The following is a 60,948-nucleotide window of genomic DNA, read 5'->3' on the forward strand; positions in this document are numbered from 1 at the left end:
TCTGGTGCGTTTGGCTGGGATGTGGCTATCTCTATATAAGCTGCCCCTGAACACAATAAAGGGGGCATTCTTGGGGCATTCTGGCTTCAAGGATGACCTGTGTCTCTCTCTGTCTGTGAGTCTTTGTGTGTTTCAATCTCCAGCCCCTAGCCCGGCTTGCGAACGGTATGGCAGCACATAGAGCGCAGATGGGCGTGATGCGCGGCAGTCACAGAGAGTTGTTAGCCACCATGTTGGTGCTGGGAATCGGGGTCTAGTCCCCTACAAGAACACAAGTGTTCTTAATCGATTAGCCATCTCTTCAGTCCTGGTACAGAAGCTCATATCCATCCTTCTAATGCCTATCCTGGGGAGGGAGAGTCAGTTTTCTTCCAGGGTGTGGCCCTTAGCAGGGCAACAAGGCTCCAGTGGGTGATCCTCTACTCAGGAGTAAATGGGAAGTATGAACTGGACACAGGGTCACGGAAAGCAATTGATTAATCAATTAATTAATAAAAAGACATGAAGCGGGAGGAGGTTGGGGGTAGACCTAGGAGGAGCTGGGGGAGAGGGAATGAATACGATCAAAATACAGTGTACAAAATTCTCAAAGAATAAAACTATATTAAAAACGCCATCCTATCACAATTATGCAAAAAATAAGCCATGGTAAGACTTTAATACATAACTTTTTATGGCTTTTTGAAAAACTTAAACCACTTTCTAGCTAATCCATAAAATCCTTCATTGCACTTTATCCCTAAGCACCGCTTTTACAAGCCTTGCTAATTAGATAAAATGAAATGGGATCTGTGACATTTTAATTTATTAATACATTCTTTGAATATTAATGATGCCTTCCACTTCTCCCCTATTTACAATTTTTCTTTTAAGCGGGGGGGGGGGGCGCGTCTCTAAACCTTGTATAATGGTTCACATATGTAATCCCAGTATTGGGGAGGCCGAGGCAGATGCAGCCAGCAGGCCAGACTGGGACTGCACAGTGAGTTCTAAGCCAGCCTGGCTATGGAGCAACACTTTGTCTCAAACAAAGAACGACAAAGAAAGAGAGCAAAAGAGGGAAGGAGGGAACAGGAGAGAGAGAGAGAGAGAGAGAGAGAGAGAGAGAGAGAGAGAGAGAGAGAGAGAGAAGGGAAGAGGAAAGGACGGAGGGGGTTAGGGCGGATGGAGGAGGCTCTTTCTCAAAGCCATGCTACTGCCTGGCCTTCAGCCACGGCCTTGATTCCTCAGTCAAGGAGACGGTACATCCTAGAGTCGTCTCAAATCTTATCATCACAGACTGGCAAACAATAACACAATTTTCACTGTTCAGAACAGACAAAGAAATCTGTTCCAATTATTTTCCTCCTACTCACAAAATGTTGATACATCAGATGTGTGTGAATATATTTAATTTGGCTATCTAAGTCTGAAATCAGCTTTCCTTGCAGAATGAAAAGAAAGTTTTCATTTAATCTGGGGAGGAAAGGGGGGGGAGGTAGAACTTTTGGGAAGAAAACAGATAGCGCTCTTTATTTCCAACGTGATTTTAGCTCGAATGCGTTCATTTCCCAGCTGCATTTCCTACATTCAGGACACAGAGAAAACTTAAAAATGCAAATGTTTCCCAGGTGACTTGTTCTCAAATTCAGAAGCACTGCAAGCAAAACACTGCCTCTTGAGCAGACCTTGGAGGTCTTGAGTAAACCCCTCTCTGATCAGACCTGGACATTTTCAATGGAAATGTTTTTAAATGGCCATTTGTGACAGTGGGCTCAGTTTTCAGGGGAGAATCCTCTCAGAGATGCTGGCACGGGCAGAACACTGGTGGTGCCAAGCTGGGGTGGGGGTAGACCGCGGTACGATCCATAGCTCTGAAACCTGTCATGTGCTTCCCTTGGTTCTCTTCCTTCTGTTCCCAGGGCAATAGGTGTCCCTCAGCCAGCCAAGGCTGACTCCACTCTTCCCTGCTGCCTCTCTCTCCTCGCTCCCCCACATGTCATGGCTCTCCCCTCTCCCACGGTCATGCCCCCTCTCCATCTGCCCTACACACTAAAAATATGTCCAATTTCCCCTTCCTGAAAAGAAAACCTTGTTTTTTTTGACTTCCCTCGCAAGTGTTACCCACGAGCCCCCTTTTTAAACTCCCTGAAATGGACACTGGGATTTTTCTTTTTTTCGATTTCCTTTCCTCACCCATCAAGGTAACTGCTGTTCTCACTCTACCCGTCTCCACATAAGGCTGGCTAGCCTTGAACTTCCTAGAACTGAGTTCCTTGTGTATTCTGTATGGCTTCTTTATGCATTATTGATTATCATTATTATTATCGATAGCAATCATTTTATTGTGGTAGCACATATCACAGAAGCTGGGATAATGAGGGGCTCAGTTAGCAAAGCACTTGCTGTATGATCCTGAGGGCCGGAGTTCAATTCCCATGCACCCACATTAATAAGGCAGGCACAGCTGCATGCTCCTCTGATCACGACGTTGGGAGACACTGGGAAACAGAGAAGGGACTCCTGGCACTCTGGCTGGTAAGTCTAGCCTTGACTGTGAGAGACCCTGACTCAAAACCGAGCCGGAGAGGACTTTTCAATAGCTTGGCAGGAGGGTAAGACCACTTACTACTAAGTCTGACCACCTGGGCATGGTCCCCAAGATCAAAAGGTAGGAGGAGAAACTCACTCCTGAAATTGTCCTTTGACCACCACATATGCACCCAAGCAGTGTGTGTGTGTATGTGTGTGTGTAAAAACACATAAGTAAATATAGAGAACTGAGGGAAAAGGCACCCTATGTTGACCTCTGGTTTCTGCATGTGCTCACACTCATACAAATACACATAAACAACAACAAAAAGCAAAATGCAAACACGCATACACAACACAAAAGAGTCCACTTTAGCTTTGGTAAGTACACCTTTCAGCAGCGCTGAAACTGCCCACGCAGGACTGGCTGTGTGGGTGTGTGCACACTTTTCATCTCTGCACTTGGGAGGCAGAAGCAGACAGATCTCTGTGAGTTTGAGGCCAGCCTGGTCTATACACCGAGCTCCAGACCAGCTAAGGTTGCAGAGGGAAACCCATCTCAAAAACAGTAACAAAAAAAAAAATGGTCCAAATGGTTGAGCATCTATCACTACCATCTATTTCCAGAACTTACTTGTCTTCTCCAGTGAGAAGCTCTGCCCACCACACAGTGAGTCCACGTTCTTCCTACCTCCCGCCCCGGACCATCCACTCTACTTTCTGTCTGAGTCGCCTTTCCTAGGGACCAAGCAATAACTGCTGCTTCCTCTCTGACTTGTATGTGTCACTTCTCCTCATGTTTGTTTTTTTTTGTTTGTTTTGTTTTGTTTTTTTGGTTGTTTTTTGTTTTTTGTTTTTCAAGACAGGGTTTCCCTGTAGTTTCTAGAGCCTGTCCTGGAACTAGCTCTTGTAGACCAGGCTGGCCTCAAACTCAGATCCGCCTGCCTCTGCCTCCCGAGTGCTGGGATTAAAGGCGTGCGCCACCACCGCCCGGCTCCTCATGTTGTTTTTAAGACTCACTCCTGTTGATCAGAATTATCTTTTTCAGTACTGAATGATTTTTCTTTGTATAAACTATATTTTGGGATTTTTATACATTCATTAAAGGATACGGGGGAGAAAGAAATGACAGTCACACTTTTTGTTAGCGTGTATTCATTGTCCAGAGTCATATTTTTCATACAATATTTCATATGTTCTGTCTAGTGTACTATGTACTCCGAGCATTCTTATCCCCAACCCTCTCCTTTCTCTTCTCTTCCTTTCCTGGTAGTTCTCCCCGCTGTCCAGACGCGTTTCGTGTCACGTGTATAAACACATAGGATCCACGAGCGAGAAGGGAGCAGGGGCAATATTTGCCTTTCTGGCTTCTTTTCCTTAAGATGCTCTCCAGTGGCGCCCATGTTCCTGTGACCACCATTTCATTCCTCTTCATGGCTGAGCACTACTCCACTGTGGAGAGACACTGCATTTTCTTTATCCTTCATCTGTTGACAGGTCCTTGGGCTTTCTCCAAAATGAAGCTCTTACGAACAGTGTCCCCCAAAAGCACGGACATGCAGGTGTCTTCTGTAGTTTTCCACCTTAGACACCTCTGAGCGTGTCCGCAGGGGTGGTGCAGCTGGATCTTATGGTAATCCTATTTCATTTAGGTTTTTGAATTGCTTGAGGAGCCTCCATGCTGATTTTCTTAATGGCTGCACCAATTTACATACTGACCGGCATTGTGTGGGTGTGCCTTTCCTGGCTGCCCACATCCTCGCCAGAATCTCTTTTTCTTTAATAATTCTGACTGAGATGAGATGAAATCTTGATGTTTTCGTGCGTGTGCACATGCGTGCACGCGTGTACGTGTGCCTGTGCACATAAGCATGCACAGAGTCATGCAAGTGCCCTTTGAGGCCAGAAGAGAGCCTCAAATCCCCTGGAGTTGGAGTTAAAGGCAGTTGTGCGTGCGTGGCTTGGTGAGGACACTGACCGCCAAACTCTGTCAGAGCAGCCTGCACTCTCAGCCGCAGCCCCTCCATGTGGTTCTGGTTTGTACTTCCCTGGTTTCCCAGGCTCACGAAGCGCACAGTGGCCATCAGGGCCATTTTTAAGCAGGCTGTGTAAACAGCAGCTTTAGGTCCACAGCAAAGCTGAGCAGAGGGAGCTGAGATCTCCTAGATGCCCCCACAAACCTCCCCCACTGTCACAGCCCTGCGCCACGGTGGCACATTTGTTATGCAAACAATGCAAGTTTGGGAGTCTGCTGCAGGAGCTGTCTCTGTCAGTGGTGCCCCATGAGCCCTGTTTAGCAGTGACATCAACATCAGTAAGTCACTGTCACCCAGGCTCCGGGCTTTGCTTTATGTTTTAACATTAGTACGATACATTGTAGGGGTTTTGATAAATGAATAGTGACAGGAATCCTCCATTACTTTCCATAGAGTGCTTTCATTGGCCCCTCTCCCCAGACCCTGGACATCACTGAATTGTTTATTGTCTCCGTCCTCCTCCGCCGCTGCTCCAGGATGTCATATAACTGTAACAGCATAGGAGGTAACTTTCACATTACCTTCATTACTTAGTAATTTGTGTCTATGGTTTTTTTATGTCTCGGTAGCGATCTTTTAGTGCTGAATAATATCCCATCGTGCCGGTGACCTGCAGTGTGTTTATACTAGTCCCCACTAAAGGACATTTTGATTGCTGCCAAGCTTTGTAGACGGAGGAGAAAGCTGCCATCAACATACATGTGCATATTCTCGTGAAGACATGTTGTTTTAACTCTTCTGATTAAATACCAAGAGCTATAATTATTGAATTGCATAGTAAGAATATTTTTAGCTTTGTAAGACATAGCCAAACTATGTTCCAAGGTGGTGGGACTATTCTGCTAGAAAGAGCACATGGTTCTTTTTTTTTTTTTTTCCAGTGCCATGTAGTCAACCCAGGGCCTTGTGCAAGCTAACCAACACTCTACCACTGAGACTCTCTCTCTCTCTCTCTCTCTCATTATGTGCTTGCTTGGAGGCAAGGTCTTATTTTGTAATCCATGCTAGCCTGGGACTCACTATGTAGACCAGGATAGCCTCAAACTCAGGGCAATCTACTTGCCTCAGCCTTCCAAGTTCTGGGATAAGAGGAATGAGCCACCATAAAGGACAAAATGAGGCATCTTCTTGAGTGTTCTCTTTCCAAGTATTCAGTGATGCTACTAAAAGAAAGAATTGAAAAGTTGTATTTTGTTCAAATTTAAAATGCTACTTTTGCAGAAGATCCTGTTAAAAGAATGAGAACAAAGCTACATAGATGGGGGAAAAAGATTTGCAGAGGCTATATACGATAAAGGGCTAGTTTACAGAATGTGTGAAGAACACATGTCACAATAAACAATGTAAAGTCAAAATGGGCCAAGGACCTGAACAGATACCTCAACAAAGAAAATCCTTGGTAAGAAACCTGCTCAAGAAGAGGGCTATCCCAGAACTCCCTCTGTAGACCAGGCTGGCCTCAAACTCACAGAGATCCACCTGCCTTTGCTTCCTGAGTACTGAGATTAAAGACACAGGGCACACTGCCTGGCTAGAGGTTTTGTTGTTGTTGTTGTTTTCCCCTCTATGTGGCATCAGGGAGCCATGAGTTCTAGAACACAGGATACCTCGTGTATTTAAGGAGAGTGCAGCACAGGGCTGTTCTCTGTTGTTTGGGCAAAGGGCGTTGTGTGTGGAGTGAGAAAGGGTCTAACTCTGTTTCCCAGGCTAGCTCAGAACTCACTGTGTAGCTACAGAAGGTTCAGAGTCCAGGTAACCTTCCTGCTCAGCACCTCCAACCCCCTTGCTGAAACCGTAAACATGAGCTACCACACCCAGCTCATAACTGTCTTCATAATTCAGAAGTTCAAATGCATTCACCCTGTGTGTACATCATCATACGCAACTGAAACTCAAAGACTCTCTGTTTTCTCCTCTTATAAGGTGTGGCAGTCACCTTTCTACTTTCTGTTTCCATGAATGTGACTATTCCCGTGCCCTTCAGTGGAACTATACATGGTTTGTTTTGTCATGATGGTCTTATTTCATTATAAGGTCCTCAAGCTTCATCCATTTGTAACAGGTGACAAGATTTCTCATGTCTATATCTATATATCTATATATAAAAACAGGGCTTCACGATGGAGCTCTGGGTATCATCCCAGAACTCACTCTGTAGACCAGCCTGGCCTCACACTCACAGAGCTCCACCTGCCTCTGCCTCCTGAGTACTGGGATTAAAGACATGCACCTCCATGCCTGGCTAGAGGTTTTTTAACTTAAAAAGGATTGTTAGGGCCTGGAATGTGACTCAGTGGTAGAATGCTCAGTTCCCATTCACAGGATTCTAAGTGCATTCTGTGACCTGGGTAAGTATCACCTAGGTCTGTGTGCCACCAGTCTGCCGAAAGGGGAACTTGTGGGAGGAAGTTAGGTCATTGGAGGAGTAACCTTGAAAGGGACATTTGGACACCGGCTCCTTGGTCTCCCTCTGTTGCTCCCCAGTCACAAGGAAGGTGAGCACTTTACCCAGAATATTCTTCCACCATAGTGGGCTGCTCCACCACAGGCTAGCCAGAAATTTATTCTAGAGTCCAGCCTGCCTTTCATTGCTCCTGCCTCTGCTTCTTAAACGCTAGAACTATCGGCGTGTACCGCTACACTCTGCTATTCAGACTTTTTAACTGAGAAATCCCACTCGGAATTAGTCCCACATATACATTAATACAGACACACAGATATTTATGCTACTGCTGCTCTTTGTAACAGGGAAAACGGCAAGCAACCTGCAGGGGAAAGAGATGACTTTGAAGTTTCCCTTCTACAACGTACTACCCAGAGCTAACATGTTTGCTTAGCTGGGCTCGGAGGCGTATGCCTGCAGTACAGTGGCTGAGTCAGGAAGAACACTGAAGTTCAGGAGTTCAAAGCCAGCCTGAGCAGAATAGAGAGGCCCCGTATTAAAAGCAAAACAAAATCCAAACCCAAGCAGCGCTTACTTAAGAAAGATATTTATGTCCTATTTAGTGAGGAAAGCAGTCTGAAAGGGGTATATGTGTACACACACAGCCGGTGAGGATTGGACTTGGGTAAATGTGGGTTAGATGTATTGGTTAGGATATTTTTGGTTGTAGAGAGGCCATTTGGGTTTAAGACTGATGGGAACATCCTAATCCAGAGACCCAACTTAGTTTCTGTGAGGCAGGGTCTCTCGCTGAACCTGGAGTAGGTACTTTTTTTAGTTTTTCAGTAGACTGACAGACAGCAGCCCCAGAGAGCCTCCTGTCTGCTCCCACAGCACGAGGAGTTTCAAGAGTGCTGCAAAGCACACCTGATTAGCTCCACGGTGCTGGCATCTGAACTCAGGGCCTTGTGGCTGTGCAATAATTTCTCTTAACCACTGTGCAGTCTCTCTAAACCAGTATTTTTATTAAATTAAAAACATTTGAATGTGCTTTTTGGTATTCATGTCCTTTGCCAAGCGTCTATTTAGTCCAACTTTCTTATTGACTTGAATTAGACCTTTGCAAAGTATTTTAAGGAGATATTTCTTACAACTGTTGTTTTTTTCCCCTCTGCTATTAAGTCCTGCTAGTTTTTCATGGCCTACTTTTATGATAACGTTTTCTATATGGTTTAGTGCATGAGATTTTCCTTTATTATGCTAGAGAATCCTTTTTGGACTCCTGAGATTTTTGCTTGAATTGACCAATGTGTCCCTTCAGTTATTTGGGGATTCCTATTTACATTTAAATTTCTGACCCAAATAAAATGCTATCGATCTACGTAAATTTGTATTCTTCTGTTTATTTTATTGTTTTGAGACAGAGGTTCTCTGTATATCAGCCCTAACTGTCCTAGAACTAGCTCTTGTAGCCCAGGGTGGACTCAAACTCACAGATCACAGAGATCTGCCTGCCTCTGCCTCCCGAGTGCTGGCATTAAAGGTGTGTACCAGCCTGCCCGGCTTTTCTGTTTATTTAAAAGATTATTTTACTTCCTTGTGTCTGTGTGCCTCTATGCACACGTGTGTGTGTGTATGTCTGTGGAGGCCAGAAGCGCCAGATGCCCTGGAGGTGTTGTTAGTTACAAGAGGTTATGAGCTGCACAGCACGGGTACTGAGAACTGCCCTTGGGTCTTCAGTAAGAGCAGCAGGCATTAACAAGCCCCGAGCCATCCCTCCAGCCTCCACATCCAGTCCAGCTTTTGTTACAATAAGCACGTATCTCTTTGACCTTTAGTAAAAATGCAGTCAGTAGCTAACACAGTGTAGACACGTTTTTTTTCTTCTTCTTTTAAAGTCTTGACAAAAGCAAAACCAAGAACAGATGTAACAGGAAAACCGTCAGTATGTTAGAAGAATGAAACTGTGCTTCCCATATTTTACTTTAAGAACTGGAAGTTCATTATATGGGTGCCTCTCTCTGGAACTTCTAAGTTCCTCCTGCGCATGAGCACAGTGTTCGGCACAAGGGACCTTCAGCTCTGTGTCAGGGGCCGCCACTCTTCAGTTATCAATCCACAGGGGGTAAAGGAAGCCAAGAACGCAAGACAAAGAGCAAAGAACCATTGGAAGCAGGACTGGTATTTTTCCCGAGGTTTTTTGAAACAGCAATAGTATATGGCTCATGTGTTGATTTCCATCCACTCTCCAGCGTACTGGTCCATAACCCCTACCAGTCTACAGAGAAATTAGAGTGGGGACCAGAGCCACACTGCCTGGATCGCGGTCAACTGCACCCATATGCACCCCTGTACCCCCATGCAGCTCTACAACCACGCGCTCCCTTCATGTCTTCCGAGTGTCGCTAGGCTTTCCCACCCGCGAATCATACCAGTACTTACTTTGAGTGTACATCTTGCAGATAGATGACCTCGGTTAATACATGGAACACCAATCTACCAGTATTAAACAAGACCAGCTAGGCCCGTGGGAGCCAGAGGTCTACTGTAGACGTCTAGGGCAACACCTGAAAGTTAGGAATTGTAGGATACTCCAGTTTTGCTATGGTATGTACGATAGCTGTGGAAAATGGGGCAAGCTTTGCCTCCCCATTTCCCTGAACTCTGACACACAGACAATTAGTTTCCCTTTATAGCTATCTACTAATTGTATGGTACAGTAAGTATGTAGTGTGAGGGCCGCTAGTATTACAGTAGTTCGCTTAAGACCTGTTGCTTTTTGTCCAACTGACTCAGCCAGCTCCCCACTGCTGTTGTGCAAGAGGTGGGAGAAAGTTGTTGAATCATCCCAAACTGCCTTACTGATGCCAAGACCCATTGCACAACCGCAGACAAAAGATCTTAGTCACGCCCCTTGTTTGAGAAGAATGTCTTACTTGGAAAAACCATGGAACTGGGGAGTGCTTTATGATAATAAGTCCCTCGATTATATAAACCAAGGATTCCACAAAGTTGCCTTTGAAGCTCCCCTCACGGAGAAGAGAGAAGTAAAGGAAGACGAAGCCACACCAAGTGCGGAGCGCCTGTCATACAGGAGGCTGCTAGTTAGAGCTGAGCCTAAAGAAAACAAAATGAAATCAGAGCAACAAAACTCACTTTATAAGCTCCCATCCCTAGGACCCGTGTTAGAAATCTAGCGCATGTGCATGTAAATGCGTATTCTTTCAAAACAAAACCGCCACCTGGCTCAAGGGCACACATCTGTGATCCCAGCATTCTGGATACGAGCAAGTGGAGCAAGAGTTTCAGGTTAATCATGGTTACAGAGTGAGTTGGAGGTCAACCTGGGCTACATTAGAACTTATGCGGTTCCCTTTCCATCTGTGGGCCATGCTGGACTCCAGCTGACTCTCACATCCATTTCCTGCAGAGGCTAGTTATCCTCTGACTTTGCTATCTGCATTGACTAAAGGGCCTATTATTTTGGTGATCATAAAATGGTTTTTATATTCAACGTAATTCTTTCAAAACTGCCTGTGATTATGACTGCAGTACCCTTTTTCTGAGTTTAATGGTAGTGAGTTGTGACTTTCACTTGCTCGGTTTACAGTCTCCTGGGGTGCTGAATCTTACATCGATTGGGTGTTGGGGTCCTTCAAAGCCCGTGGCTCTTGGTCTGCTGTTTGTCTTTGTGACAAAGCAGTGCTGTGATGCCCAGACCTTGTCTAGGGCCACTGTGACAGTACCACAGAGAGATGCCCAGAAGTGCAGCTGTTGTTCCTCTCCCTTATGCAGCTCAACACCCCCAGAACGATAGTTCACAATCTTTCTTCTCTAGCCCAAGCAGGCTTTTAACTTGCAATTTTCCTGTTTTAGATTCCAAAACAGCTGCAAAGCATGCTACCAGCCCAGTTACAATTTTTCAATATTATCCTCCTAAGAAATATCTTTTATTATCTAAATTTATTCATTATACAGCATATTTGGATCATATCCATCCACCGCTAGCTCCCTCCAACTTCGCACAGTCCCCCCAACCTGTCTCCCTCCCAACTGCACACCTTTTCCCCATCTTAAATATAACTTCCAATTAATAAAAATAGAAGAATAAAAATTACTCTGATTCTAATTAGCTGTCCATATGCACACGGGGATGGGCCATCTACTAGGCAGGCGCAACCTATCACTTCCCCAAAGGAGACTGGCTTTCCCCGCTTCAGCAGCCAGCAATTACAGAGAGTTCCTCCTCCTCCTCTTCTAGGGGGAGGGTTCCCCATCCTTGCTGGAATTTTGACCAGCTTGATCTTGTGCAAGTAACCACAGGTGCTGTAAGTGTATTTGTCAAAAGCCATAGCATACCCAGAAGTCAGCATTTCACATCTCTCCCGGCCACTCAGCCACTGTCCCCCTTTTCTGTCCCCTCATGCAGTGCTTCCTGACCCTAGAATAGAGGATGATACAGGTGACCCATCAGCAGCTGAGCATCCCAGTTACATCGACCCAGCGCTTTGACCAGTTTATGAGTCTCTACGTTAACCAGCACACACTGCAAAAAGAAGCTTCTCTGATTAAAGTCCAAAGAAATAGAAATCTATGGGCATAAACACAAATATTTAGAAGGCAGGCAATTTGGGGCTGGTGAGATTGCTTATTGAGTTAAGGTACTTGCCAACAAGCCTGGTGACCTGAATCTCACCTCCAGGAATGTAGCGCAATGCCTGCTTACACACTACCCGCTATGGTACAGTCTGCAAGTCGGGCAAGGGGCTGGAGATGAGAGAGAGAGAGAGAGAGAGAGAGAGAGAGAGAGAGAGAGAGAGAGAGAGAGAGAGAGAGAATATGCACATTTTGGCCATGTTTACAGTACCAAGCATAAATCCCTCCTATGGAATTGTTCCCATAACCAATCAGAAAGCAGTTGGCTACCGCTATAACTGCCACGCTAGTATTGCATCATGGGCACATCTGGGCACATCTGGCCAGGAATGTTAGTATTGTAGCATGTAAGGTCTAGAGCTGGGTAAGCCTATTGATGTCTTCTCCCCAGCACCCTGCAGAGGACTTTCGGGCACTATAACTAGCCAACAGGAAGGGAGTGTCATGGTCAGTTTAAGATTGGCTTCTCTATGTTCTGCATCAGAAGTGTGTGGCGTCTTCAGCAATAGGCTCTTACCATCTGGATATGGTGGGCAACCAAGAGCAATGGCCTCTGGGGCCTCCCTGACTGGTAATTTATATATTTAAAAAAAAAATCCAGTGCCTGGCACTGAGACTTTCACTTAATTACCCATGTCTTCTAGGAAGCATTGTGCCTGCAGAACACACACACACACACACACACACACACACACACACGCACGCACGCACGCACGCACACACAATTTTTTTAAAGCATCCTATAAACTGGTAGATTTCAATTAGGTGTTTCCATATATCCTTAGTTTGGGCTAGCCTACTCCCTACCCTAACCTTCCATTCCCACTTAAACCTCTGAGTCATTCTCCCCTTCTGCTTCATGTCACCTGTGATCTATCCCCTCTAATCACATCTCCTGTCCTCCTTGGGTTGGAAGATCATACGCTGACACAAAGCTTTATCATGCATCCTCGGCTTCGGTTAAGCCCTCTCTGACCCCTTATCTGCCCGTCCTCTCCCACCTCTTATTTCCCCGCCATCATCCACCTCACTCCATCCTTGAAATCTTTCCACCCTAGTATCCCTTTTCCTACTTTTGTTTTCCTACCTCCTAGCCCTTAAAGCAGCCACTCCCACTGACCTGTTTCTAAGCTCCTGGCTTCTACATGTACCCGCAAGGTTAAACATACAAAACAAAAACATTCAAAGCTAGAGTCCACATACAAGGGAAAATGTGCTATCTAGGTGTCCGAAACGCAGTAGATTAAAATATATTCAGCGTATTTTCCCAGCTCTGACCGTTTATCTGCACATTTCCTGATTTCACTTTTCCTCACAGCCAAGTGTGTGCGTAACACATTGTCCTTATTCAATCATCTGCGGATGGACATCCAGGTTGTCCGTGGAGGTCCAAGTGTCTCTGTGGTCCTTCTGGCTATATGCAGGAGTGAAACACCTGGAGCACGTGTCAGTTCTAGTTCTAGGTTTTGGAGAAACTTCCAGACTGATTTCCAGAGCGGCTGCACTAGTTGACACTCGCGCCACAGTGTATAGGGCCTGCCTTTCTCCACACACGCTCAGCGCCTGTTCTCGCCTGGATGCCGGTCACCTGCATTCTGACTTGAGGTGAGATGGAACCTTCCTCTCAATCCTCACCTCCCGCCCACAGGACACATTTACCTGCGGTGACCCCTGGGGGAGGTACAGGGTCTAGTGACCTTTAAGCTTCCTTGCTTCCTTTTTTTCTCAACATCCCACCCATGGCCAAGGAGGGAGTGCTAATGCCCGAGCTGATAGTCACCACATGGAGAATGTCCCTGTACCTCTGCATATGCGTCCAAGTGAATGTGGGTTTCCCTCTCTTTAGAAATCAGCAGACTACAGAATTCTCTCTGGATGCTTTTCCCAGTACCGGCAACTTGTAACACCGGAGTAGTGCAAAAGTGAGCCGCCTTCTGAATGCGCAAGGGCACCCGCCAAAAGTTTGCGTCAGGTGACACATCGTTTTATAACAAACTTTACATTGGGGTTCGCAATCTATTTATATAAGCTTTGAATCTCGATTTTTTTTAAACATTTGTGTCTGCTGATTGCCTAGTCAAGTAATACTATTTTTTTCAAGTAATAGTATAGATTCTGCTCTGCAGCCTGATAAATCTAAATGCTGAAGGGCCAGACGACTATTCTTAACTAAATATTATTCAACTTTTGTCTTTATTTCGGTGAGTTTTGTTTTGTTTTTGAGACAGGGTCGTGTGTGACTCAGACTGGCCTTGAACTCTACTTACAACCAGGAGGGACCTTGGACTCCACAGTGCTGAAGTGCTGGGGCTGCGGGTGTGTGCCAACATGCCCGCTCTCAGCATCCTTTATAAATACTACATAGTAGCCTAACTGTGATAGAGCAGAATAACCCTATGTCTTATTAGTCCTTTTTAATGGATTGCATTTATGATTATTGGAATGTGCAGTATATTTAAGTCATATAATATGTTAAAGTTACTAATTAGCACAATACTTCACACTGAAGCAAGTGCATCAAAGGAACACACAAAGCCAGGTATGATGGTACATGTTTGTAATTCCTGTACTTAGGAAGCTTTGGACTGCCACAAGTTCAAGGCCACCCTAAGCCACATAGCAAGTACTAGGCCAGGTAAGTCTATATAGAAAGACCTTGTCTCAAAACACAATGCTAACTTCCAATGGGTGCACATGTGTGCTTAAGATATAGTTCTGATATCCTGTGTAGCCCTGTCTGGCCTGGAACACACAGAAATGCACCTGCCTCTGCCTCCCCGTTGCTGAGACTAAAGGTGTACACATGCCCGGCTGACATTTTTCTTATCCCTATAATTATTAAACCACACAAAACCATTGTGTTTACTGCCCTCTTATTCAACATTCCACTTTTTGTGTTGTTTCAAAGGGTCATAATGCTCCAAAATCTTAACCTAATTTATTACGCACCTTCAGCCAGGCCAAATACTATGTTCTAAATTTTAAATTCTTTTGAAATTTTAAGATTAGCTTTCTGGAGTCGGGGTAGGTGCTGGGGACCGGCCCTGGGGGTCTCTTATATGCGAACACAGACGTACCATCGCTGACCTACATTGGCAGTAATAGCCTCCCCTCCCGCTTAGCCTTGTGATTGCATCTTCCTACTTCCTGTCAAATTCTTGCATATATGAAGGCGTCTGTGACACAGCATACATTCTCAATCAGCAACAGCCAAGCCAGCATGCACACTCCTCATCGAGAGGCGACAACCCTCTGCCGCTTCAGTTTGGCCGATTGTGGGATTATGGCAGAGGGGACGCTATGTGTTCTCCAAGGTGGCCTCTTGGAAATGAGCCATCCATCACACTGTGAGGAAGGCCTCTCTGGCTGAGCCCAGAAGGCAGCCAGGACCAACGCACTCATCACTGCCACTTCCCTGCCTACACCTGCCAGGATAGTTGTGTTGCGGGGGAGGGAAGCAGAGACGAAGCCTCTCTGCTGAGCCTTGCCTTGGTTAAGTATGAAGAACAAAAACAACTGTTGTTTTAAACTACAAAATCTGGAGCGAGTTTCACCCAGCAAGAGAGAATCAATATTTGTTTCATTCTTCATTTTGACCAGCCACTTACTTTTAATGAAAAAGAAATAAACAGAACCAGGAGGTAACCTAGCATAACGTGTAAGGGCATTCTCTAATCGGTCTGCTGGGCTCTGCCAATCAGCAGGAAATTATTAATAAGTAGTCAGGTATCTGTTGAATGGAAATGATAACTGTAACTAATTCACTAGGAGTCCTATGAAAATTCAATGAAGTAATCGATTGCGATAGTTGATATTGATTGGCTGCTTGACAGGATGGAGAATCACCTAGAAGACACACCTCCGGTCTGTCTGTGAGGGAGACTCTCGGCTGGGTTCAGTGAGGTGCAATGCCCCACCCTAAACATGGCAGCATCATTCCACTGGCTGGGAGTTTGGGCTGAATAAAGGAGGAAGCTTAGCGTTGGCCTTCATCGCTCTCTGCTTCCTGTCTGTCTGTTCAGGAGCTGCCTCCCAGTCCTGAGACTGAGCCACATAAACTCTTCCTTCCTTAGGTTCTGTGTGTCAGTGATTTTTGTCATTGCCATGAGAAAAGTAATCAATACACATTATCTAAAGTATTTCTGTCAATGCTCGCTACTTAAAACGACAACAACAAACAGACAGAAAAACCTGCATAAGAGTTGGCTGTTCTGGCTCTGGAGAGATGGGACGGTCGGCAGCTGAGAGCACCTCTGCTCTTGCAGAAGACCCGAGTTTGGTTTGTAGTATCCACAGCAGCACCTCACAACCACCTTTATCTCTGGTTCCAGGGCACTCGACATTCTCTTCAGGCCTCCTTGGGCACCCACAGTGATGTGCATATACTACTCCCCAACAATATAGACATCATTTTAAAAATTTAAGAGGCCATAGCTAGCCATTTGAACAGTTACATATTTTATACATATTCTTGATTTTGTTGCTTTCTCCTTTTTTTCTTTTTACTGATTTTATGTGTATGAATGCTTTGCCAACACGTCTGTGCACCATGTACATGCCTGGTACCTACAGAAGTCAGAAGAGGGTGTAGGGTCCCCTGAAACTGGAGTTACAGATGGTTGTGAGATACCTTGTGGGTGCTGGGAATCGAACCAGATCTTCCTCGGGAGCAACAAGAACTCTAGTGCTGACCCATCGCTCTAACCTACTTTCCTCTTTTTAATTGCATCAAAACATACATTTTATTATCTTTTCAGTAAGGCTGAAAATGCAGTACTGTTTCTGTTGTTGCTGCTATCATCTGCTCTTGTGTGTGTTACATGTGTATGTATACATGTATGCATAGGGGTGCGTGTCTTTGGGGGCCACCGAAGGGATCAAGTGTCCTGCTCAACCATCTTCCATTTTATCCCCCTGATAGGGTTATTCACTGAACCTGGTGCTTACTTTATGGCTATGCTGGCTGACCCCTGTGTCCCATCTCCTTCAGTGCAAGAATGATACGAATGCTCGGCTAGCCACACCTTAGCTAGGGATTTGAACTTAGGTCCTCACACTAGCACAGTGAGCATTTTTATTCTCTGAGCCACCGTTTGCCTTTTTGTAGAGGGAAACGTCAGCCGGGCGTGGAGGTGCACCGTCGCTATCCCGTTGCTATCCCGGAGCTTGAGAAGCAGAGGTAGGAGGATCAGGGGTTGAAGACCGGCGTGGCTACAGGAGACCTTGCTTCAATAAATAAATAAATAAATAAATGGCCACACACCAGAGTGTGTCAGCAGCTATCTGAAATTGAAAGCTGCAAGCAACTGTTTCGCTTCTCAGTTATTCGTAGGGAACAAAGTTCCACCAAGACCTTGATTTTAGAGGAGATACAGTGTTGTGACTTTTGACCCCCCCCCTCCCAGCTATGTAAGAACATCTTTCTGTTGTTTTTCCAGCCACGTTTATGATGATCTGTCAGAGCAGCCGTAGGAAGCTGTCATGGGTGCAGACCACTACCACACTGGGGGGCTTATGATGTCGCCAATGTCCCTCTCTTCCAGCTCTGCCAAAGGATGCCACTACCTGGCGGTCACAGTGTTGCTGGCAAAGGAGCCAAGACCTCTTTTTTTTTTTTTTTTTTTTTTTTTGGTTTTTCGAGACAGGGTTTTCCTGTAGTTTCTAGATCCTGTCCTGGAACTAGCTCTTGTAGACCAGGCTGGCCTCGAACTCAGAGATCCGCCTGCCTCTGCCTCCTGAGTGCTGGGATTAAAGGCGTGCGCCACCACAGCCCATGGCCTGAAACTCCTGATCCCCTTGCCTCTACTTCCCAAGGACTGGTGGGCAGGCCCATGCCACCCTGCCTGCCAGATCTCTTCTCTTTATAAGTTGCTTGACTTGATGTATTCTGTTACAGTCACATAAAACAGACTAGAACATTTCCCAAATTAAAACGGGCCTTTTTGTTTGTTTGAGACAGGGTTTCTCTGTACCTTTAGAACCTGTCCTGGAATTAGCTCTTATAGACCATGCTAGCCTCAAACTCAACAGAGATCCAACTGCTTTTGCCTCCCTAATGCTAGGGTTAAAAACATGCACCATCACTGCCTGGCTTAAAATGGCTTTTTAAAATTAAGCATATGGAAATAGCCTAGTTATATAGAAGTTAAGTCTGAGCAAAATCACCTATTAAGACACCAATTAACTGAAACAGCGAAGCCCGATTCCCGACTGTGCAGTGAGACAGCCATTTCTCTGCTCTCAGGACTTCCTGTGAGGTGAGGTCTTTTGTTTGGCTCCCTCTGGGCCCAGCTCAGGACACTAGACAGACAAAGGACTTCCCTTGCTCTTTAACCACTTTTTTTTTTCTGTTTGTTTTTAAAACCAGGAAAAAAAAAAAAAAAGAGCCCACACGTGCAAGGTCATTAACTCCACCTCAGCGATCCTCTTTTCATGAGCATATTGTTTTCTTTTCTTGAACCTGGAAAAGAACGCAACCACAATGTAATGCTTAGTTTCTAAAATAGCAGCTTTAAAAAAAAAAAAAAAAGCACAGGATGTGTGCGCTTGTAACCACTGTTGAGGCTCTGTGTCTGTTGGGTTTCCGCAGCTCCCTCCTGCCCTGGGCCTGCTGTCCTGATCCTCAGCTGGCTGAGGAAAGTCCCGTCAGGTGAGCGGCAGCACAGAGGAACAATAGGAACAGTCGGCTCCCATCGTCACAAACAGTTCTGCAGTTTGGCCCCGAGTCTTCAAAGGCTCGCTCTGCCTTATTTTACGACTTTGCGCTTTTCTTGGCTTCTCCCCTTGGCTGTGTGAAAATACCATTTGATCATAGAGAGTGGAGCTTCTAAAATATTGAACTCACTTGGGAACTCTGTAAAAAAAAATCCTGAAAATTTTATCTTTAGCCCGCCGAGGGCCTCGTTTTTTGCTTTGAGATGCAGTCTACTACAGCACAGGATTAATTTAACTTCCTGTCCTGCAAAGCTACTTGCCACAGACACATCCTCTCTCTCTCTTCTTACCCTTTCTTGTCCATCTCTCTACCCAGGATCTTTTAATCAGGATCTTTGCACACTGGTGTGCAAACACCTACTGATTTAGCATTATAAAGTGACCTTTCAGGGCTGGTGGGATGGCACAGCTGGGAAGAGCTCCTACCAGGGAGCCTGATCTGAGTTCAATCCTCAGGACCGCAAGGTGGAGAGAGAGAACCAACTCCTATAAACTGTCCTGACTTCACACCCACGTGCACACATGCACGCATACACACACACACACACACACACACACAATTTTTAAGGGGATTTTGCTCATCCTTGTTGTGATGCATCTGATCTTTATAAAAACATGCAAAAGACAGAGGCAGAACTGACACAAGCTCTTGACCACTCAACACCATGAGTTCCAGGCCAGACAGGACTTCACAGGGAGACCCTTAAAAAAATAAAATTCCCCTTGTCTGCAATATGCATCTTTATTTTGTAACCTCCCCTGCTCCTCCTGAAACTAATGCTAGCACCACAGAAAGACAGTCACAATATTTATTCGTAACGGCTACAACAAAAGATTTTTATTTTGCTTCCAGAGAACCATCTATCTGCCTGCAAAATACAACGATCCCACTCTCAGAAGGAAATGGCTGTGTGACTGAGGACAGTCTGAGGCTTCTGATCCTTACGTCTCAACCTCCCGTGTCCTAAAAGTACACATACATCAGCACACCTGCTCTGGGGATGCAGGACTTCATGCATACTAGACGAGTCCTGTACCAATTGAGTGACATCCCCACCAGGCTGTCAAAATATACAGAGTTTTAAAAAGGAGGAACAGCCAGTTGAGGTGTGTGAGGAAAACCGAGATGTAGCAGCACGCTCCATCAGCAGCGTGGCCCTCAGTTGACCCCGAAAGGCTCCAACATAGCCACCTTCTTCCAGCTATTAGTGAAGAGTCCCTGTGGGTACTGCCTCCCGTTTAGTATCGGATGTGGCTTTAACTGAGACTAAACTGTGTTGGGAAATAGCCTGAAAGTATGTTGCTTCGTTAACAACAGTTTTTGTTTCCTTTAAAGAGAGTGGAGGGTGGTTTCTACGTAATTTTATTTCAGGGAATGTCTTATTGTGTTTGCTCCTTTAATCTTTTCTGTCTCGTTTTTAGTTTTTTTTTTTTTTTTTTTTTTTTTTTTTTTTTTTTTTTGGTTTTTTTCGAGACAGGGTTTCTCTGTAGCTTTTTTAAAGTCTGTCCTGGAACTAGCTCTTGTAGACCAGGCTGGCCTCGAACTCACAGAGATCCACCTGCCTCTGCCTCCCGAGTGCTGGGATTAAAGGCGTGCGCCACCACCGCCCGGCTCGTTTTTAGTTTTTTTAAGATTTACGGTTTACTTGTTGATCACGTGTATGTATGTGTGGATGTGTGCTGGAGGTATAGGATCCCTCTGGAGTTAAAATTACAGGTGGTTATGAGCCACCTAATGTGGGTGCTGGGAAGTGAACTCAGGTCTTCTGGAGGAGCAATACAAGCAACACTAAGCCATCTCTCCCCCTCCCATATATATATATATATATATATATATATATATATATATATATATATATATATATTCCTCATAAAATGAAGCCTAGGCTGGCCTCAAACTTGCTATGTACACCACACTGCCCGGTTGGAATCTTCCTGTGGCTTGAAAGAAAATAATCCTGAACCGAGACCTCAGGAGAGGAATGGCAATGGTGTTGGCCCTGATGGAAACTTCCAGGCTGTCCCTGTGCAGCTCACACTGGACTAGAACTCACAGCAATCCTCCTGGTGGAGCTGCCTAAGTCCCGGGCTTTCGGGCCTGGACTAGCACGCTGGCTTCACGTCTTCCTGTTATCCTTTTCCTGTGGCCTCTCAAAGCAAAGGCAGTTTATCAGAAGACTGCCGGTTTAGGCCACACACTTTTTTTAAAAACATGAAATTAACAGGCCTTTTATGCAGCGTGATCATTCAAACCATGACTATCTTAAGGAGAAACTTGTGTGTTTAGCACATTTAATAGGCATGAATTTCCTCTCACCTGCAGTAAGTACATCCTGACTCGGCATTTATTTTATCTGCCTGAAACACCCTTTAAAGGGTTTTTTTTTTTTTTAACTTAAAGGGATTTTTATATAAATATTTTTATATTGGCTCCATGAAGCTTTAATAAATAAAACCTTCTTCTCCACGCTCCCTTTCTTAAAGTAAGCTGGAGGGAGGCTAGAGGAAGAGTATATGGAATCAGGTTCTTCAGATACTGGTTGGTCACAGTGCAGGCTGTTTCATGCTCGGCTGTGAGGCTTCATCAGTAGTCAAATTCAAAGCACAGGAAAGCTCACTATTACAGCTGTGTTCAAGGTAAACCGTGCAGGTTTCTCTTGTGCTGGAGGGCTCATTTGCAGTTGGGATGGACTGGGTGGGGTGTGTGCATACTTAGAAATGAAACAGAGTCCCGGTATCTGAGTGCGCTGCAAGAAGCAATCTCTAATAGGAAGGGCAGGAAAATAGACTTTGTTTGTTTCTTGAGATGGACTCTCGCTGTAGTACGGGCTAAGCTGGAACTCATGGCACGCCTCCTGCCTCGGCCTCCTGAGGGCTGGGGTTGCAGGCAGCAGGCATAGAACCGCTGCGCTCAGTTCAAACATTTTTGCTTAAGGTGTCTCTTGCTCCCTGGCACACACCCCACAGCACAGGTCGCCTCTTACACTTTCATTCCAGTTTCAATGATAAATCCTCAGTTTGCCTCGTCGATATCATTTCATTAAAGAGAGCACACAGTCCATGTTCTCTCTCAGATGCAGAATGTAGAATTAAATCTGTATATGTCTACATATATACATACATATGTATACACACATATGTGGGTGAAATATATATATATCCATTAAAGAGAGCATATAGTCCATGTTCTCTCTCATATGCAGAATGTAGAATTAAATCTGTGTATGTCTACATATATACACATATATGTATACACACATGTGTGTGGCACATATATATTCACATACACATGTATTCATTAAAGAGAGCATATAGTCTATGTTCTTCCTCATATGCAGAATGTAGAATTAAATCTCTATATGTCTCTCTATATATACACATGTGTCTACACACATACATGTGGCATATATACATACACACATACATCAAAGAGAGATATAGTCTATGTTCTTATATGCAGAACGTAGAATTAAAATCTATCTCTACATATATACACATATATGTATACAAGCATACATGTGTGGCATATATATGCACATATGTATATACATGTATATGACAGTGATAAAGTTAGAAAAGGGATGATTAGAGGGGAAGAAGAGATAGAAAGGGAAGGAGGAGGGACAGGGGATGGAATACATCAAATAAAAGCAGAAAAGCATTCTTAGGAAAAGGGGACTAGCAAGAGCACACAGCAGGGCAGTGGGGAAGGGGTTGAATGAGAACAACGTAAGTATGGAAATGCCATTATGAAACCCATTACTTTGGTAGCTTACAAATTTAGAGCCAGCAAAAAAGCTCAGCAGGATCTTGCTGCTAAGACTGGCGATCTGAGCTTTGATGGAAAGAGAGAACTAACTCGCCATAAGCTGCCCTCTCTCTAACTTCTACATGCCCATGTGTGCGTACACACGTGCACACACACACACACACACACACACACAGAGGGGGGTAAATGTAGTGGAAAATGTTTAATTTAGGTTTTAAAATGTTTGAAAGCAGAATGTAGGGCTGGGGATGCACTTTGGCAGAGCGCTGGCCGCGCATGCACAGAGCCCCAAACAGCACTCCTAAAACTGGATATTGTGCTGCAGGTCTGTAATCCTAACACTCAGGAGATGGTGGATTAGAAATTTAAGACAACACTCAGGTATATGAGATCCTACCTAATAGAGTAATTTTAATAGGAAAAGAAAAAATGCAAGAAACCTGAAATGGCAAGGGGCTCTTCAATTACTTAAGTCACAGATGTTAAAACTGAGCAAAACCATTTTAAAGCTTACTAGTAAAAAATAGTGGGTGACCTGAAAGACGGTGCACAAACAGATGAATGTAAGCCAGGACCGTGCTGGCCAGTTTTCTGTCGACTTGACACAGGCTGACCTCACTTTCAAAGAGAGAACCTCAGCGGAAGAAATGCACCCACCCTGTGGGCAAGCCTGTGGTACATTTTCTTGATTGATAATTGATATGAGAGGGCCCTGCTCACCATGAGCAGTGCTGCCCCAGGGCAGGCAGTCCTGGGTGCCAAAAGAAAGCAGGCTGAGCAAGCCGTGTGGAGCAAGCCAACAGACAGACATGGCGAGCAAGCCATGCAGAGGAAGCCAGTAGACAGTATTCTTCCATGGTTTCTGCTTGGGTTCCTGCCTTGAGTTCTCGCCGTGACTTTCCTCGGTGACAGATCGCTATCTGAGAGCTGTACGATGAAGTCAATCCTTGCTCCCCAAGTTGCTTTTGGCCATGGTGTTTATCACAGCAGATTGAAAACTAAGATAGAAATTGGTGCCAGAGACCGTGCTGTTGCTGTGATGGACCTGACCAGGATGGTTTGGGGGAAGAATTCTGGAACCTGAGGAGGAAAAATTTCGAGGAAAAGTTTAGAAATGTTGCCAAAGAAAAGCTTAAAATGTAATGAATCAAATGACACACTGGAAAGCATTATCAATAGAGTCAACCAAGTGAAAGAAAGATGGCCAGAGGTGAAGACAAGGAAGATGAAGCGCCACGTTCAAACATCAGTAAAAGAAAAAAGAAAACAAACAAACAAAAAACCAAATAAGTACGACTACATAATCAGGCAACTCTGGATACAAGCAAGAGAAGAAACTCAAGAATGAATCAAATGCTATTAAAAAAGGATCCGATACCGCTGAGTAGAACTCTAAAGTGTATATGTGCCACACCTTCTTTATCTATTCTTCTATTGAGGGGCACCTAGGTTGTTTCCAGGTTCTGGCTATTACAAATAGTGCTGCTATGAACATTGTTGAACAAATGCTTTTGTAGTATGATTGGGCATCTCTTGGGTATATTCCCAAGAGTGGAATTGCTGGGTCCTAAGGTAGGTTGACTCCCAGCTTCCTGAAAAACTGCCACACTGATCTCCAAAGTGGTTGCACAAGTTTGCATTCCCACCAACAAGGGGTGAGTGTTCCCCTTACTCCACATCCTCTCCAGCAAAGGCTATCATTGGTGTTTTTGATTTTAGCCATTCTGAGAGGTGTAAGATGGTATCTTAGAGTTGTTTTGATTTACATTTCCCTAATCGCTAAGGAGGTTGAGCATGACCTTAAGTGTCTTTTGGCCATTCGAACTTCTTCTGTTGAGAATTCTCTGTTCAGTTCAATGCCCCATTTTTTAATTGGGTTAATTAGCATTTTAAAGTCTAGTTTCTTGAGTTCTTTATATATTTTGGAGATCAGACCTTTGTCTGATGTGGGGTTGGTGAAGATCTTCTCCCAGTCAGTAGGTTGCCTATTTGTCTTAATGACAGTGTCCTTTGCTTTACAGAAGCTTCTCAGTTTCAGGAGGTCCCATTTATTCATTGTTGCTCTTATTGTCTGTGCTACTGGGGTTCTATGTAGGAAGTGGTCTCCTGTGCCCATGTGTTGTAGACTATTTCCCACTTTCTCTTCTATCCGATTCAGTGTGGTCAGATTAATTTTGAGGTCTTTAATCCAAAATACAACAATAAATAACAAACATATTATAAAGACCAAAAATTTAATGAAATGGAGACTAAGCGAATAATACAACTTATCAGATGAGTTAGTTTTAGAAAAACGAAAGAGCTTGTTACACTTGTAGGCAAGCCAAGAGAGCGAAGGCTCGAACGGATGAAAGCAGGTTTGAAAAGAGGAGGCTGCCACAGACGCCAGTGAAATCTAGAGCACCCTTAAGGAACACTTTGAAAGCTGATAGTCCTCAAATCTGGGAAATCGAGGAGTAAGTTCCAAACACAGATGTGGTGTCTTGCCTAAGAATGGCCCCCATAGCTCATATATTTGAATGCTTGGTCCTCAGGGAGTAGCGCTACTCAAGAGAGATTAAGAGGCCTGGCTTTGTTGGAAGAAGTGTGTCATTGGAAGTGAACTTTGGGGTCCCAAAAGCTCAAGCTGGGCCCAGTGGCTTGTTCTCTCGAAAACAAACAAACAAAATAAAACAGAACAGTGCTGGTGGTATCACAGCACTTGATTTCATAATATATAACAGCACAGCAGTAGCCAAAGCAGCGTGATGCTGTCACAAGAACCAACATGTAGACTAATAGAATAAAACAGAGGTCCCAGAAATGAGCCTATGAAAAGGCCACCTCTCTAACAAATGGTGCTGGGAGGACTGGATTTCCATATGTCGGATAAAACTAGACTGTCATTGTTTGCCCTGCACAAACACATCAAAGACTTTAATATACAAAGCTTTGAATCTGCCACAGGAAAATAATAGATAAGAAACATTGTAAGCATAGACAAGAACTTTCTGAAAAGAACTCCCATAGTCCAGGAAATGCTTCTAAGGACTGGCATCTAGTCATCTAGTGGCTGGGAATACAAGCGACAGTTTAGACACAGAGATCTATGCTGATCTAGGAAATGGTCCCAGAGTAGAAAGCAGCCTCCAGAGTGTCTGTGCATAGCTTATATTACCACCCCGTAGCTATAAAAACTAAGAATAGAATAAAGCCCTTCCTTGTTTTTCTTTTCAATTGAAAATAGATTTCTTTCTTTTTTTTTTTTTATAGATTTCTTTTATACACTATATTCTAGTTACGCGTCCCCTCCCCCAACTCCTCCCAGCTCCTGCCCCTCTTCTCTTACTATTTTTATCTCAAGCACTATATACACGGCCGGGCGGCGGTGGCGCACACCTTTAATCCCAGCACTTGGGAGGCAGAGGCAGGCGAATCTCTGTGAGTTCAAGGCCAGCCTGGTCTACAGAGCGAGTGCCAGGACAGGCTCCAAAGCTACAGAGAAACCCAGTCTCGCAAAACAAAAACAAAAACAAGAACTACATACACTGCTTTACGTGTGTCTTTCTTACCTGTATCATTTACAAGGCAACTTAGAGAAGAAAGCATGTATTTGAGAGTCCATGCTAGCAGGGCGAAGGCATGGCAGCAGGAGCAGGGAGCTGAGGGTTTACCTTGTTTTCAACCACCAACGTAAGAAAAGAGTGAGCCAGAAATGATTCTTTAAATTATTTAAACTTAAATTCCCCAGGCTACACATCCTTCTTCCAGCAAGGCCACACCTCCTAAACCTACCCAAACAATGCCACCAACAGGGGATCAAGTACACAGATGCCCAAAATTGTTGGGGACATCCCATTCAAACCAGGACATTACCCAGTAACTATTACCAGATGCAATGTGTTGTGTGTGTCCTGTGCTAGAAAGATCTCTTAGCTTCTACTCCGTGTATACCTGTCACTGTCTACAGTTCTGTAGGTAACCAGAGTGGTTTTGGTTCTTCCTTTGAGTTTTGAAGGATTTTGTTAAGTGATAATGTCAAAAGTAATTTTTCTGTGGCTCAAAAAATAAAAACAGAAAAGCTCCCTCAAAATTCATGGCCTTTGATTGCCTTACAGCATAACCTGTTTTGGACTAGGCAGCAAAGACGTACGAGAGGCCTCTCTGAGTTGTTTTCCAGCGTTCTGATTCTATTAGCTGGAACACTGAACACAAAACAAAATCCTCTGGCTGTTAAGTCTGAGAACACAAGACTTCAAATTTACGGTTTCCAGAAATTTCTGCTTCGCAAGCCAGCCATTATTTTTTTCAGTTGTTGTTATTTAATCTTCTGCTTAGAACATTTTTTCTATTTTGATTTAGATTTAAATTACAAATGTACTTTGTGTGCCATTTGTTGGAATATACAAAATATAAGATACGCACAAAATATATAAAAATATAGAGGAAACCATGTGTAACACAGAAAACCATGGTTAGACTATGTTAAGTCACTCTCAAAATGGCTCAAGACATATTAATTTTAAGTTATTAGCAGTTAGATCATTGAAAACATTGCCAGGAGACAACATATATCACTTATATTCTTCTTTTAAAAGTGTCACCTGAGAAGTGGGGGAGCCTTTAAGAGACAGAGCTAGAGGGGGATTTCAAGTCATAGGGGATATGTCCTTGAAAGAATTATGGGACCTGATCTCTCTTATCATTCTTAGCTTCCCGGCAGTTTTCTGGACCACATGCTCCTGGTGTGATAGGCTGCCTGACACGGGCCCAAAACGCAACGGGGCCAACTAACTACAAACTGAAATGTCCAAAATCAACTTTTCCCTCTCTGAGCTGATTATCTCAGAGGTTTTGTTACAGTAATGAAAGCCTAACACACAACATGCAGACCAACGGTCCCTGCCTGCTGAGGCTCCCCTCCTCCTGGCTCAGTCCTTTCTCATTCAACTCAGGTTGTTGTCTTCTGTCTTTATCCAAACCCTTTTCCATTACTTCAACTATAGTCTATCTTTCTAAAGAAACCGGCCGTCATGTGTTCTAGAGTCTAATGTCATACGATTGACAATTGACAATTGGTTTGTATAGTGTCTTAGGGTTTCTGTTGCTGCGAGGAGACCATGACCATGGCAACTCTTACAGACGAAAACATTTAACTGGCGCTTGCTTACTGTTCAGAGGTTTATTCCATTATCATGGCGAGAAGCATGGAGGCAGACACCATGCTGGAGAGGAACTGAGAGATCTACATGGTTTGCAGGCATCTGGAGAAGACTGTGTGCCACCCTAGGCCCAGCTTGAGATCTCAAAGCCTGCCTCCACAGTGACACACTTCTCCAACCAGGCCACCCCTCCTAATAGTGCCACTCCCTATGGACCAAGCATTCAAATACATGGGTTTCTAGGGGCCATTCCTACTCAAACCACCACATACAGTATAATCAGCTCTCCAGATCCTACTGCAGTCCGGGACCGCAGTGTGGGTTCGGGTCCTGAGACAGAGCATTAAGAATTCCGAGAAAATCATTCACATTCATAAGCCTTTAAATTCATAATAAATTTAAATTCATAAGCAGGACACACTTAAAAGGGCCCTACTTGCAAAGAATCTCAGATCCGTCACCAGCATCATGCTGTCTCTTGGACTGAGATCCGCCAGTCACCCAGTTTACACATAACCCATGTACGCCAATGGGTTTCGAGTCTCACTGTGAGTATCTGGGTCACTGGTAGCCCTATAGCACAGTCTCTGTCTCTGTCTCTCCCTCAGCCTCCACTACCAGGTCATCTCCAAACCCAGTGTCTTTCTGGGACAGCTGGGACACTTGCTATTATCAGAGCCCGAATCCCATGTTAGGTGCAAGCGAAACTGTGTTTGATACAGCTGAAGGAGAGTTGAGATGATCCATTTGGGGGCATCCCGGCCTCTGGCTCCAGACTGCCCCTTAGACCCACTAAGGCAGAACGGGCCTCCATCTCCATCTCCGGGCCACAATACCCTCCACAGTGGTACCGAACCTCCTAGTGGGCTAACCAGCCCGGGGTTCCTGGGTCACTAATCTGTTACCACACCCTCACCACCAGCAGCTGTCTGTGTCAATTCCCATAATAATCCCGCCTCAGTTTCCCCGAGTGTGCACTGGGATATTTATGATTTACTTCTTAGTAAATTTCTATGCGATGGAAAATGCCATTTCCTGTGCCGTAAGTTTTATACCGAGACCCAGACTCACAGTTATAGAGATGAGTAAGTAAAATTGTCTGGAGAGCTGGGATTAAAAAGGGGGAAAAGGATCGCCTGTTGGGATTCGAATTTAGTGTCAGGGACCTGGAGTAGCATAGCAGACACTGTTAGCAAGGGTTCCTTTGCTGGTTTCACCCAAAGGGGCTGCTCCAAGCCATTTTCCCCACATCCATAAGCATTTTTGCAACCCCTCTCACCCTGTGTTTGGGTCCTGAGGCGGGGAAGAGGCTACCAACCTGGAAAGAGACAACCAGGAAAGGGGCAAACAATTAATTGTCCGACCACCAACTGAGTTTCACCCAAGTGGCCAGCCATCTTTATACATCAAAAACAAGCATGTTTTCCCATTCTAACAAAGAAGTTTTTCCCATCCCCCAACATTACCCTCCGGCAAAAACAAATGTGTCAAATCTGTTTTCTCCCAGTTTTTACATCAAAACATCTTGAAACCAAAACAACACTTACCATTTTGTTTGCTTAGCCAAGTATCGAGCCAGGTCCATCCTGTCTTTACAAAACAAAAGGGTAATTGACATAGGCACACGGTTTGGTTTCCAGAACAACAATCTCATTCGAAACAAATTTACAGAAACAGGGGTGATCTACCCAGATCCTGTCAGCACTGAATCAGAACAGCTTCCAGGTCTGAAGTGACAGCTGGCACCCCCAGACAAGAAACCCGAGAAGTATCCGCTCCCAAAGAATTTTAGGGGAAAACAATTCGAGAAAAAAAATGGGGTTTCCAGGAGTGATCCCATCTGTCCCCTTCATGACTGACAAAAGGGCACTAAAACCACCAAGAGAATCATCAGTATTACGAGAGAGAAGAGGGTGTGTAGGCCACCCAGTTCCTGTACTGTTCTGCATTGTCCCAAAGTCCACTGGTCCTTGCCAAGTGAGACTGTCCCCATGGCGTTTGCCTCATTTGGAGACCCGTTGGACAAACACTCATATACTGCGTGGCTCTCAACACTATCCCTGTCTGTAAAGTCAATCAATGACATTTCTTTAAAGTTGCATCTCTACAGATCCCGCACGGTTTTTCTTCTTATACTATTCCTTAACAATATGTCATCATCAGTGCCGTTTATACTCCACTGTCAAGCATTGGATAATCTAGAGATAGCTGAAGCTTGCTGCTTGGCTGAGTACCGGAAGATAAGCAAAGGTTATATGCAAATAGCATGCCAGTCTATCTAAGGGATTTGAACATCTAAGGACTTATATATCCCGCAGGAGGGTGGGTCCAGGAATCAGTCTCCTGTGCATACAAAGATAACCAACCAGTGAAAATATGAAGTATGCGGGCATTTAAATAAGGCAGAGGAAGCCCTGGGTCTCTTGAGTAGGCTCCGTCCCTTGGACGGCCACCTTTCTTTGTGGTATCCCACTTTTACGATTTTGTCGCTATTGTTTTTTGAGATAGAGTCTCACAAGGCTTCAAACTCCCTTGGTAGCAGAGGTTTGGCTTTCAACTCCTGATCCTCCGGCCTCTACACCCCAAGGGCTGGGAACCGTGCATGACTATACCTGACTTTGTCTCCTTAGTCTTTTGGTTTTATTTGTTTTGTCTTGTTTCTTTTCATCTCTTTTCTCCACGTTCTTTCTCTCCTTCTCTTGTAATGGCAAAGAAATATATTCTAAACATGGACATGTTCTAAACAGGGAAACCTCATATTGGATGAGGGGAAGTGATGAGTTGACAACCAAAGACTAAAGTACTCAACATGAAATCCAGTCTTCATAATCAAACAAAACAAAATAAAAAAAAAAAAACAAACCTCCCAAATCTATAACCACATGAATACAAAGAGATCTTCATTGATTATTAGGACAATTGCAGAACAGGGTTTGGGATTATTTTAGCTTTTCTCTTTCCCTGCTGCTGTGGTAAAAGACTCTGACCAAGGCCACCTAGGGGAGAATGGTTTACTTTCAGCTCACAGTTCCCGGCGAGGCAAGAGGATCAGGAAGTTTAAAACTCACCCTTGGCTAAATTGCAAGTTTAAGGCTAGTCTGGGTTTCGTTAGGCCATGTCTTTAAAGAAAAGAAGAAAAAGGGAAAGGGAGGGTGAAAATGAGCGCCCGGCATTCTTGGCTTTGGTTTTGTGTCTGTTTCTTTCACTCTGGCTCATATTCCCACCTGACTCCGCCCACCTCCCCATCTCACCCTCTAAGAGTTATGGCACAGCGGTAAGCCACTGTTCTGAGCTTACCTTCATTTCCAGGAAGAGCAAAACCTCACAAACTGGACTGTACAGACACAGACGTGGCCCCCAAAGATGAAGGCAATTACCCATGAGGGAGAGGCTGCACCCTAAAGCAGAATTAAAGGTCTCCTGAGAGCCGCCTGCTTCCCTCTCAAGCACCCCTCTGGACCACCTTGCAGAGCCGGAGGCGAGGCAGTGATGCTCACCACCACAGCTTGGCCAGCCCTGCTCAGTTATGTGCCCCTCGTTTCCATCGCCTCAATTCCTCCTCTGTGTAAAACTAAAGTTCATATCAGCACCCCAAAGATTAACACGGAGATCACTTGATGTCTTTATCTGCTCCTCGCTGCAGTGTGGCCACACTGATAAGTTTTCCTCCTTCTGCTTTTTATGAGTCCTCCTTCATGTCTTTAATTGGTTTATTGGGATGTTGAGCCTTGCCTTTGGGAGATTCTAAAACCCTATCTTTTTGGTTTTTTTTTTTCTATTTTCTTTTTCTTCCTTCTTTTCCTGCCTGCCTGCCCCCCCCCCCCTCTCTCTCTGTCTCTTTCTCTGTCTGTCTCAGAGAGACAATGTTTCTCTGTGTCGCCCTGGCTGTCCTGTAACTCACTCTATAGACCAGGCTGGCCTCAAACTCAGAGAGATCCATCTGCTTCTGCTTCCTGAGGGCATACACCTTTAATCCCAGCTGTGGAGCTGGCTAAAAATCTATCTTTTGATTCCAAAATTTCATTAACAATCTTAAGGGGGAAAAGTTATTTAATGAGTTTAATTGTAGAATATAATTTATTTTTACTCATTCAATTTTTGGTTTTTTTGTTTTGTTTTGTTTTGTTTTTCGAGACAGGGTTTCTCTGTAGCTTTGGAGCCTGTCCTGGAACTAGCTCTTGTAGACCAGGCTGGTCTCGAACTCACAGAGATCTGCCTGCCTCTGCCTCCTGAGTGCTGGGATTAAAGGCGTGCGCCACCGCCGCCCGGTTTACTCATTCAATTTTTAATTGTGTGTTTGTGTGTGTGTGTGTGTGTCTGTGGTGGGGGGTATGTTTACACAAGAGTGCAGGTGCCAGAAGATGGTGTCTGATTCTGTGGAGCTGGAGTTACAGATATTTGGGAGCCACCTGATGCCAGTGCGGGGAACTGAACTGAGGTCCTCTCTAAGAGCAGCAAGTGCTCTTAACTGTTGAGCCACCTCTCCATCCCCCACAATGAACTCTTTTTAAGTTGAAACAGCTATAAGATGGCTGTGACGCCACCATGAAGGTGAAGGCAGGAGAATCAAGTTCAAGGCCAGTCTGTGCTACATAGTAAGACTGTCACTAAAAAGGAAACCACAGATATATGCCAGGTGTAATGCATGCCCTTAATACCAACACTCAGGAGGCAGAGGTAAATGGATCTCTGTGAGTTTGAGGCCATGCTAGTCTACATAGAGAGTTCCAGGACAACAAGGACTATAGAGGAAGAACTTGTCTCAAAAAAAAAAAAAACCCAAACAAATAAACAAGATATACTTATTAGGCACGGTGGCTCATGCCTGTAATTCCAGTACTTGGAAGTCTGAGGCAGAAGACTTGGTTGGTTTGAGGTCAACCTGGGTTGTATGGTGAGCTTCAGGACAGCCAAAAGTAACTTAACAAAACAACCAAACAATGATAACAAAAAACTGCTATCATAGAAACTTTAAAAAGCATTCAAGGAGTAGTAATAGATAGGACTTTGGGAGGTAAGAAATTTATAAGCAGAAAGGAGAGCCAGAGCCGGGCAGTGGTGGCGCACGCCTTTAATCCCAGCACTTGGGAGGCAGAGGCAGGCAGATCTCTGTGAGTTCGAGACCAGCCTGGGCTACAAGAGCTAGTTCCAGGACAGGCTCCAAAGCCACAGAGAAACCCTGTCTTGAAAAACCAAAACCAAAACAAAACAAAACAAAAAAAAAAAAACCCAGCCATATCTAATCCTATGGCAAAAAAAAAAAAAAGAAAAAGAAAGGAGAGCCAGCGTTACAGAGACCAGAGCTATGCTGGCGTCTCTGTGGAGGCGAGTTAAAGAGTTCTTGTAACCTAGAAGAGGCACTTCCCCTTGAAAGGTGAGACAGGGCCACAAGCTGCCTAGCTAAAGCCACATTTGGGGCAGGAGGGCAGGTGCCAAGAACACATTTCAAAGGGTATATTCAGTGAGGTTGTTTCAGAAAGGACCCTAGGTTTGCAAAAGATGCTTTCTAATCGCCTTGCTCAACTTCAAAGTGTCTCAGAAGAGGGAATTGCCGTCTTGAGAAAGAACAGAGGGAAAGGAAATGAAAAGAACATCTAAAAGGAGCAGCAACAAACAAAACAGCCCAAGCGAATCGCACACAGCTAAGTGCATTAGGATTCTAGAATCTAGTTTCCCTACATTAGCCTTCCTTCCCGGTTAGCCAGGAAAAGCAAGCTTAGATCCTGGTGAAATGTAAAGTGGGTATCTCTTTAAAAGCAGATTCCCACCAAAAAGGAAAACAAAGTCTTTCTGAGACTAGCCCTTTCTATGTGGTAGTTAATGGCAACTTAGGTCTATGTTTTTAGCTTTCTGTTGAGTCATCCCCTCTCCTCCTCCTCCACCCCTCAGTTTACAGGGTCAACAAGCCAACTTTTTAAATCACGGGACTGGCTTTGCTATGTTTGGTCTCAAGCCAGCTTCTTTATTATCTGTGTTGTTATGCACTACACAGCTCTGTAGACACACCAGATTAAACCGGAGAAGCAAAGCCCAGAGATTATTCCCAGACGGTCGGCCAACTGATCTCTACCCTGTTGCTCGCTACTACCACACAAAATAATGGCCCTTTATTCACAAGCCCCTTTAAAATAAAAGTCCTGGGGCAGAGGAGGATTTCTGCTTCTGTCAACCACACCAACTCTCTTTTTGCCTCGGTTTCCTAAGATAAATGGTTTTGTTCAGGAAGAACGTTCTTTCTTCTCCAGTTCCATCTACTGTCAAATGCTTTGGAGACTTTTCTGTCACTTCATCCTAACATAGAAAGAACTATAAATGTGTTCTAGTTTCATGTCTGTAGATAAATACCCTGACCAAAAGCAACTTCCAGAAGATAGGGTTCCCTTGGCTTACTACTGCAGGTGACCATTCATCAAGTCAAAAAAGAAGCTCAAAACTTCTAGTCACATGACATTCACAGTCAGGAGCAGACAAAAACAAATGTGTGCATGCTGCCTGCTTGTTTTTACTGAGCAGGCAGCTTTCTGCAATTCCTCTACAGTTCAGGAAACTGCCTAGGGAATGGTGCCACCCACAGTAGGCTGGGTCCTTTTGAATCAATTAGTAAGTAAGACCATATCCTACAATCAAACCTGATCTAGATAATTCCCTAAGTTGAGTTAAGTTAACAGTCAAAACTAACCAGAACAGAAGACTTTAATAAGAATTTGGAGGGCTGGTGAGATGGCTCGAGGTAGAGGCTCTTGCTACCAGCCCAGATGTTCAATCCTAGGTCCTACATGGTAGAAGGAATTTGCAGGTACAATTTCCTGCAAGTTATCCTCTGATTTCCACATAGGCACTGTGGTACGCAGATGTCCATCTTCCCGGAACCCACATACAAGTAAACATTTCTTTTCAAAAGTTATATGAAGACTTTGTTTTAGAGTAAGCTCCCACAAAAAGTACTGAAAACCAAAATGAAGTCAATTTACAGGGAAGTTCTATGTCACCCTGGAAATTATTTAACTTTGAGGAATTAAGGTTGAGGATACAACAGTCTCAATTTCTCCCACTGGCCTATTCCAAACAGGCATGGTAATAAACTTTTTTTTCCTTTTTCCTCTTTTTCTTAAAATAATAAATAAATTAAAAGGGGAAAAAAACCTTTAAAAGACAGAGATTACTCTTACCAGGCAAGATTGCACAGCCTAAATAGATCAGGCCTAGACACCGACTTAAGAAACTCTGATACCTAGTAGGAGCTCCCCTAACTGGTCCTGAGTCCTCCTTGCTCCTTGTTGTGTCCAAAATGTTGAGCTCAATCACATGATGCAAAACTTCTCACCAGCTCCCACACTTAGAAGAGGCTGCTGTTCCCTCTGTTCTTGGGATTTCTCAAAGTCTTCCTCAGGCTCCTCTCTGAGGAGGCTTCTCCTGCCCCTCCCTGCCATCCCTCCCATGCCAGCTCTCCCTTCTCCAGGATGGGCCTCTCAGGTCTGAAAGGGAAGTCTCCTCCCTGTAAGGCCCTGTTTTTTTTTTTTTTTTTTCACTGTACTATTTGATGTCTAATAAAACTCACTTCTGAAGGGAATTATGTGTCCTTTTTCAGGATTGACTAACTCAGGTATAGTCTCTATCATCATTAGTGTATTTGACCCCATGTGACCTAATAGCAATCATTAGCCGAGTTTCTGTCGTTCTGCTTCCTCGACTCTGCCTTGAATGTGACTTTGAAATGACAATCTGTTTTTTATTTTTTGAAACTGCTTTCTTCAGCTTATTTTTTTTTTCTATTTATAAAACCAACCACCCCCTCACCTCCTCTTTCATGGAACGGAGTTCTGCTCAGTTCTGGAATTATAAGTAAAGATATGGGACTGGAGCGATGACTCAGTGGTTAAAAGCACTTGTTACTCTTCCAGAGGACCCGAGGTTGGTTCCCAGCACCCACGTGGTGGCTCACCACCATTTGTTAGGAGATCTCACTCACTTTTCTGACTTCCTCAGGCACAAACATGTACGTAATGCACATAAACACATGGAGGCAAAACATTCATGTGCACAAAATAAATACATCTTTAAAAATATAAAACAAATTAAGATTAAGATGTTTCAAGCAACTTGTAATTTTGTCTATATGCTTTGCTTTCAGAATTCTCTGGTCTTCAATTTTAATGTCCTGGGAAACCTATGAAATTAGAGAGTTACGAGCAGTAGCTCTGTGGTATTAGATAATATTTTTCATTTTTGCTGTTGCTGTTTTGTCTTTCTATGCTGCCTTGGCTGGCCTTGAACTTGCAACGTAGACCAGGCCAGCTTCAAACTCCCAGAGACCTACCTGCGTCTGCCTTCAAAGCGCTGGGACTAAAGATGTTTGATATTTCGCCCAGCTACATTCCAGTTTTCAAAAGCCAGCTGGCATTCTGAACAGCACAGGGTTGCCCTATGCACACATAGCTCCCCTTGAAGGCATTTCAATAAGCTGCAGCAAAAATCATGCAGACGGCTACTGTGAAGATTGTCAGAGCTGGAACACAGCTCTTTCCCATGCTTATTTTATTTTGCCTGCAATCTCAAAATATCAAAGAAAACTCAAGGCCTAGACTGGATTTCTTTCTCACCCTAGATTTATCTCTCAAGAGCAGTTTTCTCAGATACTTGTGATCCAGAATTCTGTGGAGATTTTAAAACATAGTTCCCTCCTTGAACAGAGCCAAGTGCCCCCCCAACTGCTTTCTTCAATGTTTACTGTTGTGATCTAGCCGCCCTCACTCCCCCTGACCAACAGCGAAGGCCTCCTGACCAACAGCAGAACATCCTCGTGGTCTGTAATTGACAAGGATGTTTGTGTTCTTTCTGGCCCCGTGTTTGTCCACAGAAGCAGTAGAGGTATAAAAGGCTTTAGCTTGTGGCAAAATAAAGGTTGCTGTTCTTCCACCTGAAAAGAAGCCTCCAGGTCTCAATCCTGGCACCCCCTGCCAGTCTCTGAATCCAGGCTGCCCTAGCAGGGCAGTTTACCTAGGCTAAAAGTGACAAGGGACACAGTAGGAACCTTTTGGCCAACAGGCACATCTCTTGGTGAACAAGGGTGATGGTGTTCAGAAGGGTAGAGGATCAATCATTTGACTAAAGGACCATCTGCTGACACAGCTGAAAACCCAGGAGTATGGACCAGTGCCTTCTGTCAGCTATAAGAGAAACCACTTCAACGAAGACTTTATTTTGAAATAAAATAAAGACTTAACCTCAATACACTGTCACAAATCACAGATTGGCTTGGTGCACATACTGTTTTGTTTTAATTTAATTTATTTTTTGCTTGTTTTGAAAAATGAGTATGGTTGCTATATTTTGTTTTACTGGTGTGGGATTTTAGGAATACAAATCACCCAAGAGGGCTCCTTGTCATTATAGATTGGGACCAGGTTGGCAGGACTTGGTCAGGGCTGGCACTGACCTCTGGAGGAATAAAAGACCAGCTTAGTCAGGCAACGCCTTAGGGAGAGGTCTGTGTGAGATAAGTTGGATCACCAGGACACAGCACTTCAAATATTCCTAGGCTCTACTGAGTCGCTTGGTAAGTAATAAGTAAATGGGAGTTTTTAGTTTATTTTCTCACACAAAAATTCCACAGCCTTTGGGGCTCACAATTGAAGACACTCTGGGGCTTTCAGAGGTTAATTTATCCTATGCAGCCAACCAGCAGAGTTCACTTCATTTTCTTATCAACCTGCAACACTGGGCCCCCGGAGGTCAACTAGCTGGAAGGGAATTCAGAACCGGAAAATCCAGGCAGCCCGGAGGGGCAGCAAGTTCTAGCTCAGCCAGGCGCGCCCTCCACAAAACCTGGCCAGATTCCCGCTGAGCTTGGCGGGGGGGGGGGGGGGTGGGAGGAATGGGGTGGGGAGCCCAGGGAGAATCTGGCATGGAGCCAGGCCCCGCCCCGCTCCAGGCCCCGCCCCCGAGGTCCACGCCCCTTCGGGCACCTCCCCGCGCCCGTGCCCCAGCTGCGAGGCCGGGAACCGGGCTGCTCTGAGCCGCTGCTGCTTTCGCGCAGTCCGTTCCTCCACTGCAGCGTCGCGCCCTGAGCTCGGCCGACGAGGCTGCACTCGCAGCCGGGATCCCGTCACCCGCGACCCCAGCCTTCGCCGCCGCCGCCCGCAGGGTGCCCCAGGCCGCACCATGGTGAAGGTGACGTTCAACTCGGCGCTGGCCCAGAAGGAGTCCAAGAAGGACGAGCCCAAGAGCAGTGAGGAGGCGCTCATCATCCCTCCGGATGCCGTGGCCGTGGATTGCAAGGTCCGGGCTGGGGTCGCGGGCGGGGTCCCCACGGAGGGGACTGGTGCCCGGGAGGCCCTCCGCTCCCGGGTACCGTAGTGCGTGTGCAGCGGGCGGGGTCTCGGCCCTGCAGACCCCCGTGGGGACAGTTGCGCAGGTGTGCAGGCGCCCGCCGCTTTGCACCCGGGTTGGTCGCCTGGGGATCTACAGCGACTGGCACCGCCACCACGGAGTTTGGCACTTTGTTCCAGTATAAATACGGTGCCTAAAATGGCTGACATCATAACAAGCCTAAACCTCTGTTGTTTCATACTTTCGTTTCTAGGCTGAACAGCCCTTGGACTAAGTCCAGTTACTGTAAGCATCTTATAAAAAAGCTTTTTCACAAACCCCCTTGCCTACAAACGGCCTTCGGTGTTGGCAGGTGAACCTCACCTTGGGGTCTGGAGGGGAGAGGACAACCGTATACTGGGAGTAGTTTCTGGGTGTTGATTTTATTAGTGTAACAAATATTCCAGGTGAAAGTAATTGCTATTGTGGCTGTTCCCGTGTAACCAACAGTTGATTTTTAAATGTTATCAGCGTCTTTGTGGGATCTACCGACAAGTGAAACCTGAGATCTAAACGTAGGGCTGTCCCTACAAAATGCACCCTCATTTCTCCAAAGCCTCTGTTAACACTGAGTAAGGGTGAGCGAAGCCGGCACTGGATTCGAGTTTTTAAAGTGACTTACAATGTTCTTTTACGTATAAATGTAATTGTCTCCTAAGTTTTTCTCTTCTGCCCAGTCTTTAGACTGCAGACATTTGATACTTAACAGATACTAACTGTAGATGTTGCTTAATTTTTCATAAATACTTTTCAATACCTTATTATCATTTGGGTAGTTTTAGTTTTGACTTAAAAACAATCATTTGTATCTCTGGTACGAGCATTAAGGCTTTTTTTTTTAATGATGTAATGAAAATTACTGTTAAGAAACAGGCCACTAACGCCCTGTAAATATTTTGCGAACATAATGGCAGTCTGGGCGGCTTGTGCTTGTTTTCTGGAACTGTTGCAGCTAAAAGCAAACATCGGGTTGATTTTTAAATGACTGCCTTCCCCTGAGATAGGAAGAGAGAGCTGATTCCCTTAAAGGATTAAAGGTTTTGGGTTTAGTATTGTTTTCCTGAACCCAGTGCAAACGGTCTTGGTCCTGAAAACTGGTTAGAAGAATTCACAGGTGAAAATTGCCATGGCATCTTATATTCCCTTGGGAGGTGTGCGTTTTCTCTATACTAGGTCTGTAGTCAAGTACCCAGTGACAACCTCCGGTCAGTATCCTTGTTTGTGGAGCCTCGAGTCTCATCTGGCTCAAACTGGGCTTTGAACTTCTTTCTGATCCTCCATTTCCTCCCAAGAGCTGGGATTACAGGTGTGCACAACCATGCCCAGCTTCACATATGTACTCTTAATGTTATTGTATAGGTACATCTTTAAGTTTTGAAGATACAGTGCTTCCCACTCAAACGTCTCAGTGATGCCATTTCTCTGTCCTTTATTCCATGGTTGTGAAGGTTTGAAACTCTGGACAGACATCAGAATTCACTTTGCTGAGCAGGTTTGAACCAGACTGGTGACAAATCTTGTCCTTTATGAAGAAGTGGTCTTATTTTCAGGCTTTGAGGAGTACTCATGTGCCTACCACAATTTAATTTTTATTCCAAGTTAACTGTAGTTCTGTACTTTGCTTTTATTCCTTAATTTCTCTGATCTCTGTGTCCACAGAAAAATCCTGCAATTAAGTAGTGAGGGTTCATGTTCCTTTATAGCCACACAGAAACCACAGCCAAATTGATTAATCCACAAGATAGAACTAATTCTTTCTCCATTCTGTATTCTAAAAGCTGGAAGCCTTTTCTCAGTGTGGGGTGGGGTGACAATATTTATCTACGATGAAAGTAGGAAGGATAAAGGAGAAGCCTCCTTAAGGACAGCCGTCTGAGAGAACTTGTGATCTCCTTTCAGGGCTGCGGAGGGATTACATAATGTTCTGGTGCTCCTTTGGGCTGGACTGTGTAGCAACCACCTTGTCTGACCGCCTGGGCTGGGAACAAAATTAGCCTTAGTGTGATTAGCCTGAGGCATTTCCTTCAGTCAAGGGGACCACACTAGGCTAGTTAGGGTTCAGAACTCCAAAAGAAAAGCGTTTTTTAAGACTTTTAACTCTCAGGGACCACAGTAAACATGGACCAGGTTTTTGTTGTTGTTTTGTTTTTAAGTGTGCTTGAGGGTTGCCTCTCTGGGATCCCCGACCGGTACCTTAAGGATTCTGATCACTCTCGTCCCTCACTGGCTTATGTAACTTATCTTTCTGTACTTTATGCTGCTCTCGGCTTCTGCTGCTGTATTTTTCTCTGCGGAGAACCTTCTGGAAGAAGTTCTGCTCCAGTGTGGCTGCTGTCCTCGCAGTAGCTGTGATTCCAGCAGCTGTTTTGTTTGTTTTTTGATTACACTATCCCAACTAATTTGGCGTTCTATTTCCACATCTTCCTGTAGACAGTGTTGTCTTCTTCCCAGACCTGTCCTCACAGACGCAAAGCTCCTAGAGGCACAGGCAGAGCAAGAATCATAGTATGGTTTGTGTCACATAATCAGTTTGAAACGATATGCATACATTATGATACAGACTGCCGTCCTTGATTTTTGTGCTCAGCGCTGTCTTTGAACCTTGGAAAACTTGTGTCCGTATGCACATACCAAGAAAATACTATTCCTATATCAGAAGTCCCAAATATGTCCCAGAATAACTGTTGGAATTTTTTTTAAGGTGTAAATTTTACTTTTCCTTTGTGTAAGATGAGAGGATAGAACCAGATGGCCCACAAGGACTCTCTCAGTTTTAAAATAATTATATGAAGATGCTAGGGTTACATAATTGTGTTTTTGCAATAATTAAAATTGCTGTTTGGGGGGTTTTGGTTTGAGTCAGGGTCTCACATGGCCCAGGCTGGTCTTGAACTTGGTACGTAGCTGATGATGACTCCTGATCCTCTGGTCTCCACTTCTGGAGTGTTGAGATTGCACCTCTGCTCCGCCCCGCCCTGCTTTTACAGTTCAGTTGTTTTCATTGTGGGAGAGGAAAACAAGTGCCCCCCTCTCCCTCACAAGACTGTTTCCTGTCTTCCTTTCCATGTTGAATTTGTTTCATTCCTCCCTTGAGTCCTTCTGAGAGGCAGAGGCTAAATTAAAAGGAACTAAATAGAAGGGAGGATTATGTAATAAAGCAGGTTCTCACTTCTGCTCGCCTGGCTGTGGAGCAGGGGAGTAAGCAGGAGTTCTTGTTGCAGTACCTAATCATGAACCCCCTTTGCTCAGTGGCAGCACTGAAAAAAACAAAAAAAACCTCGTTTGCTTCATTAGATGGCCTCACAAGCTGCTTGCAATAGAGTGTAAGAGGTAAATTGCTGTCGGTGTGAAGAGTACACTGAGCTGTCACAAAATGGCTAAGTGGGCCCTAGTTTATGATTTTTCTCTATTTTCACAACCATGACTGAACAGTTTAATAATTTAGGTTTTAGTTTGTGGTGATGGTTTTGGTATTTTTGTGGCTTGAGGGAGTAGAGGAAGGACATAAATTGTGAGACAGCAGTAAGAGGCGTTGATCTGTAGAGGGGCTGGGAACTTGGCTCTCTGTAGCTTGAGTGCTTCTCATTACCTAGGAACATAATTTTTTTTTTTTTTTTTTTTTTTTTTTTTTTTTTTTTTTGGTCTTTCGAGACAGGATTTCCCTGTAGTTTCTAGAGCCTGTCCTGGAACTAGCTCTTGTAGACCAGGCTGGCCTCGAACTCAGAGATCTGCCTGCCTCTGCCTCCCGAGTGCTGGGATTAAAGGCATGCGCCACCACCGCCCGGCTCTAGGAACATAATTTTGTGCAAGTTGATTGTAGAGTAGACCCGGCTGTCCTAGAACTCGCTGTAGATCAGGCTGGCTTGGAAGGTGCTCTTAGTACTGAGATGAGCGTGTGCCATCATGCCTGGCTAGAGGAGCCAGTAAAACGCTTCCATTCTTTAGGTCTTGGCCTCCGTGATGGATATCTGAAGGGGGAAGAGTTTTGTCCTGGGAGACATAAATTGCTCTGTCCGTCTCTGCTGGGGCACCCTGGCTTTTGAGGGTGGGTGAGGTTGCACCTTGTCATTTTACCATTGAAGGACAAGTTAGCTGCTAGGACAAGGGCTTCTTGCTGGAGAAGGCCGGATGTTGTCCTTGGCATAATCACAAACCTCTAAGAACTCACGAAACCCAACTCTACCACCTAAGAGTTTTATGTGAACAGCAGTATTTTTTTTAAAACCAGAAAAATCTCAAAACACATTTATGATAGAGGTATATTTAACGTGTTCATTGTTCATCTTCCAAGTGTTGATTGTGTGTTGCAGAAGCTTGACCTGCATGTTAATGCCCAGAGAGGAATGTACGGGGCGGTAATCTGAGACATTACAGTTTCATCAAACCATAACCCAAATATTTGAAGTGACTTCAAAAGCTGCATTGTTTTCTCAAAAAGGAGATGCTTTCTGAATTTGTGTTTTGACTAAAGCCTCTTGGATCGCTTTATATGACACATAGTAAAGATTCTTCTGGAGAAAGAAGTGGGTCAAAGTAAATGTGCTCTCTGTTTGGCAAGAGTTCCACTTGCATGGCCCTGGGAATTGAACCTGGAGCCTTGGACGAGCTTGACAAGGGCTTTACACCCCCGCCGTGAGCTATTTCTCCAGCCCTAAATGTGTCACTTTAATTAGAGCCTGGAGACTGAAGGAGGAGTTAAGGACTTTTCCCACTGAAGGATTCAGGCCACAGCCACTACCTGTTAAGATAAGGGACTTCACGCCTCTCAGTCTCAAGGTGATGATTATCTGAATGTCTTTGAAAAAAATTAACGTTGCTGTATAAAGCTGTCCCAGGCTCTGGACTACACTGCAGGGAGCCTCAAGTGATAGTCTTTTACAAGACTGGACAGCAGAAAGGTCAAGGCTTACAATGGTGTGGCAGAAGTCACCCTAAGGACATCATTTTAAAACTTTCCACTTAACAGGATGAATTTCATTACTTGGTGTGTTACCTTTAAAATTACTGAAACAGAAAGCACTGTTTTTACTTCATTGTGATTTCCACGTCCCCCTGTATATGGATCCTTGTTCTTACAAGCTTTAAGCTCATGGTATGCTACCAGTCGTTGAGTGAACATTTAAAGGATTGCTGATTTCTTTTAAAGTCCGTACTTTGAGTTGAAAAGGAAAAAAAAAAGCGCTGTGAAGTGTTGCAATAGTCGTCCTGTTCTAGGACAAAGTCAACTGAATAGATGTCCTAGTCCTAAACAGGAAAGATTGAATTGAGTTATGGGAATGACCCCTCTAGGGCTGGCAGGAGTCACCTGACTTTGAGCTCACTGTCTCTGCCATGGATGCTCACAGGGTGCCTGGAGGGATTCACGACTTTGAGCTAATATAAATATGACTGAAGAGAGGTTAACGTTGAAATAAATTTATAGTCTGGTTTAGTAATGCTAGCAATTTTAAGTTACATCTCAAGTTTATTGGAGACATTATGCATGGCATTAGACCCTCAGGTTTTTTTGGGGTTTTTTTTTGTTTGTTTTTTGTCTTTTAAAATAGAACTTCACTGTTGTTGCCCAGGCTGGCCCAGAACCTATAGCTACCCTCCTGCCTCAGGCTGAAAAGTGCTAAGAGATTCAGGTGTGAATTTGAAATACTCGTATGAACATTTTTGTTTACACAAGTATTCAACAAGGTAGTTGAATTCCATATCTTCAGGAATAGGCTTTGGTGGATTTTTAATACTCAAATATTCAAACTTTTTTCTACTTCCTTTTTTTTTTGGGGGGGGGGTGAGAGGAACAAGACCACACTATGGCAGCTTTGGCTCCCTTGGAACTCACTATGTAGACCAGGCTAACCTCAAAACTCGCAGCTATCTACCTGCCTCTGTACCTCGAGTGTGGAAATTAAAGCTGTGTGCTATCACAACTGGCTCCAAATCTTTTACTTTTAGTGCCAAATTATTTTTAGAAATTAAGATTTATTTAAGAAATTTAAGTTTTCATAGTGAGTATAAAACTTTTAATTGTTTTTCTTTTTTTTGGTAATTTTTCAAGACGGTTTCTCTGTAGCTTTAGTGCCTGTCCTGGAACTAGCTCTTGTAGACCAGGCTGGCCTTGAACTCAAGAGATCCTCCTGCCTTTGCCTCCTGAGTGCTGAGACTAAAGGCGTGCGCCACCACCACCCTGCTCTTAATTTTTTTCTTAAATGTGATAGCAATATTTAAAAGTTGTAGAGATAAATCTCACCCTGTAACGTAGGCTGACCCAGGACTATAACCCAGCCTGACGGGGAACTCACTCCTCTCTTCCTGCCTTGGCCTCCTGGGTGCCTTGACATCAGGCTTGAGCTATTGTACAAGGTTTAAATTAATTACCATAAAAAAACCCAAATAGCTATATTTCTTACTCTTTCTCTCTCTCTCACCTTCTCCCTATGTTTTCTGAGATTGGGTCTTGCTCTGTAACAGAGGCTAGCTTGAAATGTACTGTGTAGACCAGACTGGCCCCAAACCAGTGTCTTTCTTCCTGGGATTACAGGCATGCACCGCCATGCCTAGCCATGCCTAGGCAATTCTCATTGTTAATTAAATTGCTGAGATCACCACAGTATCCAAAAGCTCCCTTGTTAGACGAGGGAAGGTGGCTTTGAGACATGGCCATTGTTCCTTGCTTAGTTTTTCTTTGCATTTACTTTCTGGGTGGTATGGAAAAGTCCCCAGTCCCACCAGTTGTAGCTAGAGCAGGGCTAGGCATGCTAAAGAGCTAAAGAGCGGGCAGAAGCAGGGCCTCTTATCGCCCCGGAAGGTGAACTGATGAAGCTGAAGGTTTTGCGTAGTAAGCAAGTTAGACCGTCTTTGGTTTTCAGTTTTAAAAATCGGGTTGACTGTTGCTACTCTTGCTGGTGGTGGTAGTTATCTCTTGGTTACAGGACCCACAGAGTAAACCCACACCCCAGCACTGAGCTGCTCCGCATAATACCCTGTAATACCATTATTTCTTGGTTATAGGACCCACAGAGTAAGCCCGTACTTGTACCCCTGAGCTACTCCCGTAATACCCTGTAATACCATAGTTTTAAAGGCAAATGAGGGTTTTCATATAAATTCATACAATAATTTGGCTAGAAACACTAATGGCTTGACATGGGCCACCGTTTTATAATCTCCTTTTATGTGGAAAGCACAGCTAGCAAAGTCCGGCTCTTGTGTTAGGGTGTGGCATAGGAAATAGACTGAATCCCACATTTTCTAATGATTAGGACAAGAATTAAAAAATGACATTCCTCCCTCAGTAAATGGGGCTAGGGATGCAGGTCGGACATCAGTTCAGCGGTGTGAACGCTAGGGATGCAGGTCGGACATCAGTTCAGCGGTGTGAACGCTAGTGTTGCCGTCAGGTCTGAACCTTGCCTTGATGTGTCATATGCTGTATTTACTGCATCACCTCAGGTTTCTGCATCTGTTTCCATTAGCAACACAGTGAATATTGAACTCAGAAGTCATGCCCCCGCCCCGGCAGCCAGTCCTACTTGGGAATATTACTTCTATGATGCTGTTCTGTATTTCCCACCTTATGCCAGTTTTGTAGGGGACAGTACTGACATTTCTGTTGGTCTAGATTCCCTCAACATAAAAACCATTAGGATTAAAAACGTGTATTTATCTAGTACATAATAGGTACCAATAGAATTAATTTAGTTTTAAAATGTCAATAGGCCTGCAATAGTTTACAGGAACGCATTCTAGAGGCTGTGGTGCAGGTACACATAGCAGAATTTATGCTCTTGAGTGACAGATCATTTTAAATGGTATGGAAAGAATTTTGCCACCAACCGGAAAAATTACTTTCTTTTACACAATGCCTTCTCTCCTTAGAGACGATCACTCCTGTAATGTCAGAGCCTTAAATTAATCAGAAGCAATTATGTTCCCTTAGTCACTTCTGGTCTCGTATTACAGTTTGGACACTAGGCCACTCTTCGTGGCCTCACCGAGCAGAGCACTCTCGTAACTTCATGCTGCAACACTGCCCAGCTCTCCATGGTGGTCTGAGCCCCCCATTTCTCTGAGTCAAGGATTCTCAAACATTTTAGTCTCAGAACCTCTTGAGTAAGAGTTAAAAGTTGTTCCTTTAACCCAAGGAAATGTTGCATTCCACAGGCTGTGTATAAAGAGATATTTACTCTATCAGAAAGAAGGCAGGATGCTTAGTCCCCTTAACATCAGCATAAACAGCCATTTGTGAGTCACCAACATTTCTGAACAACTCTTAACAGTTTAAGAGTAGGCTCCCGGAGTTGTGCAGTGGGCAGTGAACGGTTTGACAGGAGATGGCGGGAGTCTGCCCATCCGCGCTGTTGGCTACGATGTCACGTTCTGCTTGTGGAAAGCTGCTGCCCACTGAGGAGTGCAAGTGAAGGTGGCTTCACAGCTGAATGAGAGGACTTTGGGTCTCTGGGGGGTTTCTGGACCACATTCGGGTGACAGCGGCTACAAATACTTGTTTCTTCTGCTCTCTTATGTTATTTCCAAAAGTTTATTTTTAGTTTTTCTGGTTTTAATACGTACTCACTGGCAGTTTCCAAATGAAAGATGGATATAGTTAGCGTGTGTGTGTGTGTGTGTGTGTGTGTGTGTGTGTGTGTGTTTCCACTATGCACGAAATCTGTTGTCTTGGGATACATAGTAACTTCTTGCTAAGTTGATAGCCAGTGCTTTTATTGTTCTTGACAAGCACTGTCTGGTACACTGCCAGCTTCCATTGTTCTTCCTTTCCTGTAGAAAACCTTTTTCCTTTTTTAAAAAGAAACTTTTATGTGTGTTGGTGTTTTGCCTGCTTATGTCTGTGTATCTCATGGATGAGTTACAGACAGTTGTGAGCTACCATGTGGGTGCTGGGAATTGAACCTGGGTCCTTTGGAAGAATAGTCAGTGCTCCTAACCATCAGGCCATCTTTTCAGTCTTAAAATCTTTTCCCTCTGTCAAGATTTGATCGTTGTTTCTTGAAACTGGAGAGAACGCGGCTTAATTTTCTATGTAGTATTTGGTAGTTCATCTCTGACAGTATCTTCCGGCCCACTGGAGAGTCAGTCATTGTGGGTTGACTTCTATGCATTGGATCTGTTTTTTTTTTTTTAATCTGTGATTAAAAACGTGTAAAGCCTTGCGTATCTGAGTATGCCCATCTTTCTTCCTCTCCCTCCCTGCCTCCCTTCCTTCCTTCTTTTCTTCTGAGGTTATCTCTTTCTGTAGCTTAGGCTGGCCCAGAATGATAGATCGTCAACACTGGCCTTATCCTTAATGCTCACTCCGATCTTCCTGTCTTGGTTTCTTAAGCGCTGGGATTGCAGGCATGCATTCACATTCCCGCCTGACTCTCTCATTCCATCGGTAGTTTGGTATCCGGTATCATCTGGTATCAAATTCTACTTCAGCTGTGGTTCCTAGGTGCTGGGGAACGCTGGCCACGTCTCCTGGTCTGCTGCTGCTCTGGTGTCTGCTTCTCCCAAGCATTTCCTTCTGGGCTGCTTGTGTCCCCTCTGCAGATGCCCGAGGCTGTAATGCTCAGGCTTTGGTACGTTCCCTCCGGAGACACCAGGATAGGACTCTGCTGTCCAGCGCTTCCCTTCTGTGCGGCTGAAAGGTCGCTTGCTTGCTCTCTTTGCCTTTACCGTCGCTCCATTGAGTTTTCAGAAGCTAAACATTAGCTGAAAATCAATATTAGGACCTTCAACTCTGCCGTCACCCTAGCTTTTGAAAGTTTAATTAGAATATTCCCTTTGCACTAACAATAGGCCTAATAATAATTAATAATGGATAATAATGGAAACCGTTTGGATTATTGGCACTAATTTAAGACCTGACAAGATGACCTAGAAAAAAAATGAGTCCTCATTCTCTGATGGCCTCTCCAAAGAGCCAAGACTGCTGACCTCAGGAGTAATTCTGAGCCGGCTCACTACCGACGTTGGGATTTTGTGTACACCTTTTCTGCCCTGACTAATGGGCGTACCCCGTTTACAGTGAATACTTTTCACTTTTTTTCTTGTTTTTGTTTTGTGTTTTTTTTTTTGTTTTTTTTTTTTTTTTTTTTTTTTTTTTTGTGTGTGTGTGTGTGTGTGTCTAAAAGTATAGCCCTGGCTTGACTAGAACTTGCTATGTAGCCCAAGGCTGGCCCTGAACTTACAGTGATCCTTCTGCCTCTGCTTCCTGAGTCTGATAACTACAGGTTTTCATCACCACGCCTGGCCTTTCATTTATATCTTGGTTTTTTATGATTTGTTTTCGAATGTGGCAACCTAAATGTTGCCCTTTGTTGTTTCGCCCCGTGTGCATATGCTTTCGGTAGTCGTTCGTAAACTAGCCTGTATAACTTGATGATTAGGAGAGTCCTATGGATGTGACAGCGTGTGCAAGACTGCCAGTCCTGCTTTCACAGGGGAATGAGATCCCTGGGTCCCAGACCCAGAAGCCAAGATCAAATACTTGCACTGAATTTTCACTTTATTTGAATTCATTGATTTATTTTTGGGTTTCTGGTCAAGGCCCAGACTGACCTCAAATCCAGCTGTGTAGTGGAGGATTGTCTTGAATTTCCGATCTTCCTGGGTGCTGCGATCACAGTCCCAAGATGACACACAGCACCTCCACCGTTATCAGTGATGTCTGCGCTCAGTACAGACAGCGGAGCCATTGAGTCAAAGTGCTTCTTACCTGTCCACCGTGGAGAGGGCAGTGTGTCTGCTCTCAGGACTCAGGACATAGTTTTACCTTGCCGTGTGTGGCAGGCTTTCTTCAAACTCAAGGTCCTCTTGCTCTCTGGCTCCCAGGGGCTGGCGGTGCATGTAGGTGTAAGATGTACCTCGTGCCCAGCTGCTTCGTCATTGTGTCAGCGTTCAGGTTGTCAAACTCAGATGGAGATGTCTGTAAATGTTCACATCTAAGTTATTTCGTATGGATCTGCCATGTAGGCCAGTGGTTTTTTTAGTCCCAGTCTTGCAGTAACATAATAAGTAGGAATAAAATTAATTTTATATTTCTTGAAAGGGTACACTTAGAATTACCAAAGGTTCTGCCTATCAAATAGAAGTGTTTACCTTTTAAAATAAATATATAAAATTACTGTGTTTCATTAAAATCCAACCTTCATACAAAATATGAGTTGGGGCAGGCTTGGTTCATTTTTTTCCAGTCCTGACTCTGGGTTTCATGGTGATGGATTAGGTAGTTGTGGACCATCTGTGACTGCGTGAGGGTGTTAGGAGGATGGCTGTTGTTCGGAACAGTCAGATTCTGGTGAGAGGGAGAAGCCTGTCTCTGCCAGCGGATCGTCCCCGGTAGAGGCTATTTCATTAACAACAGATAAAACTTGCATGCGATGTTGCTTACAAAACACTGCCAGTCGTTACTCCCTACTTTCTAACTAAGCATATGAGCTGGAAAGGCGACGAAAATTTGCTTCATAAGCTATCCGTGGTAAAGCTCAGAAAGCAGAGAGAGTAAATACTAGAGACATGACGGTCATCTTTTAAACGATGAGGAAAGCGTGAGAAAAGGACAGATTTTGAGTTACTCATAAATTAATACTCAATGGTATTTTAGTTTCCGTCAGATACCCTGCTTTGCCCTAATGATACAAAATTGACTGACATGCTCCTGCACCAAAGGCAGTAATTTTACCACCTTACTGAGTTTTTTCCTCTTAATTCTGACCTGGTTGCTTAACTCATTTTATAATTTGTTTGGATTTTATATATTTCTCTAGGTTGTTACGCAATAGCTTAAATGGTTGTTTCTCTCTCTGTGAGCACAGCAGTATTGTCGACTTCAGCACTGCCACTAAAAGTGCTCTTTCTTCTGCCCTCCCCCGTTCTAAATATAGACCAATTCGATAACTCGGACCAACACGGAGCTGGGCCTCCTAATTTCAGCTCGATACTAATTAATTTGGCTGAGGCCACTGTGAACTATGGCTCTTGAAGGCGAAGAGCAGCTCTCTGTTCCTCTAGGCGCATGCCCAGCCCTGGGAGGCTGTTTATGTGTCACTCCTGTGTGGACTTGGTCAGTAATGGAGACGATGACAGTCCTGTAGGAAGAGCAAATTGGGAAACATGATTTATATACAGACGGCAATGCTGAAGAGAGAAGGTGGGCAAACGTTTGTTGCCCTTCACAGACGGTGAGCTCTCAGCCTGGGGTTCGGCCTCCCTTTCCTCGGATGCTTTTGGTAATGATGCTATTGGTGGTGGGCAGATCACAAGGTGTGTCTTTGAGTAGCTAACATGGAGGCCGGTAAGCAGAGCATTGCCCATCCTCTAAAGCCCAGAGCGCTGCAGGCCTGGTGGCACGTGCCAGTAATCCTGAGTGTGGCTGCCACAGGCTCAAGGGCTGCCTGGACAGCTCAGTGAGATCTCCCTCAAAATCTAAAACTTTACAAGAAAAGAAAAATGGGCTGGAGACACAGAGCTCTTTTCTAGAGTGTAGACTCGAGGTACAGTTCCTAATACCAAGAGGAGAAAAGAAAAACGGTTCTCAAAACCGCCCTTCCCATACTTAAAGCTACTATTTATTGTAGAAAGTATTTCCAATTACAATGAATCTGGGAAGAACATAGCGATGGCACAAAAACCAAGTTTCTGTAGAAGTTTTATGAGCCAGGTTAAAATGTATACAGTAAATATCTCACAACATGACTTTCCGGGATCACGGGACTGATTTGATGAGTCGTGATGACACCTGTAAAGGGAAAAATCATCTCGGCTGTGGTAATCTCCAGGTGCAGAGCCCGAGCCCTAGCCCAAGTGCGGCCTGGAATTAGTGAAGGGGCGGGTTGAGCCCACGCCTTGAACAGAGCAAGAGCAGGCAGGTGCTCAGAGCTGAGCCACACACCCAGTTTCTATTTCTCTTTTTGCTTTGCATGCAAGGAAATGTCAAAATCTTTTTATTTTCTTTCAAAGCAAATGTAGATTTCTTCTGGAAAAGTGGGGAAAGAATTCCAAGACCAGAGGAACTCCAAGGAAGAAACCCGGACCCCCCAGATGTTCTCCAAGGGGTTCCTTTGGATTGTTGCATTATAAAATACCCTGTCAGTATATACTTATATTATCCCAGCATATTTAAAAATCTAGTAATCTATTTATGATGTTCAGTAGCTCATGCTATTTTGAACTACATATATTCTTTTCTCTTATTTTTTTCTTTCCTCTAGTCTGTCTTATTTTTACACTTTGTATTTTTATGCCACAGTCTCCCCACCCTCAGGCTGTCTCTGTTTGGAACATTTATTTATCTATTTATTTACTGAGACAGGGTCTACTGTGTTAGCTCCCTCTGTAGGTAGAGATGACCTTGAAGTTCTGCTCCTGCCTCTGCACCCTCAGGGCCTAGCCGCTGGTACCCCTGGTGCTGAAGCTCAAGCCCGAGGGCTTCACTATGCTGGACAAGCATCCTCCCCACTCACCTACATCCTAGCCTGGCCTTGTTCTTAGCACTAAGACACTGCCGCAAGATGCTACATTTGAAGGGCTTTGGAAAACATCGTTTAAAACACTCTGTGCTCTATTCATTATGTAAATAAGGTTCAAATGGAAGCATCGAAGAGTGTGAAGTGCTTGTTACTTTGAAACAGAATTTAAAAAAAAAAATTAAGCCCTACGTTTTATTTGAGCTACGTTTTTGATGGAAGCCCTTTTATTGAAGCCTCTTAGGGAACTGATTGAGGTGACCTAATTCATAACTAATGGAAGTAAAACACAATTTAGCCTTCATTTTGCTTAAGATGTAGTTAAGTAATCTTGCCTTACTGTCTGGTAGGATTTATTCCAACCAGAAAATATTGTGGTACCTGAGAGAGACTACGGAGCAATGTCTGTGTATTGGAGAGTGAACCTGGGTCTTCGTGGGTCAGCCAAACACTCTGCCGCACTGCGTCCCAGTCTTTGTGTGTGTGTGTGTGTGTGTGTGTGTGTCTAAGTGTCTAATTTAAGTTGTCCAGGCTGCCCTCTGACCGCAGCCTGTGTCCCTCGGCCTCCTGAGTAGCTGAGTTTGAAAGCCTTGGCCATTTCTTTCTGTCGCTGAGGATGGGAGTAGGCCCGGGTGTGCTTTGCTTTCTTCCTCTATAAACTGTGCTACAGTCCTGACATTGAGGAGGACTAAGGAGGTGGTAATTATGTAGGGCCTGCGGGAGTTCTCAGCGTAGTTGAGGTGCACCAGTTACCGTGCTGGGCAGGGAGGGAATCTGTGACTTCAGTTAAATCAGGCCAAGTAGAGTTGCACACTGTACCCCCGTGAACAGCTTGCTTGTTAGTGAGCTTTCTTCTTTTCCTTGTTTGAAGCAGACTTGGGAGGTTTTGAAGAGATTTCTAGTGCAGGTTTTAAGCGCTAGGGTTAAGAGAAAGAACAACACTCCCGAAAATGTGGGGATGGGCTTCTCTTTTTTAAATTATAAAATGTTGAAATGCACACAAAATACAGGACCTCTGCTGTTCAGTTTCCTAATGTGGATATGAAAAATGGAAATTTACTTACCGGCTAATGAATATTTGGGTTGGCTTTAGTTTGGGACAAGTTTGAATAATGATGTTATAAATAGTTATTTAACAGGTGATTTATTTTCTTTTTGGTATTTGGAAGCAGGTTCTCATGAAACCTAGGCATTCTTAAAATTGGGAAAATTACTTGAATTTACTGGTTATTTTTTCAAATGTTTTTTTAATTTTGTGCATGCACGCGCCTGTGAAGGCACATGAACCACATGTGGATTTCCGGGTTGTAAGAAGTGGTGGATCCCTAGAGCTAGAGTTACAAGATGCTTGTTAACCACCTGATGTGATGTGGGTGCTGGGAACTGAGCCTGGGCTCCCTGGCAAAAGCAGAACGGCTCGTAAGGACCCAGCTGTCTCCCTGGCAAGGACAGTGCAACTCTTAAGCACCCAGCCATCTTGCACAGCTGTATCTTGAACTCTCAATCCTTTTGCTTCTGCTTCCTGGGTGCCAGGATTATAGGCTTAACAGGTGATATTTTATAATTGATCTTTAGTAATTTGATTTTTGTTAGTTTTTTAAAATTTTTTTTTTTATAATTTCCTTTTTTCTCACCCTGTGCATATTGTCATCTGTGAACTGGCCGGGATGTCGGGTACCACACTGAGTAGAAGCAGGCTCAGCTTGAATAATGAGCATCTTTGTACTCCTGACTAGGAAGGCTATCATGTGAGTTTTAGTAAACCAACAGGTACGGGGTTTGCTCTCTGAGGTTTTACTGGTTTTTTTTTTTCCCTGTATTTTTAATTTTATTTTTATTTTTTGACATTGTAGTTCTGGCTGACCTGGAACACACTATGTAGCCCAGGTTGGCCTTGAGTTCGTGGCAGTTCTGCCTCAGCCACCAGACCCAACTTAATTCATAACTTTAATCTTGAAAGTGCATTCCGCTTGCTCTGTAACACAGACTGTAATGTGGGCCATCATGTCTTTTATACCTGTTGTAATTCATAAACGGCTGGCCGTACGAAACACGACTTACTCACCTTTCTTACGGGATCTCGCCCACGTGGCCAGCCTTAACCGATGTTGGGTTAACTGCGGCCGCTGCCTCCACCGGATAGCCAGTTTGCTGTGCATCATAGACGATGGTGTTGTCCCCTCCCTTACCTTTCTGGCTGCTGATAGGACTGTGGATCGTGAAGAGTTAAACAGCCAGGCTCTCTCTTCACCCAGTCGTCAGTTACCTGCATGTTATTAGCCGAGTGCCAGGAAATGAACACGCATAAACAGAGGAACTGTCTCGCCTAGGAGCAAGATTAGATCTCTACGTGAATTTCTAGCGCAGGGAAGCAAGTGACTAAGCAATGCAGAGGAAACAGATCAGGCTTTGAAGATGGTGGAGCTGTTAGGAGGTTCCAGTGGTATGTATGGACTTGGGTCTGTAATGTAGCTACTGAAACAGACTCTTGTTGCTGCTTTATTTTCAAGCCGTGTTTCAGGTGCTGAGTAACTTTTTTTTTTTTTTAAAGTGTTTTAAGGTGGCATTCTTGAACAAATCAGTCTCTTCTGTTGTCCTAGAATGATTTTTTAAAATAACTTAGGACCAGCTCCATCCCTAGGCCCTCTGTGGCCTGCCCCAGTTACTTCTCTTCATCCCTGGCAGTGCCCTGTGTGTATTGTGTGTATCAGAGTGTCCTTGTGATTTTATTCATTCTTTACCTTTTATTTCCTTCCCGGGAACGTCATCTGCCTGGCAATGTGTGTTTGTCCTGTGACCTTCCATGCCATGATTTCTCCCTTGGAAGTCTCCCTCTTAACTCACCCTGTCCCTCACGCTCTGTGAATTTTTCCTATTGGAGCCCATATTTATGTTATTTTGTGTCTTGATTAGACAGGAGACAGGCTTTTACATGATAGATCAGGCTGGCTTAGTGTTGACTCCGTAGTCTCAGCTGATCTCCAGCTCATGACAGTCGCTGGCCATGACCCCCAAGTGCTAGGATTCTAGGTATACACATCCTGTTTGGCTCTTTTGGCATATTTTCCATAATGGTCCAGCCTATCTTTTTCTTGGCAGAGTCTGTATTCCTGGTGTCTAATACAACTGCTGTTTAAACGTAGTAGACATGTATAATTTCTTTTCAGAATTGTTGGTTGCGTAGTTAAGATGATAAACCAGAAAGCCCGAGAGCTCGTTGTCTGTGTGACAGCGAGACTGCATATTCCTTCTCGGCATCCACCCGTGATCCTGTGCTACTCGTTTATGTGCTCGTAGGAGGGAGCCTGGCAGATAGGCTTGGGTATGCGTATACTTGGCTGCCTGAGCAGCTGGTCCCAAATGCCAAGAGTGACCGTTTTCCTCTGTCATTCCAACCCCCACACTTGCCCCACCCTGAGAGCAACTATGCTGGGAATACTTGAGTCTCCTGCGATATTGTCAGGCAGGCTCAGGAAGACCTTGTGTGCTTTCTTATTCGAGTCTCTAAAGCCGTGCTTGTCACATGTCTGGAGTTCTTAGAACTTCTCACTGGTAGGATATAAATTTTTCTAGGTTCACTCCATCCCATGTTACACTTTAGTAGACTTGTGGATCTAAATACCCACACACGATTGTCGATGAGAACTGACTAGAATGTAGTCCCCTCCACAGCTTTTGGTCTGAACCTGACGTGGAATATTGTTTGTTATTCTGTAAGGTTCAGTGTTTACAAATAAAGCTTTCTACTCTGTGAATGTAAAGGCGGGGGCAGAGGCAGGAGGATTGCTACAGCTTCGAGGTCACCTTGGGTTCTCCCAACAACGCAAAGGTGTGTGTCTATCTTGACTCCCACTGTTCTGTTGGCTGCAGAACCTAGAATTGGACTTTGCCCAGATGTGATCTCTTACCTTATAATCAGAAATATAGAACTGCAGTTTTCATTCCTGAGTGGCTCTTCACGTTAGCCGTATCTCCTCCCTTGAGCCAATAGACGCACTGTGTTCTTATTCATCACTCATCCCGTTTTTTCTGTCTCCCTTGTTGATCTGTTGTGATAGAGACCTAGGTTAAGTCTACCATTTTATGATGAGGTAGTCCATATTGGGTTTTAAGGCTACTTAAAAAGAAAATGAAAACCAATATCAAAGTGAGATTCAGGTAGGGGTGGAATTACAGAATTAATTCTAGAGAAGTAACTTTGTCCTGCTAATTCAAAGAATTTCGGTGTCCTATCATTCTTGCTAGTGTCGTTTGCTTTTCCTGTAGATCTTTAGGAAGGGTTTCATATCTGAAATGGAATCAATAAACTACTTGTAAAGGTAGCAATTTTATAAATGAGCCAATTAGGAAATATCTGAGCTGTGTAATGCAGCCTTTATAATACTGTAATACTTTATAATAATATAAGACAAGATTCTGTGTTGTTACCTTTCCTGAATTTCAAATGTTAGAAGATAGCACTAAAAGTTGTATGGAAATAGAAATAGCGATTTGTTTTTATTACTGCTTAAGACATTGTTCCTAGATGGAATTGAAAGAGAAAGACAGAGACACACTTTTGCCTAGCAGTCCCCCTGGGGACCAGTGTGTCCACCATGTCTTGGATCCCCTCTTCCTCATTCTGTGGTTGGGTTTGATCAGAGCCTTAATTCTTTTGGTCTTTATCGTCATTGATAATGCCAGGCCTTCTGTGATTGTGTATTAATTGGTTGTTTTTTTTTTCTGGTCTAGGACCCGGAGGATGTGGTCCCAGTTGGGCAGAGAAGAGCGTGGTGTTGGTGCATGTGCTTTGGACTGGCCTTCATGCTTGCTGGTGTCATCCTTGGAGGCGCCTACCTGTACAAGTATTTTGCACTTCAGGTATCATGAAAAGATATTTAGACTTCTTTTCGCTACATTTGTGTATGGGTGAGGGGCATGGTTAGAGATGGTTTGCGGAATCAGTTCTCTTTTACCGTGTGCGTCCCAGGGATTGAATTCAAATTGTTAGGTTTGGTAGCAAAGTACCTTTACCCAGTATGCAGTCTCACCAGCTCCAAGAGAATTATTTTTTGGTCTGGATTTTTTTTTTACCCTTTCCAATGTGAATCTGAACATGGTCTTTACCTTGCTCTAAGCATGCACTGTCTATGGATCCTTTAATTGCTCATGTGTTTACCAGAAAATGAAACACATAATCGTTGAAAGCAGATTGGTGGTGTTTGGGTACTGCAGATGAGTTTAAGTTGTCAAATGTTTTGTTTTTTTCAGAATAGATTTTCATTTTCCTACGAGATGTATGGTGAATTGCCACTTAATGAACATACAAGCTTCAGTGTTGACAAACCCATCACTGGATAGCCAGTTTGGGTCAGTGCATGATTGTCTAAGAGTGGGGTAACTTTGTAGAGATGATGATGACGTCAGTTTTGGGAAAGTTGCCTGTATGTAACTCAGTATTCATAGGACTCTCAGTGTGTCAAGACACTGATTCCACTTAATTATGGTTTACAATATCATCTGCCTAATCCTCAGCCTTAAGGAATCTTAGGAGAACTTTACTTTAAAGCTTGTGTGGCTACTTCAAATGTTTAAGTTTCAAAAGTAGGGAGACACACTTGTCAATGAGATTTTTAAATAAATTTTGAAGTCTTCTTCCAAAGGTTATATGAACTCCATTCTTATCTTATTCAAGATGATAGACACATTGATAAACGTGATTGAATTTATAGGGTAAATTTATTTTTTTGTTATTTTTGAAACAGACAAGTCTGGCATTGAACTTTGTTCATTCTGCCTTCACTGCATGTGCTGAAATCATAGGCATGCACCACCACCGCTCCTGGCTACATCTTCTTAAATGTAGCGTTTTGTTTTATACGAAGCATAAGGTACCAAAAAGAATAATCTGCAATTCCCCTGTCAAGAGAGAACTTTTGGTATCAAAATGTTTTGTTGCATACTCAGACTTTACTTTAAAAATATTTTTATAACATTTATCCATGTGAGTGGACGCAATCCCACCACCTCCACATAAGCTAGTCATGGTAGAAGCTAGAGGATCAAAAGTTTAAGGTTATCCTTGGCTATACAGCAAGGTACAGGGCAGCCTGGGCTACATGAGATCCTATACAAAGGAAAGGAAAACATGACTTGCTTCTGGATGTGTTTTATGAGAAACTGCCTACAAGTAGAAGCAGGCCTGTATGTTTCTTCAGATTTACTCGACACCAGAAAGCTTTCATACTGTTTTTATCTACCCAAAGAGTAAAGAGGAAATCGGCTGCTTTTCTCCCTCTGAAAGGCCTTTAAAAAAAAAAAAAAAAGACAGTTTCAGAATCTGATAAAGAATGTGTTAACTCTGTAATTAAACTGTCTGACTTGTCGTCTGAAAAGTAGGAGTTTGTAAGCAAAATACTATTTAGATCAAGGTGGTAGCTTAAGTGAGGCTCACATTTAAAGACCTGTCTCTTGCCGAATTGCTCAAACGCTGTGTTTTCAACCCCGTAGCCGGATGATGTGTACTACTGCGGACTCAAGTACATCAAAGATGACGTCATCTTGAACGAGCCTTCTGCAGATGCCCCAGCCGCTCGCTACCAGACAGTTGAAGAGAATATTAAGATCTTTGAGGAGGACGAGGTTGAATTCATCAGCGTGCCTGTGCCAGAGTTCGCAGACAGCGACCCTGCTAACATCGTGCATGACTTTAACAAGGTGAGCTGATGCACGGGGTTGTGGAAAGAGGACAGGCTTGCTGGGATATTTGCAGTTTTCATTTTTTAATACCTGCTAAATTGTGCTATTTAGGGTTTAGTTGTTACTTAAGAGAGAGGATGGCGGGAGGAGGGGAAAGAGGGAAGAGTTGGTGACTCAAAGCACGCATTTTATCCCAGCATTGGGGAGGCTGAGACGGAACGATCGCAAGTTTGAGGCCAGCCTGGTTCACACAATGAAGCACTGTCTCAAATGAGATAGACAAGAATAGACTTAGGTTCCTTTCCCTCTGAGCCCTATACCTCGCTGCCTCTGGCTTGCCTGCTGATCCCACCCAGTTCTTGATTTACTGAAATGCAGTTCTAAAGCTAGCCCATCTTGCTGGTACCCAGTTGCTGTGTCTCTCAGGCACACTGATCTGACTGAGATTTGTCTTTTCTCCAGAAACTGACTGCTTACCTGGACCTTAACCTGGACAAGTGCTATGTGATCCCTCTGAACACATCCATCGTCATGCCGCCCAGAAACCTGCTGGAGCTACTTATTAACATCAAGGTATGATGTGGCTATAGTGTCTCTGAATTCCTCTTGGAAAAGTTAGCCTTCCTTGGAGCGCACTCTTCTGGAATGTAGCCAAGGGTTTCTAACAAAGTGCTGACACGTGCGCGTTGTTTCTTCTTCTGTTTAATGCTTTAAAATTTAAGTTAAAAACTATTTTCATCTGGGTGGTGGTGGCACATGCCTTTAATCCCAGCACTCAGGCATATCTCTGTACATTTGAGACCAGCCTGATCAACAGAGTGAGTTCTAAGACAGCCAGGGCTACACAGAGAAACCCTGTCTTGAAAAAGCTGGAGGGGAGGGGAGAAAAAGAAAAAAAACATTGAAAAATGGACTGGAGAAAGCTCAGCAGGTAACAGTGCTTGCTATACGAGCCTGACCCTGATGGTGTGAGCGCAAGCCATAAAACCTGTAGTGGAAGGAAAGAAGCAACTTCAGAAAGCGGTCCCCCGACATGCTATCATCTGAGTCTGCCTTTCTCATTCACTCCCTTGAAAGTTTTGTGTCCCATTTTCCCGCTACAGGCTGGAACCTACTTGCCCCAGTCGTACCTTATTCACGAGCACATGGTGATTACCGACCGCATCGAAAACGTGGAGCACCTGGGCTTCTTCATCTATCGACTGTGTCACGACAAGGAAACCTACAAGCTGCAGCGCCGAGAAAGTATTAGAGGTAAGGACGATCCGATGGTTCCTATGGCACGTGGGTGTTGTGAGTGACGTTCTGCCGTAGGATGCTGTGTCTCATTTGGCTAGTATTTCCACAACTTAGAATTGTCCTAATCCCAGAGCCGCCACTTCAGATAGTCAGTCAACATGAATGTCATTGCCTGGAGATGCCCACCCCTCAACTTGAATGTAGAAAAGTCACCTTTGACCCTGCATTCCCACCATGGCCCAGGCACGGGAAAGAGGAGGTCTCAGTATCCAGAGGTCTCAACCTTTCACTTGGCTTCTCAGGGATTTGAATTCCCCCCGGGGCCATTCACCTTTGGGCTCATAACTGAGCACAGCCGTAGCCAGGTGACTTAGGAAGAGCCGTGGGTGAGGAATCCAGAGCACTGACACCCACCGCGCAGCTTTTTCCAGTCCCTTAACCTTGTTTTTCCCGAGTGTGAGAGTAGCAGCGTGTGCCCATTACCAGTGCAGACCTAACATCTGTGTGATGGTACAGAGACATCAGGGACACTGTAGTCTGATGTCTCGGGGAAGGTGTCCCCCGGTAACAAGCTTCTCTGGCTATTTCTCATACTTGGAATGACAGTGTTCTCACCTCAGGCTGATCAGTCATGTGAAACCCACCCCTTCATTTCTTACATACAAGCTACTATCCTGGTTTATAATTTGCTAAAGCCAATTTGATGGGATGATGTTTGTCCATCCTGCTGTGTAGTTCAGCAGCAGGCACACACGGATGTGTGAGCACACCATATATAGCTAGAACATCTCCCAAATCTTCGATCTCATACATCAGTAAGCAGTTTGTAAAGCTCCGTTACTGGTTGCCATGATGTATGAGAAGATGCAGGGAAGAACAACTTACATACAGTACAGAAATTTTGGGATAGATAGGGAGTGGCATAATTCTTCGTGTCTAAAGAGCGGCTGTGAGGATTATTGTGAATAGTTAGCACTAAAGGACCAGAACCTTGACCAATAAAACCCTTTGTCTTCCCAAACAGGTATTCAGAAGCGCGAAGCCAGTGACTGTTTCAACATTCGGCATTTCGAGAACAAATTTGTTGTGGAAACTTCAATTTGTTCTTGAGCAGTCAAGAAAAGCGTGGGGAGACATTGAATGCCACAGCATAGCCCTCCCTTGTATTTTGTGCAGTGATTATTTTTTAAAATCTTCTTTTCGTGTAAGTAGCAAACAGGCCTTCACTGTCTTTTCATCTCATTTAATTCAATTAAAACCATTATCTTAAAAAAACAAACAAAACCAAACCTTTCCTTTTTTGTTTAGTGTGGTGTCTTTGACATTTGAGTTAGCAAATGTGCGGGGTCCTAGGTAAGATTTGCTTCTCCATAGAGCTTACATTGTAAGAATAATTTCATTTATCTGGATTTTCATGTGTTACTTCTACACTTTCAAGAGGAAGGGTTACCTAAAAAAATAGTCATTTGCATATGTTAAGATGACCACAGTGACTTGACTTGTAGATGCTACCAGCCCTGCTCCCTAGTTGCTAGCACTGGAGCCCACCCTCTAATACATATTCCTTTCATTAAAATGTGCAGTATTTTTGGTGTTGCATTTAACTACTTTAGAGGATTACGTCAGCCTGATGTTTTAATATCCTAGCCCTCTGCTGTACTAAGATTTTAGAGAAATGTTTGGAATTTAAGAAACGACTCATGTTACTAATTTGTATAGCCCACATCTGTGCAATGGAATATAAATATCGCAAAGCCATGTGATGAGACTGTGTGTTGTTTTTCCCACAAGAGAAAAACCAAAGAAGCATTTGGTTCTCCATATTTTAAGGTAATCCACGTACATAGAGAATGAAGCTATTTTATAAAACCTGGTTCTCTACATACAGTTAAAAAGTCAGTTTTTTTTTAAAATAAAATAAGCCATTAATAACTAATACAGATTCTTTGTGGATGTTGTTAAAGTCACTCTTAAGATCAAACTTGAATGATGCTGCCTT

At 44.1% G+C, this 60,948-nt stretch overlaps 1 protein-coding gene across 1 annotated transcript; it reads left to right on the forward strand.

Moving 5' to 3' along the window:
* Positions 1-37,180: 37,180 nt before the first annotated feature.
* Positions 37,181-60,707, forward strand: Itm2b (integral membrane protein 2B). Its single transcript, XM_038310432.1, has 6 exons — positions 37,181-37,488; positions 55,764-55,892; positions 57,522-57,728; positions 58,173-58,283; positions 58,814-58,964; positions 59,974-60,707. Exons 1-6 carry the CDS (start codon positions 37,372-37,374, stop codon positions 60,057-60,059), a joined length of 801 nt encoding a protein of 266 aa, XP_038166360.1. The 5' UTR covers positions 37,181-37,371; the 3' UTR covers positions 60,060-60,707.
* Positions 60,708-60,948: the final 241 nt, after the last annotated feature.

Source organism: Arvicola amphibius, chromosome 13 (assembly GCF_903992535.2).
Source record: "Arvicola amphibius chromosome 13, mArvAmp1.2, whole genome shotgun sequence".
NCBI lineage: Eukaryota > Metazoa > Chordata > Mammalia > Rodentia > Cricetidae > Arvicola > Arvicola amphibius.

What these genes read in the sequence shown, in the direction of transcription:
- Itm2b (XM_038310432.1), top strand. Translation starts at nt 37,372, where the DNA reads ATGGTGAAGGTGACGTTCAACTCGGCGCTGGCCCAGAAGGAGTCCAAG. An exon ending in ACAAGTATTTTGCACTTCAG is followed by an intron (nt 55,893 to 57,521) that starts GTATCATGAAAA and finishes TCAACCCCGTAG; the next exon opens with CCGGATGATGTGTACTACTG. An exon ending in GCGCCGAGAAAGTATTAGAG is followed by an intron (nt 58,965 to 59,973) that starts GTAAGGACGATC and finishes CTTCCCAAACAG; the next exon opens with GTATTCAGAAGCGCGAAGCC.